Source organism: Vitis vinifera, chromosome 12, assembly GCF_030704535.1.
Source record: "Vitis vinifera cultivar Pinot Noir 40024 chromosome 12, ASM3070453v1".
Classification (NCBI taxonomy): domain Eukaryota; kingdom Viridiplantae; phylum Streptophyta; class Magnoliopsida; order Vitales; family Vitaceae; genus Vitis; species Vitis vinifera.
Genome location: NC_081816.1, coordinates 14,838,274 through 14,898,996, shown reverse-complemented (window position 1 = coordinate 14,898,996; position 60,723 = coordinate 14,838,274). Strand labels below are relative to the sequence as shown.

Here is a 60,723-nt window from a genome sequence, read left to right as displayed (position 1 = left end):
ACTCTGTTTTCCTCTCTCCAGTGCTCTTTCCTTGCATACTTTGAACGACTAAGGCAAAGGACTATGAGGCTCCAAATCTTGGTTTCTTCATGAATTTGAGCTTCCAAAAGCTTTTCCATGAACTATATACAGCTCTCCCTCATTCTTGGATTGCTTTGGTGATCAAAAAGCTATCAAAACACCAAAACTTAACACAATTTGATTAGAATTGATTGCAAGGGTCCTTAACATGTTAATTGGGTTAAAAGGCAATAACTACTACTCAAAAGTGTTTAAAAGAGTTAATTACAAGCTATCAAATAGCACTTTTTGAGTAGTAATCAGCTTGGACTTTGTGAACTTTTCTCAACTCCATTTCCTCTATTTTTCTAGCCATGGCAGCTACCTTGGCTTTCATCTCCATGTCTTCACTCAGATTGTACATCCCCCCTCTTGACATTTGCTGAACTGGCCTTTTCCCCATTTCTCTGCTATTGGGCTCATCCCATCCATAGGAAACCTCTGAGACATAACTTAGGAAATCCATAGCCTTCTCAGGGTTCTTGCTCATGAAATCACCCCCACACATTGTCTCCAATATCTGCTTCATTGAAGATGACATGCCATCATAAAAATAGCTCACCAAAAGCCATGTATCAAAGCCGTGGTGAGGACATGCATTGATGGCCTCCATATACCTCTCCCAGCATTCATAAATTTTTTCATTCTCACGTGCTGAGAAGTTGGAGATTTGTCTCTTCAATCCATTTGTTCTGTGAGTAGGGAAAAACTTCTTCAAAAAATCAGCTTGAAGTTCTGTCCATGTTCTTATGCTTCTCGGCCTCAAGGAATTGAGCCATATCTTGGCTTTGTCCTTTAATGTGAATGGAAAGAGCTTCAACCTCATAAGCTCAATAGTTGTTCCCCCTTCTTGAAAAGTATTGCACACATCTTCGAATTCCTTTATGTGCGCATATGGATTTTCACTTTCCATCCCATGGAAAATAGGAAGCAAAGGCACGATGTGTGGCCTGATAATCAATTGCTCTGTAGGAGGAATGATGCAAGATGGTGCACTCATCCTCGGAGGGTGCATCATGTCCCTCATGGACCTATACAAGTTCGGATCATTCTCCTGCCCGTGTTGTGAATGTTGATCCTCTAGCTGATTCTCCATGACTTCCAAAATAATCTCTAATTCAGTAGCTCGTGGAGTCTCTATCCGCACTAACCTTCCCTCTTGGTCTCTAATCCAATAGGGCATGCACGGATTCAGCTGGAACAAAACAAATAAACAAAACAAAGAAAAAGAAAAAAAAAACAGAGCATGCGGAAGGAAAAACAGAGTATAAAAAACAAACTAAAAATGAAAGTTAAAAGCTAAAAGAAACTTATCTAAACTAAGTTAAAAATATTCTAAAACTAAAATAAAAAGTTAGTAAATGAAAAATGAGATAGAATTCACCTCACTCATGAGAAGTCTCACAAGTTACCTCGGGCTGATGTATTCACAGTGAAGTAGCACCTTTCCCGGCAACGGCGCCATTTGATAACCCGACTCTTAGTAGCTTGGCATGTAAGGGTATCAACAAAATTTATACCTAAGGTCCTTACACTAAAGTAGCAAAGCTACTATAGCATAGTGGCTTTAGGATCGAACACTGGGAAGGGTTTTTACTTTAACTGGTGAAGTTCGGAGGATGGAGTGAACTTTTCTTAATAAAAATTAGGTTAAGATGAAAACATAAAAAGATGAAGGTGTTGTAAACTAAACTAACATGAAAATAGGTTAAAATATGGAAAAAAGAAGTTTCTCAAAGCTTTGGATAGCCATGCTTAACTCACTGTGTAAAAATGGAGATTTTGGGACTTTTCACCTCGAGTTGGGGAAGTAACTAAGGTGATGCTTACTTCCCGAATTGGTATGAGTTTAACAACTGAGTTTTAGTCCTTGAAAACTTACAAAAAGGGTAGCTGGACCTCATAAATGCTCTTTTTATTGGTATAGGTCATCTCCTCGACTTGCAATACAATGGCTCGTAGGAGATAACTAATGAACGTCAGTGGATCTAACAATAAGAATCCACTGAGACCAAAATGTTATCAAGTATTGGCCATTCAAAGCAAGTTAGAGGGATTAAAAGTTTTACTTTGAATGAAAAAATTTATGACGCTCAGCTACTTACATTTATGGCTTGGAAATCTCCATCCTGACACGGGAGCTTCACATGACATCCATTACTTCAAGAAACTAAAAGGTTTTAGCCTCTCATCCTCCAAGGATGTTTGGCTACTAAGAAAATGAGAAAGAAAAGAGAAAAGAAGCGTATGAACAAAAGTGCTCTTATAACTTATAAAGTTATAGGTTACAAGATGATCGTGTCTAAGGCTCTTCACCTCTATTTAAAGACAATAAAAAGCTAAATTACAAGAGCTATTACAAAAGCAACCTTTTCATTGGTTGATTACAAGGGCAAAATAGGTATTTACAAAGCTAAAAGTCAAGCAAAATATCTTGGAGAACCGGCAGTGGAATATCATCAACAGCGTCTCAAAACAGGGGATTTCAAAGGCATTTCGCAAGGGGGAAGATGAAAGGTCCAAATTTCGCAAGGTGCCTAAATCCACTTGCGAAATTTTGGCAAGGTGAAATTCACCTTGCGAAATTGGTCATTTGGCAAGTGAATTGCCTCCCCTTGCGAAATGGTGTTCCCATTGCTTGTGGTCGTGTTTCCACTTGAAATTCAAGCCTGTAAACGTCCAAAATCCTTGCTTAACTTGCCCAAGTAGCTCCTCCATCAATTGGCATGCTTGAATTGGTTCATAAGCTGATGAAAAACATGTAAACTTGCCACTAAAAATGGTTAGAACTAATTACTAAGGAGCTTAATGAATTAATTAGGTTAAATGAATATGATTACTACTCAAAGGTGCTTAAAACCCTTATAATTAGGTCTACAAAATAGTACTTTTCGGTAGTAATCAATCACCGATATTATCCGATTTTTCCATCGATCGAGCTATCAATGAGGAATTTCACTTTAGGGGCCTCTAATATCCAAAATATCAACGAAATATCAATAATATTTCATGACATTTCAAACCTCAATCCTATCCCATCACTAATTAAACATGGGATAGGATATGATATCCTTTCTCTTATCCTATCCCATGCTATATCTAGCCAACCAAACATAGCCTAAAAGTTTTTGTATACACCTAACCTAATTTTGGGATAAGGAAGGGAGAGATTCGAGTATGTCTACAAAGATCGCAGGATTTTCAAGATTTGCACCATTCTCTTCTTCAATTGGAATTTATTTGGGAACATCCATTTCATAGGTAATATTTTTTAGCACCTAGATCTAGAGTGTTATTGTTTTTAATGCTTTCATTGCCTAGATCTAGTGTTCCTAGGAAGATAGTTGCATGTACCTTGATGATTCAAGGCTTGGAATGGATTTTTCCAATTATTCCAATATTTTACACAACAAAGAGGATCAATCACCTTCAAGTCATGCATCAAGTTTTCAATACAATAAGCACCTTCAACTAAAGTTGAAAAATGAGTTGAAGGGATAAATTACACAACCTAGTAGAGAATGATTTTATGTTAAAATTTAAGTTATAAAGTGCTAAGTGATGTATTCAATAAGTATGTACAATTAGTAGCATAACATTTCAAATCATATGGTATCAATAATAGCACCATAAGCATCATCAACCAAGGAAATTCAAATACACCAATCTCACAATAGCATTGGCCATTTAAACTTGTATTTTAGGGACATATATCTATACCCCTACTATCTAACTAAGATCTTCCAAAAATATGTTTTAGATCTTTCACTCTAAGGTACTTTACTCTTCTTTCTATAAGGGCTCTTGATTACTACTCAAAAAGTGCTATTTGATAGCCTTTAATTAATCCTTTTTAACACTTTTGAGTAGTAGTTTAGGTCTTTTAACTCAATTGGCATGTTAAGGATCCTTTAAAGCAATTTTGATCACTTTGTGCAAGTTTTGGTGTTTTTGTTAGTATTTTGATCACCAAAGCAAGTCAAGAATGAGGAGAGCTATGAGGAATCTTGGGCAAAGCTTAGAATTCAATTGCCAAGAGTGAATCCGGATTGCAAGGAGAAAAAGCAAAGAGAATCTGTCATGAAGCCTATTCTTGATGACAGTCGTAGCAGCCACTTTTGGAGCACTTTATGAAGTCCAAATGATGCAAGCTATATACCATTTCAAAGCTCAGGAAGTCAACAATCCAATGCTTCAAACGGTGCATGATTCGGAGTTGAAACGAAGAAGTTGCAGCCATTACAAGTCAATCACTCTAAAGTGTTGCGGAATCAGCCTTTTGTTGCGAGAATTTCGTAGCACTTTTGTACAGTAAGGTGTTTCTCCTTCTGACGATGCACGAACCATGCCGCGAGAAGGGAGCTGGAAACTTCAAGATGGAAGCCAACTTTGCAGCCAGGTGAAGATAGCTTGGTGTTGTGAAAATATTTCGCAGCCCTCTTGGGTGTCTGCGAAATTTCGCAGACACCATTTTACTCCTGCGAAATGGCTCCTGAAGCCTCCCGAAGCTTGCTACCGACATTGAGAGATATTTTCCATTAGATTTTTGTTGTCTAAATTCCAAAATACTCCTTGTAAACCACCAATTACATGATTCCTTAGTTTTTAAGTTAGTAAAAAGACCAAATATCTATGTAACAATTAGTTTTATATTGTTTTGATATATATACCTCTCGGGAGCATGTTCTCAGGGAGGAGTTCCTTCTGTAACCATTTGGTAAGCAAGTAAAGTCTTTTCTTTCTACTGCCTTACCTTCTCACTTTGTATTTTCATTTTATTTCTAAGTTATGAATTCTCTGAGGAGTTTTCCCCAGAGAATGAGTAACTAAACCTCCAATTCCTTGGAGCTAAGGTTGCCGGGGAAGGTTCCAAGTGCAAGAATGCAAAGCTTTGTGGTTTTAGCTAGTAATGAAGAGGAAGTGAAATCCTTTAGTGATTTCAATGTTTTTAGTTAACTTAAAACATCTTGGAGTCACCTAGGCCAACACTTGGTAAGGCAAGTGATTTCCAACCGTGGAAATGCACTAGTTTACCCCTTGCGAGCCTCTGGTAGGTGACTTCAAGGTAGGATTTTCTGGAATTACCAACACTTGGTAAGCTTTTGGACTCCTAGGAGACATCCATTAGTTATCTCTTGCGAGTTTGTGAAGGGGAATCCAAGGTTAAAGATCACCTTGAATGGTAAGTGCTCGTGAGAGGCATGAACCATTGCAAGTTGTATCAGTGAGAGAATTAAAGTGAAATCTAATTGAAGGAGTCTCTGTACATCACCGATTAGAGAATTGACTTTAAGTTGAATCTCTAATGTGAGGAAATGAACCATCTGACCGGGGCTATGTCTTTTGCATGAGGAACCACCCCAGTGAACCTAAATCTCCAAGGAATGCTTTTCTTCCTAAATTATTCCAAACTTCTGTTAAGTTAGTTAGTTTAAGTCTAAACCTTTACCAATCAAACTTTGTGTTTTACTTCTTAAGCTAACCGTGAAATGAAACAAGACCAATTCACTTGGAATTGGTATCCTTGATTGCTTGTTCATCATTCCCAGTGAACGATCCTAGAGCCACTATACTATATTAGCTTTGTATTTGCTACCCTAGTATATGGTGTTATAGGTATAAATTTTGTTGATCACTTCCTCAATCAAGGAGCACCAGCTAAACACAAATCAGCTGAGACACCAATTGGGCACGAGTCAAATGGCGCCGTTGCGGGGGAATGAGTGTCAAGTTCATTGTGATACCATTGTTGAGCACTTGTGATTTTCATCACAAGTTGGTAAAGTTTCTTTCACTTTACTAATTTTCATTCTTTCTTTGTTTATTTACAATCTAAGTTTATCTTTTTAAATTTTAGTCTAGTTTAATTTTGCTATTGTAGCCCTGTTTCTCTTGTTGTCCTCTGTTCTTGTTGTCCTCTGTTTTCATTTTTTTCAGGTAGATACTAGTTGTGTATGCCAAAGTGGATACGAGACATTGGAGGTAGGCTTGTTAAGTGTGATACACCTCAGAAAGGAGAATTTGAAGTAATCTTGAATATCATGGAGGCTGCACCTGAAGATCAGCATAGTCACCAAGGTCGTCAAGACAATCTCAATGAATTCAGATCAATGAGGGACCGTATGCATCCACCTCGTATGAGTGCACCATCATGTATAGTGCCCCCTACAGAGCAGCTAGTGATCAGACCATATCTTGTTCCACTTCTACCAACTTTCCATGGGATGGAAAGTGAGAATCCGTATGCACACATCAAGGAATTTGAAGATGTTTGTAATACATTCCAAGAGGGAGGAGCTTCAATTGATTTGATGAGGCTTAAGTTATTTCCTTTTACTTTAAAGGATAAGGCCAAAATATGGCTTAATTCTTTAAGGCCAAGGAGTATCCGCTCTTGGACTGATTTACAAGCTGAATTCCTCAAGAAATTTTTTCCTACTCATAGAACAAATGGCTTGAAAAGGCAAATTTCAAATTTCTCAGCTAAAGAGAATGAGAAATTCTATGAGTGTTGGGAAAGATACATGGAAGCTATAAATGCTTGTCCTCACCATGGCTTTGATACTTGGCTATTGGTGAGCTATTTTTATGATGGTATGTCATCCTCAATGAAGCAACTCCTCGAGACAATGTGTGGAGGAGATTTCATGAGCAAAAATCCAGAGGAAGCTATGGATTTCTTGAGCTATGTAGCTGATGTTTCAAGGGGATGGGATGAACCAACCAAAGGAGAAGTGGGAAAGATGAAGTCTCAGTTGAATGTTTACAATGCAAAGGCTGGGATGTATAATTTGAAAGAAGATGATGACATGAAAGCAAAGTTGGCAGCTATGACAAGAAGATTGGAGGAGTTGGAGCTGAAAAGAATGCATGAAGTGCAAGCTGTTGCTGAAGCACCAGTGCAAGTGAAGTTGTGTCCCAATTGTCAATCGTTTGAACATTTGGTAGAGGAATGCCCTGCAATTTCAGCTGAAAGGGAAATGTATAGAGATCAAGCAAATGTTGTTGGACAATTTAGGCCCAATAACAATGCTTCTTATGGAAATACCTACAATTCAAGTTGGAGGAATCATCCAAATTTCTCATGGAAGGCCAGAGCAACTCAATACCAACAGCCGGATCCATCATCTTAGCAATCTTCAAGTATTGAACAAATAATAGCCAATCTCAGCAAGGTGGTGGGAGATTTTGTGGGAAAGCAAGAAGCCACCAATGCTCGAGTTGATCAAAGAATGGACAGAATGGAGAGTGTGTTGAATAAAAGAATGGATGGAATGCAAAATGATATGAACCAAAAGTTTGATAACATCCAATATTCAATTTCAAGGCTTACAAATTTGAATACACTGCAAGAAAAAGGAAGATTTCCTTCTCAACCTAACCAAAATCCCAAAGGTGTCCATGAAGTGGAAAGCCATGAGGGAGAATCATCACAGGTGAAAGATGTGAAGGCCTTGATCACTCTAAGGAGTGGTAAGAAAATTGAGCAGCCAGCACCCAAGCCACATGTTGAGAAAGAAGAAGAGATGAAGAAAGGGAAGGCAATGGAAGATAAAGAGAGTGAGATCAGTGAAGAAAAGAAGGACTCTGATGCAACAATGAAAGTAATTCCAGAGAAGGAGCTTCTGAAGGAAGAAATGCTGAAGAAATCAACTTTTCCACCTTTTCCTCAAGCATTACAAGGGAAAAAGGGGGTTAGAAATGCAGCTGAAATCCTTGAAGTCTTGAGACAAGTAAAAGTTAATATTCCACTGCTGGATATGATCAAACAAGTTCCAACGTATGCAAAATTCCTAAAGGACTTGTGTACTATCAAAAGAGGGTTGACTGTAAACAAGAAAGCCTTCTTGACTGAGCAAGTAAGTGCAATCTTACAATGCAAGTCTCCTTTGAAGTACAAAGACCCTGGAAGTCCTACCATTTCAGTCATGATTGGAGGAAAGGTAGTGGAGAAAGCCTTGCTAGACTTGGGAGCAAGTGTCATTTTGCTTCCATACTCTGTCTACAAGCAATTGGGACTTGGAGAGTTGAAGCCAACAACAATCACTTTATCTCTGGCAGATAGATCAGTGAAAATTCCAAGAGGAGTAATTGAGGATGTATTGGTTCAAGTAGATAATTTCTACTATCCTGTAGATTTTATTGTTCTTGATACAGATCCTACTGTAAAGAAAGCTAATTTAGTTCCTATCATCCTTGGAAGGCCATTTCTTGCAACTTCAAATGCAATCATCAATTGTAGAAATGGGCTGATGCAACTCACTTTTGGTAATATGACACTGGATCTAAATATTTTCTATATGTCTAAAAAGCAAATCACTCCTGAAGAAGAAGAGGGTCCAGAAGAGCTATGTATAATTGATACTTTGGTGGAGGAGCACTGCAATCAACATATGCAAGACAAGTTGAGTGAAAGTCTTGAGGATATTGAGGAAGGTTTTTCTGAATCTCCTATTGGGCTTGCTACTCTACAAAGTTGGAGAAAGATAGAAGGAATTCTACCTTTGTTCAATGAGGAAGAGGAGGCAGCTGTTGAAAAAGAAATTCCAAAACTCAATTTGAAGCCTTTACCTGTGGAGCTGAAATATACATATCTTGAAGCAAATAATCAATGTCCTGTTGTGATATCCTCATCTCTGACCAGTCATCAAGAGAATGGTTTAATGGAAGTTCTCAGGAGGTGTAAGAAGGCAATAGGATGGCAAATATCTGATTTGAAAGGCATTAGTCCTTTAGTTTGTACTCAATATATATATATGGAGGAGGAAGCAAAGCCAATTCGTCAATTTCAAAGAAGGTTGAATCCTCATCTACAAGAAGTGGTGCGAGCTGAGGTGCTGAAGCTACTTCAAGCAGGAATCATTTACCCTATATCTGATAGCCCTTGGGTGAGTCCTACTCAAGTGGTACCAAAGAAGTCAGGGATCACAGTGATTCAAAATGAAAAAGGGGAAGAAATTACTACACGCCTCACTTCAGGATGGAGGGTGTGTATTGATTATAGAAAGCTGAATGCTGTCACTAGGAAGGATCATTTTCCATTGCCATTTATTGATCAAGTGCTGGAGAGAGTCTCTGGACATCCATTCTATTGTTTCTTGGATGGGTATTCAGGGTATTTTCAGATTGAAATTGATTTGGCAGATCAGGAAAAGACCACTTTTACATGTCCATTTGGAACATTTGCTTATAGAAGAATGCCTTTTGGTTTATGCAATGTACCTGCTACATTTCAAAGATGTATGTTGAGTATTTTCAGTGATATGGTGGAGAGAATTATGGAGGTTTTCATGGATGACATCACCGTATATGGAGGTACATTTGAGGAGTGCTTGGTTAATTTGGAAGCAGTTCTTCATAGATGCATTGAAAAAGATTTGGTGCTGAACTGGGAGAAATGCCATTTTATGGTACGTCAAGGAATTGTCCTTGGCCATATCATCTCTGAAAGAGGCATTGAAGTTGATAAAGCAAAGGTGGAGCTTATTGCCAAATTACCATCTCCAACAACTGTGAAAGGAGTAAGGCAGTTCCTTGGCCATGCAGGGTTCTATAGGAGGTTTATAAAAGGTTTTTCAAGTCTTTCAAAACCTCTTTGTGAGCTGTTAGCTAAGGATGTTAAGTTTATATGGGATGAAAGGTGTCAGCATAGCTTTGATCAACTAAAGAAATTTTTAACAACAACTCCAATAATGAGAGCCCCTAACTGGCAGTTACTTTTTGAACTGATGTGTGATGCCAGTGACTTTGCTATAGGAGCTGTGCTTGGCCAAAGAGAAGATGGGAAGCCCTATGTGATTTACTATGCAAGTAAAACACTAAATGAAGCTCAGAGGAACTACACAACTACAGAGAAAGAATTGTTAGCTGTGGTATTTGCTTTGGACAAATTTCGAGCTTATTTAGTGGGGTCTTTCATCATTGTCTTTACTGACCATTCAGCCTTGAAGTATTTATTGACAAAACAAGATGCAAAAGCAAGGTTGATTAGATGGATTCTTTTGTTACAAGAGTTCGATCTTCAAATCAAAGATAAGAAAGGAGTGGAGAATGTAGTAGCTGACCACTTGTCAAGGTTAGTTATAGCACATAATTCCCATCCCTTGCCTATCAATGATGATTTTCCTGAAGAATCACTCATGTTCCTAGTGAAAACTCCTTGGTATGCTCATATTGCTAATTATTTAGTAACTGGTGAAATTCCAAGTGAGTGGAATGCACAGGACAGGAATCACTTCTTCGCCAAAATTCATTCTTATTATTGGGAAGAGCCCTTTCTCTTTAAGTATTGTGCAGATCAGATTATTAGGAAGTGTGTCCCTGAAGATGAGCAGCAAGGGATTCTATCTCATTGTCATGAGAATGCATGTGGAGGCCACTTTGCCTCTCAGAAAACAGCCATGAAGGTATTGCAGTCAGGGTTTACTTGGCCCTCTCTTTTCAAAGATGCCCACATCATGTGTAGAAATTGTGATAGATGCCAAAGGCTTGGAAAGCTAACAAAAAGAAATCAAATGCCTATGAACCCCATTTTGATAGTTGAGATATTTGATGTATGGGGCATTGACTTCATGGGACCTTTCCCAATGTCTTTTGGTAATTCTTACATCTTGGTGGGGGTGGATTATGTTTCTAAATGGGTTGAGGCAATCCCCTGTAAACAAAATGATCACATGGTGGTTCTCAAGTTTCTTAAAGAGAATATTTTCTCAAGATTTGGGGTGCCCAAGGCCATAATCAGTGATGGAGGTGCTCATTTTTGCAACAAACCTTTTGAAGCTCTGTTATCCAAGTATGGAGTGAAGCATAAGGTGGCTACACCTTATCATCCTCAGACTTCTGGCCAAGTTGAGCTAGCTAACAGGGAAATCAAGAACATCTTGATGAAAGTGGTGAATTCCAACAGAAAAGATTGGTCTATTAGGCTTCATGACTCATTGTGGGCATATAGAACAGCTTATAAGACTATTCTTGGGATGTCTCCCTATCGTCTTGTCTATGGTAAAGCATGCCACCTCCCTGTGGAAGTTGAATACAAGGCTTGGTGGGCAATAAAGAAGCTGAATATGGACTTGATCACAGCCGGAGAAAAGAGATTTCTAGACCTTAATGAGATGGAGGAATTGAGAAATAATGCTTATATCAATTCCAAAGTTGCAAAACAGAGGATGAAGAAGTGGCATGACCAACTCATCTCCAACAAGGAATTTCAGGAAGGGCAAAAAGTTTTGATGTATGACACAAGACTCCATATCTTTCCTGGGAAGCTCAAGTCAAGGTGGATTGGTCCATTTGTTATTCACCGAGTATATTCCAATGGAGTGGTGGACTTATTGAATTCCAATGGCAAGGATAGCTTTAGAGTCAATGGATATCGTCTCAAGCCATTCATGGAGCTATTCAAATCAGAAAAGGAGGCAATCAACCTCCTTGAGCCTCAAAAAGCCTAAGTGAAATGGGTTTGCTGGGCGTGGTTTTACCACAGTCCAAAATTTTTGTAAATTTTGTAAATTTTCAAGTTTCTATGCTTTTGATCTTAGTTTTTGATCTTAAATCATGTTTTTAGGTGTGTTTTAATTGTTTTAAATGATCCCAGGTGGAAGAAATTTCAAGGGGATTGAAAAGAAAAAAATCGGGCCGAAATTGGAGCCGAAACAGAGCAAAAACAGGGGAAAAACAGAGTTCTGCGAAATTTCGCAGGGTGAAGGAAATGCGAAATGAGCATTTTGTTGCCAAACCACTCCGCAGCACTGTAGAACTCTCTGCGAAGGTATTTCGCAGCTGCGAAAGTGAATTTGGCACACGAGTGCCACTTCGCAGAACAGTGGCATCAATTTCGCAGCTGCGAAACTCATTGCGAAATGGAAAAGCGTGATTTCGCACCAAAAGTCTCATTCCGTAGGGTATTTCGCAATTGCGAAAGTGGTTTTGGCACACGAGTGCCACTTCGCAGCACAGTGACATCAATTTCGCAGCTGCGAAACTCACTGCGAAGTTGCTGCGAAAATGGCAAGTTGCTGCGAAATTGGCGTTTTGTTGCGAAACGTAATCTGACCCCTAGGCTTCCGTTTTTCCTATTTATACCGGTCAAAAGTGCTGCAAAAAGGGTTTCAAAAATCAGAGCACCATTCTCGCAGCCCCTTCATCTTCTTCGCCAAGCCACGCCGTCCGTTTCTCCGGTCATCTTCTCCGTTTAGCAGCGCCGGCCAAAGATCGATAGCCCAAAATGGCATGAACGCGAGGGGCAAAGTCTTCATCCCCTTCGAACCGCAAAAGGAGTCTGCGAAAGGAGCCAAGTTCAGGTTCTGTTCCAGAACCTGCTCCAAAGCCTTCGCCGTCGAGACCAAATCCTCCTCCAGTGAAGCCGGCGCCACCAAAGCCGCCGGCAAGGCGATATTTAACAAGGTCAGGCGGTCGGCCATTGAAGAAGAAGCCCAGGGTTGAGAGCTCTGAACCAATTGATTTGACTGAGCAATCCCCAAACCCATCACCGGTTCAATCTCCGGTATCTTCACCAAATCCTTCACCGGTTCTAACTCCAGTGCCGTCACCGGTTCCCTCGCCAATTCCCTCACCAGAAGCAACTCCAATTCCATCGCCGGTACCATCTCCGGCACCCCAAGAAAAAGCTCAGGAGCCTCAAGCGCCAATTCCAGAGCCCCAAATTGTAGCTGAAGCACCTCTGGAAGAAGTGATCCGAAGGCCAATGTTGCCTCAGCCCCCAATCGAAGGAAACTTGGATTGTCGAACTCGGGCATTTCATTCTGAGCTCTGCTTCGACTTAGCAGCATTTAGAGTGAGGCCAAAGCTTTCCCAATCCTTCCAGCTGCTGAGGAGATATCATATGGAGCATCTGCTAGCTCCAAGGGATTTTTTCTATCTCCGGGTAGTCACGGATTTCTACCAGACCATGACAACCAAAGAAGTAAGAAATCCAACCTTGATTCATTTTATTATTGATGGGAGACATGGTATTTTGGGAGCAAGACATATTGCTGAAGCTCTGCAAATTCCTTTTGAGCCAACCCAATTCGACAATTTTAAAGCTTGGGCAAATCCTACTGAGTTAGAGATGGTTCGCACGCTAACCAGAGGAGCTGCAAATCGATCACATTTGCTGAGGGGGGAGCTACCTCCAGTTATGTTTTTGATTGATGCCTTTTTGAGGCATAATATCTATCCCCTGCAGCATTGGACCCAAAGAAGGGGAATTCTCCTGGAAGCCTTGTACAAGATGTCAGAAGGATTCTTCTTTGGGCCTCATCATCTGATCATGGCAGCCCTTCTATACTTTGAGGAAAAGGTTCACAAGAAGAAGCTTCAAAGAGCAGATTGCATTCCACTCCTCTTCCCACGGCTGCTATGCCAAGTTTTGGAACATCTCGGATACCCCTCTGAGCCTCAGCAGGAAAGAAAGAGAATTTGTCGTGAGCCATTTACCCTTGATAAATGGAATAATATGACGGCCTACAAAATTGATCAGCCTGGGCAGCCTCATCCAGTAGCAAGGAGAGCCTCCCCAAGACATGCACCTGAAGGTATAACACTTGCTACTCTTGCCATCCCTCGAGCTTCACCAGCTGCACCTGCTCCATCACAGCCATCCACATCAGCTGAGCCGAGGATGGCCATCCCTATATCTGAGTATCGAGAGCTGTGTCGTGCATTGGAGACTCTTACAGCTTCCCAGAGCAATTTTGCTCAAGAGTTGGCAGCCATCAAAGCAAGCCAGGAGCAGATGTTAGCCTCTCAGGCTCAACAAGCTGCCATCCTAAGGCAGCTTCAAGTCCATTTCGATCTGCCACAAGCTGTAGAGCCCTCCACTGATACTCCACCAGAGCCACACTCTCAGCCTTCAGAGTCTCATGCTCCAGAGCCAGAAGCCCCAGCTGATCCACCTACTGAGGAGGCAGATCCTTCTGCCTAGCACCATCACCCCACTCATCAGACATTATATATATTTGCTGTTTATGTTTTTATGCATGTTTGTTTTGTTTTAGTTGAAATGAAATCCCAGTATTTTGGTACTATATATGGGATTCCTTGTGTTACTTGTCCTTAGCATTGTAATCAAATGAACTCAAAGTAATACAAGTTGACTATTTCTTATTAAAAGTTAGCATTAAGTTCTACTTATTTCCTTTTCTCACATATTCTATTCTTTTTGAAACATGTGGTTTTCCCCAATCAATATTCGAATTTGATATCAGCAAGGAGGTACCACTTCCTCCCTTTTATTACAGTCACTCAAATCACATTGAGGACAATGCTCAGTTCGGTTGGGGGGTATGAGGAAGGAAGTAGTCTAAACCTTTTTGGTATTGCAATTATATTGGTTAATTAGTTGTAGTTTTTACTTTTTACTAATGTTACTCTATTCTCCATGAATTTTGAGGAAAAATTTTCAAATTAAACCAAGAGAAATTGAACTGTTGTTTTTCACTTGACTTAGAGTATGGATTATGCTTACTAAAGTAGTTCAATTGTTGAAACTTCTATTGAAATTGAAGTTAGTTCTTCCACTTTAAGCTATCCACACACTGTGCACATTAGTTTCCGATTATAACATGAAAAGCTATTTCCCTCTTGACTTAGGATAATTTTGGGACTTGGTATATTTGACCTCATTTGATAAAAATTGAAACACCCTGCAAAAGGCCAATGAGCCTTTGAAATAAAGAAAGTTGTTTGCTTGCCTTGAAACCCGAGCAAGGTCTGAGGGGTATATGGTGAAAATATTTTAAGCCTGGTGCCCTAAGCCTTAATTGGTTGGGAGACACCGACCTCAATGCTCGTTACAAGGGTGAATAGGTAGAGCTAGCATATGGTAGATGCTTGGGTATTAGAAATTCATTCTTAAAAGTCCGGGGAAAAATCCGAGGAGTTAGTGGTTGAAAGATCCTTAAAACTTGGTGCCCTAAACCTTAATTGGTTGGGAGTCATCGATGGACCCCCATTACATGGACAAGTCAGAAAGAGTACCCCATAAAGCTACCTTGAAAAAAAAAAAAAAAAAAAAAAATGAAAGTGTGTTCTTTTCTTATTGATTTTGGTCAGTTTGCTAAAGTGTTGAAAAGAGATAGGTTGGGGGGTGAGATTAGTAGCATATTATTCTCGGAACCTAAGGAGCCAATACACATAGATTTTTGTGGAAGATTGAAGTTTAGTTCTTAGAAAGTGAAATGATTTTAAAACTTCAGTTTGCATAATGCACTCCCTTGATTGACAGTGGTTAGCATAGGTGTTATGACTCTTGTTGAGATTTGGGTTTGTATTTCTTTAATGATTCATGTGAGAATTAGATCATCATGCCACTTGAGAATTATTTTCCTTTCAGCATGATGTTGTAAATTTTAGATTAGTTTGCTATTTATTTTTTATTTTCTCTCCTATATTGCTAAGGGACTAGCAATATGTCGGTTGGGGGGAGTGATTACTACTCAAAAAGTGCTATTTGATAGCCTTTAATTAATCCTTTTTAACACTTTTGAGTAGTAGTTTAGGCCTTTTAACTCAATTGGCATGTTAAGGATCCTTTAAAGCAATTTTGATCACTTTGTGCAAGTTTTGGTGTTTTTGTTAGTATTTTGATCACCAAAGCAAGTCAAGAATGAGGAGAGCTATGAGGAATCTTGGGCAAAGCTTAGAATTCAATTGCCAAGAGTGAATCCGGATTGCAAGGAGAAAAAGCAAAGAGAATCTGTCATGAAGCCTATTCTTGATGACAGTCGTAGCAGCCACTTTTGGAGCACTTTCTGAAGTCCAAATGATGCAAGCTATATACCATTTCAAAGCTCAGGAAGTCAACAATCCAATGCTTCAAACGGTGCACGATTCGGAGTTGAAACGAAGAAGTTGCAGCCATTACAAGTCAATCACTCTAAAGTGTTGCGGAATCAGCCTTTTGTTGCGAGAATTTCGCAGCACTTTTGTACAGTAAGGTGTTTCTCCTTCTGACGATGCACGAACCATGCCGCGAGAAGGGAGCTGGAAACTTCAAGATGGAAGCCAACTTTGCAGCCAGGTGAAGATAGCTTGGTGTTACGAAAATATTTCGCAGCCCTCTTGGGTGTCTGCGAAATTTCGCAGACACCATTTTACTCCTGCGAAATGGCTCCTGAAGCCTCCCGAAGCTTGCTACCGACATTGGGAGATATTTTCCATTAGATTTTTGTTGTCTAAATTCCAAAATACTCCTTGTAAACCACCAATTACATGATTCCTTAGTTTTTAAGTTAGTAAAAAGACCAAATATCTATGTAACAATTAGTTTTATATTGTTTTGATATATATACCTCTCGGGAGCATGTTCTCAGGGAGGAGTTCCTTCTGTAACCATTTGGTAAGCAAGTAAAGTCTTTTCTTTCTACTGCCTTACCTTCTCACTTTGTATTTTCATTTTATTTCTAAGTTATGAATTCTCTGAGGAGTTTTCCCCAGAGAATGAGTAACTAAACCTCCAATTCCTTGGAGCTAAGGTTGCCGGGGAAGGTTCCAAGTGCAAGAATGCAAAGCTTTGTGGTTTTAGCTAGTAATGAAGAGGAAGTGAAATCCTTTAGTGATTTCAATGTTTTTAGTTAACTTAAAACATCTTGGAGTCACCTAGGCCAACACTTGGTAAGGCAAGTGATTTCCAACCGTGGAAATGCACTAGTTTACCCCTTGCGAGCCTCTGGTAGGTGACTTCAAGGTAGGATTTTCTGGAATTACCAACACTTGGTAAGCTTTTGGACTCCTAGGAGACATCCATTAGTTATCTCTTGCGAGTTTGTGAAGGGGAATCCAAGGTTAAAGATCACCTTGAATGGTAAGTGCTCGTGAGAGGCATGAACCATTGCAAGTTGTATCAGTGAGAGAATTAAAGTGAAATCTAATTGAAGGAGTCTCTGTACATCACCGATTAGAGAATTGACTTTAAGTTGAATCTCTAATGTGAGGAAATGAACCATCTGACCGGGGCTATGTCTTTTGCATGAGGAACCACCCCAGTGAACCTAAATCTCCAAGGAATGCTTTTCTTCCTAAATTATTCCAAACTTCTGTTAAGTTAGTTAGTTTAAGTCTAAACCTTTACCAATCAAACTTTGTGTTTTACTTCTTAAGCTAACCGTGAAATGAAACAAGACCAATTCACTTGGAATTGGTATCCTTGATTGCTTATTCATCATTCCCAGTGAACGATCTTAGAGCCACTATACTATAGTAGCTTTGTATTTGCTACCCTAGTATATGGTGTTATAGGTATAAATTTTGTTGATCACTTCCTCAATCAAGGAGCACCAGCTGAACACAAATCAGCTGAGACACCAATTGGGCACGAGTCAGCTCTTACCCAAGAACTATTGCTCCTTCATTCATTCACAAGTGCACCTAAAGCAATGCTAAAATCAGTTTTTTTTTTTTTTTTTTTTCTAAGGGCTCTCACCCAACAATCATGCCTCCTTAAATTATAAGGCCAACCTTTCCTTGGTGTCAATCTCTATTTTTTTCTTGTTTTTTCTAATTCTTAGTCACGTTCAATACCAATGCAGGATTCACCATTTCCTGTGCCCTAAAGCACCATCTACAATACTCACCATTTACAATGTTGTTTATGCATGAGTCTTATGCTGGAGTTAGTTATTTGCATGGTTTGAAATATTAATAAACACAAATATATTGGAAAAATATTGATGGAGATTTTGACAAAAATATGGCTGAGACGAAAATTATGCAAAATTCATGGAATTATTTGGAAAAACTCAAAAAAAATGATAAAATAAGTAAAAATACACACATTAAAGTTATTTTATAAGTGTAATTGATATACGTATGGTTAAGGAGAAAAATATCGGTAAAAAGGGATATATCGGTCTTAATAATTAATTATTTATCTTATCAAATTAATTTTAATTTATAAAATATTAGAAATTCATTATTATTATTGATATATCTTAGTATTTTTTTTGAATAAATTTGTATTTTTAATATTTTAAAATAAAAACATTCGAAATTAAATAAAATTAAAATGATAAATATAAAAAATTTAAATGTGAAGTGATAGTGTTTTTCAAAATAGGATTAATGAGATAAATGATAATACATTTAATATTAAAACTATAATTTATTTAATTCAAATGCATTATAAATGATGATACATATATAATTTTTAAAATATTTATATTTTTATATTTAATTATCATATAAATGATATAAAAAAAAGACTTGTTAAGAAAATTATAATAATGATTTTTATACTTTCATTAATCAATTAATATAAAATATAAAATAAAATAATTAGAATTAATTTTTTTTAATAATGAACTTCAATATATTTATTGTAAACATATATTTTATAAACGTGGACTTGGCCTAGTGGTAACCAAGGTTCAACCCAAGCCTTTTGGCCTATGTTTGAACTTATCGATCTGTCGACCGACATAAGCGAAATATCACTGAAATTTCGTAACATTTCAAACCATGATTATTTGTATATATGTATCACAAAGTCCAGCACATGACCCACAACCCACAATGCATCTTATTCATATATTTAATAACTTCATCAAACAGTCACCAACTTTGAATTTTAACATATTAACTCCATTGAGTATAACTACCCATTAATATCATAATTCATAAGGATTAATAAAAGATATATCTCTTCCTTCATAAGGATTAATACAACTTTGTCATAGGATTTTATAAGTTTTAAACTAAAATCTTTCCTACTTGTGATGAAAATTACCAAGATTCGCTAACTTAGAGTTACCTATTCTAGCTTCAACCTTACTAGCTTTATGTTATAGCCTAAAAAATTTCATATAGGATAAAGAAAAAGAGAAGAAAAACTTATCAAAATTAGCCTCCCAACCTTTTATATCTCAGTCAAAGAGGTGCAAATAAGATGTTATTAACTTAAACAACCCTTAGGTTTCCTTTGCATGTGAATGATGAGTGTCCCTTACTTCATTTTGCATATGCCACCAGTATTTGCATTAAGGTTTATGTAGTTAGGTTGAAATGAAGGCAAGTGGGTTGTTTCCAGCCACACATTAGCGGTAATGTTATTATGTGCTTATAGAATGTTTATAACCTTGTGTCGGAATTCCCTTAGGCTATATTTGGTCCCATAAAATTTAAGAGAAAATGTAAGGAGAAGAAAATAAAGAGAAAAAAATAGAGTAAAGAAAAAATGAAAGAAAATAGAATAAAAAAAAATTTAAGCCAATAAATTATTTTGATATGTTATTTCAAACCTATTTTACTAATTTTCCTTCATTATATAAAAATTAAATAATTTTAAAATACTTAAATTTCTAATTAATTTTAAATATGTTTTTATTTTATTTTGTATTTTTCATAGTGAAATCAAATATAAGAAAATTATTTTCTCTGATTTTTTTTTTTTAGTGCTTTCCAAAACCAAACCTATCCTTAGGAATTTGGTTGTTACCCTCTTTGTACATAGGACAATCATAGATGGTAAAGATGATTGAATCCTTGCAATATTAAATGGACCAAGGATTGTTCTAGCTTTTAATTGTTCTAGCTTAACACATAAATGTTTAATATTAAATGGACCAAGGATTTATCATTGCATTTCTTTTTAAAATGATTAAACATTCGTTGAGGTGTTGGATTTTTTTTTTTTTTTTAACTTAATTCCAATGGAACTTAACTTAAAACTAAATAGTACTTAATATTATTAAGTATTAAATTGTTTATTTTTTAATATTTTATTTTTATCGAGTATTAAGTTGTTTGTCTTTTATATGCTAAAAATCAACATCTTAATGTATTAAGAAAAATAATTTTAAAATTAATTCTTATTTGATAAAAAATAATTTAACATATTTCTAAAAATTTTAAAATAATAGAAATTATTTTAAAGGTTATTGAAGTTGAAGCCGTGGAAGAAGAGAAAGAAGGTGGTGGTTCAAGTAAAGTGATGAAATAATGGGGAGACTCGTTATGATGACAAGGATTGGGGGTTCAGATTTTTGTGTGGGTTTAAAAATGTTACTTTTTTCATTAAAAGAAAAATAAATATTTTGGTTTAATTTATTCAATGAAAAATATTTAAGAATAAGTAATAAATTAAATAAAAATTAAAAAAAAAATATTTAAAATCTGAAAACAAATTATTTTCAACAACCAATAAAACAAAAAAAACAAATGTCCTATAAAACTTTAACATTTCAAATTAATCTTATCTTTGATATTCATAATAACGATTGATTATCCAGTAGATTATCAATCATTACTAGTGAATTTATTTCAAATATTAACTTCAAAACTTGCTTTCAATATTAAAGATTAACCGTTATTGAAAAGGTGTATAATAATGTTCTTTTTTGGTTAGTTAATCTTTTCTTGACTTAAATCCTTTCAAATTTCAACTTCCTTTCATAAATGAACTTCTAAACCAAAACCCCACTCGAGAAATTACCGAATAACAAAGAATTGAATGATTTATCTTAATAATGGAGTAAGGCAATTAGCAACTAGACTAAACCGGTGTAATAAACCTTACTAGCCTCAACTATAAGGCCAACAATAATCTATTTAAGAAATTCTACTTATTATTTATATTGTAAATGATCACTTCCTAAAATAGAGCATCTTGTGTTATTTATTTATTTATTTAATTTTAAATAGAAATTAAAACTAAATAGTGTTTAATAGTATTAAGGATTAAATTATTTATTTTTATAATATTTTATTTCTATTAAACATTAAAAAATAAAGAAAAATCAATATGTTACTTTTTTTATTTAGAAAAAGTCAAATATTTTAATTTTTTTCTATTCAACCAAAAATTTATAATAAATCATGAAAAAATTAATAATAATAATAATAATAATAATAATAATAATAATAATAATAATAAAACACTTATAAAAAATAAATTGTTTTCAGTAAAAAAAACTAAAAAAACAAACATCCTCTTACTAAAATTTTGGGTCATTCGTATCTTAGTTTTATTCAATTTTTCTTTAAAACAACTTTGTTAATTTGTGGTCAATTGAATTGTTATGAAATTAAGGTGGTTTGATATATTTTTAGTCAATAAATACAAGAAACTTTTTAAATTGATTTTGAGTAAGAAGTTGGATTTGAGTGTTCCAAAAACTAAAGATCGAAAAGGAAAAAAGAAAAAAAACAAAAAAGAATTTTTCAATCAAAATAAAGTCAAAATTTTCCACCTTAGTTAATCTTTTCTTGACTTAAATCCTTTCAAATTTCAACTTCCTTTCATAAATGAACTTCTAAACCAAAACCCCACTCGAGAAATTACCGGATAACAAAGAATGGAATGATTTATCTTAATAATGAAGTAAGGCAATTGGCAACTAGAATAAACCGGTGTAATAAACCTTACTAGCCTCAACTATAAGGCCAACAATAATCTATTTAAGAAATTCTACTTATTATTTATATTGTAAATGATCACTTCCTAAAATAGTGCATCTTGTGTTTTTTTTTTTTTTCAAATAGAAATTAGAACTAAATAGTGTAATAGTATTAAGGATTAAATTATTTATTTTTATAATATCTTATTTCTATTAAATATGAAAAAATAAAGAAAAATCAATATGTTATTTTTTCTATTTAGAAAAAGTCAAATATTTTAATTTTTTTCCTATTCAACCAAAAATTTATAATAAATCACGAAAAATCAACTCCTTTCCAATTATCCAAATCATAGGCAGTATAGTGTTTGCAGCAAGCAGCAACCTTAAGCCGGTCAGGGCTACCATCATCGCTTTGTTGCAGGCCTCTGACATAACCTGATGCATACTTGCTTGAAAGCAGTGGGTCCTCTCCTGGAGTCTCCTGGCCTCTTCCCCATCTGGGGTCTTGGAATATGTTGACGTTTGGGGACCAAAATGTCAACCCTGCTAATCCAACATTGTACATTGCTCTGGCTTCAGTGGAAACCACCTGCTCATGACCACTGATATCATCTTTCAAGCCATTAAACAGATAAAAATTAGCTGTAATTAACTTCAAAAGATCTGGGTATTAGATTTTCCAGCACATTATACAGTACAGCATCCCATTAATGTTGGGAAATTGTCTACTTCATACGTTTTGCAAATGAAGCTGGAAGTCATCCACAAAAGTCCTGTTGCAGGTGGAAGTTTTCAGGTAAATTTAAAATTCCACCTACTTCCTGTGACCAACCATTAAAAGATGATATACATCTCTGGAGTAGAAAATTGCCTGGAAACGGCAGAAATACATAATTTCGAGCCCAATAACTATGGCTTCAGCTACTACATCTAAACAATTATTTCAATCAATTTGAGAAAAATCCTCAGATTTTTTTATTATTTGATAATCTGTTTCACTAGTGAATCAAATTTAAGATACAGGGGTGAACAGAGCAAAACCACAATCCAAGTCCTTAAGACAACAATAATAGCATAAGCATAATCGAAATCCACAAACAACAAAGACAGTCAAAATCTAATCCAAAAAGTTCCCAATTGGCCGAGCCAAGGATCATCATGTAAAAAGCTTATCCGAATAGAACCCATTAACTATAAAGAAATGAATAAAGAACGCAAAATATGGTAGCCACTTGATGTAGTAATTGTTTATGGTACACAAAGACATGGATATAATCGAAGACTAGACCTCCTTGTCTTGTTCATGTGATCAGGGGCTCCTTTTTTCTAAAGATGGAAACAGAACTGAATATATAGCATACCTTTCTCAACCTCATAAATTTACTTACAATCTTTGTCCCCCACCAAAAAATACCCCAAAATGCAAATATAAATCCAACCCCATTACTGAATCCAATTGTGGAAGCAAGCAAATGTGCTCATATGCAATTTCTACTATCGAAAACCCATATCCAAAATCAAGTTTTTGAATCAAAAACTCATTATCTGGAAGATCAAACATTGGATGAAGTGAGAGGAAAACAGGGAGAGGAGAGAAATACTAGTAAAGGTTACCTTTCCAATGGCTTCAAAGAGAGATGCATAGAAAGAGGCCGCAGGGAGGATAACCTGAGGAAAGCTGCTGGCTCCAGGGACGACACTGTTGAAATGTGTCCCTGGACCCACATAAGAAACTCCATGTAACGCCTGAGACCACCACTCATACTTGGGAATCCCAAGCCTGCTGACACGGGAAGCACTGTTCACCAAGAACCCAATCTTCTCCTCCAATGTCAGCCTCTTCACCAAATCTGCGACCCTTGCGGCGTGTCCAATGAAGTGTTACAGAACCCAAACTGCCCCAACGTGGGGTTCTTGTCAACATCACAGGAAAAAACAGGGGAAGACTGGACCAAAACCCACTTGGGGCTCAACAAAAAATAAGAGAAGCAAGAAAGAAAGCATAGGAAAACAGTGACCTTCGGTGCACTGTTGATTACAGAAGCCTTTGAAGAATTTTACACCGAGCTTATCTTGAATGTAGTTTTAGTAGCAAGAGTCAGTTTCTCTTATAATAAATTGGGTTTTAAACGGATGTTTTTTAGCAGCCCGTGATGAATAATGGGAGGGAGACACTGAAACTCAATTAAATGCGGTTGTTTGCCTGACCAGAAAGAAAGAGAATCTAGTTGCTGCAGTTTGTAAATCATATAAGAGTCCGTGAATGATCAATTTTCCTTCTTTAATTCATTAATTAATTAACGTTTTTTTTTTCTCTCTTTTTCAGAGGACTGCATTGTATGGAGAAGCCTTTTTTGTTTGTTTGGAAGCTCTGTTTGGTTGGAGCATGCGCATATACTCACGAGTCGTATACACGGTTTTTTTGGATTTTACCATTACTCACGCGTGAGCTACAATGGCTACATAATAGCCAAGCTGGAAGTGAAAGAAGAAAAGGCTTTTTCTGATTTGGGGTTTCCAAACATGGCCTTAGAGGATGAGTAAACGTAAGGGGAACACCTAAAAACAAAGGCTCCCACAACTATGACATGGAAAATTAGTACAAAAATTGTGAAAGTTTCTGAAAAGTCTATTCTGAAAAAATAAAAGACTTATTTTCAAATAATTTACTTTAATAAAATGGTCTACCTTGCAAACCCAAAAAACAAACAAAAGAAGAGAGAGAGAGAGAGAGAGAGAGTAAGCTTGTTGGGCAATTGTTTTGAAAAACAGATTTTTGTTCTCAAAAACAGATTTTTGTTCTACACAACAAAAATAAAAATAAAAAAATATATTTGACAACTAAAAACTATTTTATAATATTTTCAGTTATTTTTTTTAGGCTTGTTTTAAAAAATAATTTTAAAAATATATAAAATAATTAAAAATAAAGTACTAGATATAACAAATATTTTTAAAAATATTAAAAACGGGTTAAAGATATTTCAGGTTCGAAAATAGATTTTTGTTATATAAAACATCATAAAACAAATTTAAAAAATTGTTTTTAAAAACTATTTTTCATAAATATTTTTTAAAAAAATTTATGAAGAGTTTTCTTTCATTTTTAAAATTAATTCTTAAAGATTTTAATTTTACTTAAAATCTTATCAAATCTTTGAGATCTCTAAGAATAATTTTTTTTTTTTAAAAAAAAAAAGCTCTTGTTTCTCTAATTCTTTTTAAAATAATATTTTTCTTATTTTTCACAAGATTCTAATTTAAAGAAAATAAGTTAATTTTGGAAATTCAATATTGATAATTTATAATTAAAAATTTTACCGAAATAAATTTTCAAATCTAAAAAAAAAAAAATTGTATTTTGGTCTTCTTAGTAAATTTTTATGAGAAGTTTTTTCTAAGATTATGTATTTAAATTGGTTGTTGCTAATGAGAATGATATCCCTTTTGAAACTATTTACTTGATTGTGGATAGGTGGTTTTCCAAGATCTTCCCCTTAGAGAAGAAGGAAACCGTTCAATTTGGATATGGATAGTTCAAGGATAAGGAATAAGAGAGCAATTGTTTTAACATAGGAGTTCTAGTTTAAAAGATAAATAATGAATTTGGAAAATCTCATGATAGAGAGTTTATGATAAGAAGGGTTTGCTAAAATATTTTTGGAAACTTTTAGTAATTTAATGGAGGTATAAAAAAAATTTGAAAATACTTTCCACAATGGATTGTTTAATTCCTTTTAAGGACATAAACATTTTTGAAAGTTTTTCATAGAAAATATTTTATCAATTAAGGAATTACTAAAAAGGTTGTGATTTTGATAGTATTTAATGAAATAAATTTTATGAAGTTTCCATGAGAATATTTTTTAGATTGGAAAGGTGTAAGGACAAGGAAAGTAAATTTGTGAGGAATTTTGAATGTGAGAAGCTAAAGTTCCTTTCTTGGAGAATGCGAGATAATTTATCATTAAAAGATTATTACCAAAAGGCTTAGTAATTTGATAGAAATAAATTTATTTGAAACATTTTCTACATAAAATATTTATTAATTATAATTGTGTATAAAAGGATAACTTTATGAAAATAGTTTTAAAATTTTGAGAGTAGATATTTTATCAAAATTTATTTTGAAAAACACTCTCATGAAAATTTAAAATTTTCATGATTGAGATTCTCCTATTACACTTGCTTTCCAATTTGGAAATAATATTTTAAAAAAATTCTCAAAATAGATAATTTATTCATTAAGGTAATTACTAATGATTTAAAATGCTTTTATCTATCTTAAAAGATTAAGTGGGAGAGGGCTTTAGCCAAAGGAATCAAAGGATATGGAGTCTCCATTAGGATGAGATTAAACATGTTTATAATGGGAGCAACCACTCCACTGGTGGGGTTCCTTACTTGGTGACATTGATAGTTCAAGGATGATGGTTATACATTTATTATTGGATATGAAGTGGTTGAATCACCCACCACAATCCCACTTGCATAATCTATGCCTCACTTGCATAGTCCGTGTTGATCTTGCCTTTAGATACATTTCATGGTTAAGGTAGTGAGATCAATCTAAGAGGGTCTCTAACTAGTAATAAGATTATGACTTGCCCATTGGAGGCTTGATTCTTATGATAGTAGGATACTTTGCAAAAGGATATGTAGTTTGAAAGTACTACATTTTTGCTAAATTAATTATCAATTGCCTTGAATGCTTAACTATCTCATATGAATGGTTTTATTCTTTGTTACAGATATCATTTGGGTTATTTATTATCACTCTTTTTCTCACTTTGGACCAAGCTCAACTAATCATTTGAACTTAATTTTATTCTAAATATAGTAATTAATTGTATAGAAGCTAGTTTAGGTACAACTAGCTATTCCTTACGAACTAAACTAGCAAAATGAAAGAGTGGTATATCAAGGTGGTATTAAATGGATAAAAAAACCAAGTATCTAATACTTGGATCTTTGGATAATGTGTTGCAATAGCAATGCATGCCTATTACCAAGGATTTTGATATTTTCTTTCTAATCCACAAGCTAGAGGATTTTGATATTTGGTGATGAGGATATGTCAACTTAGACAAGCTACCCTTAGAACTATTGTGAACACCAAAGTTCATATGATCTTAAACCTTGCCAGTTTCATTTAGAATGGTTAAGGGGATTCTCAAAGAACACAAGGGTGTTCATATGGGAGTCAAAGTTGTTTCAAGATCTTCTACTAAGAAGAATAACAATAACACTAAATAAGGAAAGTTCAGGAAAAGGAATAAGAAAGTAAGCTCAAGGTTAGTTAATTCCTTTGTGACTTTTAGGACACTAGAAAAGGAATGCCTCATTCATCTAAGGAAAAAAGGAAAGTATATATCATTTTGTCGCTATTGAATATTTAGTAGTGGATTTACCGTTTATGGTGAATAGTTTCCAAGCCTACTGTTTGTAAGTCTTTACAAGGTATTTAACAAGTGAGAAGGTTAAAGGATGAAATTATACTTAGCTTAACTTCAATTGTAAGGATAGTTGTGCAGGTTAATGGGAAGTAATATTTTTTTCTTTTATATGTATTCCATATCACTTTACCAAGTAATGAGAATAGTCAAATCTTAGGATTGAACTTAGTACTAATTAAACATTTGGTATCTAGACCTAGGTTATATTAATCTAAATAGGATCCAAAGACTGGTCAAGTCTAGACTCTTTGATATAAGAAAATCTTCGAGTTTGTATAACCTATATAGATGGTAAAATGACTAAGAGGACTAGAGCCATGAAATGTTTGGAGTTAGTGCATACTGGCATGAATGGAACTTTTAGTGTCCATGCATGGGGAGGGTATGAATATTTCATCACTTTTACTGATGAGTACTCTTGGTTTAGATATGTTCATCACTTTTACTGATGAGTACTCTAGGTTTAGATATGCATGTGTATAGGAAGTCCAATGCCTTGGATAAATTCTTTTAATCTAAAGTAGAATTGGATAACCTATAAGTAAACATATCAAGCACTTTAATTAGATCGAGGTGGTACACTTAGTAAGTTTGAGTCTTTTCGTTGGAGCACGAGATTATTTCCCATTAACGTGTACCAAGGTCTCCATTACAAATTGGAGAGGTGAAAAGAAGATATCAAACTTTGATGGACAATAGTGATCATGTATAGAATTTTTATTATTTCCCAAATTCTTTTAGGGATATGTCTTACAGATTATGTAATACCTCTTTTTCTTTAAGAGATATATCAGTTTATGAGATATCCAAGAGGATTTTATGGGTTATTACCTTTACAGTCAGAATCATCATAAGGTGTTTATTGATACAAATGTTAGATTTTTTATGAAGACTATATGATAAGAAATGAGGCAAAAAGTGATATAGATTGAATGATACATTATAAGATAGTCTCACTTTTGCACAAGATACTATGGATCCAAAAGGATAGAGACATACCATTCCTATGATTTCTAATACAACAGTACCTGATCATCATACTTAGAGGTTTATATCCCACAGATTATGATGAAGTATGAGTGATTTTTGTGCTCATTCTTAGCAAAGAGCTATGAGAGGATAATTAGAATCTTTGTATTCTAACGAAGTTTGGGTTCTTGTAGAAGCACCTAAAGAGGTAAAATCCATAGGTGTAAGTTGGTGATGCGACTCATGGTAGCTTAGCTTTAAAGGCGTATCAACAAAATTTATACCTTAAATACTATTACTAAAGTAGCCAAGCTACTATAGCATAGTGGTTCTAGGATCGTTCACTGGGAAGGGTTTTCGCAAACACAAGTGATATTCAAATTAGGAAAATAGGTGATTTTCTTATGGATGTTAGCTTAAAAAGAAGATGTAATTGTTTTAGAAAGATTTAAACTAATCTAAGCTAACATTAAAGACTAAAATGAAAGGGTGTAAAAACAAGTTTCTCAAAGATAGGATAGCTATGCTCTGGCTCTTATGCAAATTGGAAATCTTAGGATAGGCTCCTCGCGTTGGGGTTGCAACTATGGTGATGCTTGCTTCCCGAACCGGTATGGATTTAGCAAATCAAGTTTTAATCCTTTAAAATGGCAAAACATATGGTAGTGAATTTCATCAATGGTTATTCACTTTAGACTTCCTTTGAATGGCTCGTAAGAGATAACTAATGGTCTAAAGCCAAAAGCTTACCAAATATTGGCAACTCAAAGTCATTCCAAGTGATAAACTCACCTTTCAATGGCCATTGAAATTGGTTCTAATGGATTAATGCAAAACTTGGAATTGAAAACCTCACCTTCCAATAGCTCGTAGGAGATAACTAATGGATAGAAATCCAAAAGCTTATCAAGTATTGGTCGTTGGAAGTTGTCCAAAGGAAATAAAAACCAAACTTTGCATTAATGAACCTTTAATGAAAAACGACTACCTTACCTTCCGGGTGCGAGAGATTTCCATGGGATTGCATCCAAGTCATCACATAACATCCATACTTTGAGAAACTAAAAGTTTTAGCCACTCATCCTCTGAGGAAAAGCCCTTAGAGGCTGTTTGGCTAATAAGAAAATAGAAACGGGAAAGAACAGGAGAAGAGAAAAAAACAGAGCAAGGCTCCGTCTCTGTATATATGCGTCTATCTCTTCAAGAGGTGATTTCCACCCCTTATATAGTCTTTACAAAAGCAAAAGCTTGTGATTGGTTAGTTACAAGGATAAGAAAGGAAATTACATCACAAAATACAAAGGAAAATATCTAAAGTGGAGTCGGCAAAAACAGAGCAAAATTTGCAACACGCATGAGTTATGCGAATGTTATGCGAATGTTATGCGAATTTCGCATAACACCTTGTGGAATGCGAAATTTTCGCATAACCTGGAGCAGTTGGCTTCCGAAGGCCATATCTTCCTCATTTCAACTCCAAATCGTGCACGGTTTGAAGCGTTGGATTCTTGACTTCCAGAGATTTGAAATGGTATATAGTATGTAAAAAATGGACTTCGGGAAGTGCTCCAAAAGTGCGAAAGAAGACTGCAGCTGCTGTCCTCTGTTTTCCTCTTTGCTTGCTTTTCCTCTTTGCTTCACTTTGCATACTTTGAACGACTTTGGCAAAGGGCTATGTAGCTCCAAAGCTTGGTTCTTCATGAATTTGAGCTTCCAAAAGCTTTGCCATAACTTGTCCAAGTAGCTCCTCCATCATTTGGCATGCTTGAATTGATTCATAAGCTGATAAAAACATGTAAACTTGCCACAAAATGGTTAAAACCAATTACTAAGGATCTTAATGAATTAATTGGGTTAAATGAATATGATTACTACTCAAAGGTGCTTAAAGCCATTATAATTAGGTCTACAAAATAGCACTTTTTGGTAGTAATCAGTTGGTCTACAAGAGGAACAAAGGAGTAGATTATGGAAACCTAAGTTTTATGTAGCTAGTTTGTAGCTAAAGGTTATAGTTTGAAACTTTAGTTCAACTATGGAAAACCTTTTTAGCAATATCCATACTCAAATCCATCAGAATACTCCTATCCATTGTAATGCATCTCATTTATGAGATGCATCAACTAGACATTTTCATAGCAAAGAGTCTTGTTTGTACAAGAAGGCACATGGAAGCATGGTAATGCTCTTACATCTTGTAGGTAGATGTCAAACTACTCATTTTTGAATGATGTTAAGATATTTTCATGAATTAAGATCTATTTGTCTACTTAGTTACAGACGAAAATCTAGAAGAGAAGCAATATGTTCTTAGGTTTAAGTTCCTTTAAGACTACAGGAATAGGAAAATTAAGTTATATCACCTACATTGATGAATATTTGATCAACTACATGATGCAGAACTCCAAAAAGGGTTTACTACCATTTGGTTTTGGAGTTGTCTTTCTTAGGATCAATGTCCTTAAACATCTTAGGAGAGAGATCTCATTCATGCAGAATCATATGCCTCTGTAATGGGTAACCTTAAGTATGTGATGCTATGTTCTAGGCTAGATATTTACCTTGCTGTAAGAATGGTAAGTAGATATCAATCTCATCCATGATTAGAGTCTTGGGCGAATGTTAAACATATATTCAAGTATCTTTGGAGAATAAAGGGATATATCCTTGTGAGTCTTACAATGAATTAGTACTCCTTGGGTATTAGGAATTAGACTTTCAGTTTGATGAGGACTCTCACAGGTTTATCTCTAGGTATGTGTATACTCTAAATGGTTTTTGTTACTTCTAAAGCAACAAAGGAAGTTGGATGGCTTAAGATGTTCCTTATAGGAACTAAGGGTAGTTCCCTTGGTTATATCATCCAATATCTTGTTTTTAATAACAATAGGTTGGTGGCATAGTCTAAAGAACTAAAGTGTCATTGGAAGAGAAAACACATAGAAATGAAGTACCACCAAGCCTAGTGAGATATTACAGAGAGACGATATGACTAAGAACAAATTCTTTTTGTAGTGGTTAGTATGCTTTTGGGGGCTAGTGAGAGTTTATTGAGATTGAGCCCCTAAAATTAAGACATGAAGTAAAAAAAAAAAAACTTGACTATCCCTTTGCTATCCATTTTATGCATCAACATTGATTTGAGGATTTAACCCATATCTCTTACATTATTCACTACTTAGGTGCATTAGAAGTTTCATAGAGGATAAAAGTCATGGTTTCCTTGTAAGTAGATAATTTGTCTACAGTTAGTTAATGGATTTGGGCAATCTAGTAGAGGCTATAATGTACCATCTCCTAATTGGAGGGATGACTTGTCTTGACCATTAGGATGGGTTACCCATGGTGAGTGCATTGGGGTATATGATGCACACTAGATAGAACCTATGATAAATCATGACATAAGGCTATCAATTGTCATAATTCACCAAACTACTATATTGCATAGACTCTAAACCTTAAGACGATATTGAGCATGCACTGAAATCAACAGGAGGCTTTGACCTATGTGAGACCCTAAAGTAGTCATATATGCTTATGGATTGGGTCACTATTGAAGGAAGTTGATGGGAATATGTATTCTTAATAAAGGCACCATGATACCTCATGGGATTGAGACATCTATCCCCTTAGGTGATCCAAAGGACATATAATTATGAAATCTATGGCCATAGTACTTCCTTTAGTAGAATTTGACCTATGCTCCTCAAAACTATAGTATATTAGTTGATCTAATAATAAATGGGATTTGTAAGTCAAGGATTTGAGAGGCAATCATGATAGTTGATAACACTACTTTATTAGATTACAAACACTAATTCATGAGAGGTCTACATGTAGTAGATAATAGGTCACAGACTCGAGTTTTGTCTTATTGTTATTTACATAGGGTATTAGAGTACAATTGATTCTCTTTAGTGGAATGTTGAATCAACTTCAGAATTGGATTCTAAGGGAGCCAATACTCCTATGGGTTGCAATAGTCATTGCTCTAAGCTCATATATCATAATGACATAATTTATGAGGGCTGGATTAGCTCTAGGTTCATTCTTATGCATAAGGGCATTTTGGTAATTATGTAAGCTGCATAGAGGATAATGAACAAGTTCTCTAGATTGAGCTAATTGATTAATTAGATGGCTATATGTGGTTAATTAATCAATTAGGACCTTTTTTGTGCTAGATTAAATGAATTAAGCTTTGATGGCCTCAAGTCACTTAAGCCTAGTAGGGGAATCCTATAAATACCCTTTAGGGGTTAAGGTTTCCATCATTTTTTGGTGTAAGAGTCGTTTTCCACCACCACCACACACACACACACAAACACACACACAACCTAAGATTCTACCTTCCAAAGCCCACACTTTGGAGTGTCGATATAGTGGTTTGAGTCATCGGACGAAATATCTTAGGTGTACAAGACCTTTAGGCATGTTTTTCATTGCTAGGAATTGATTTGGGAAGATATAGATCTAGGTATGATTTTCAAATCTCTAGATCTTTTTCTAAAACGGTTTTTGAAACCATTTATTTCCATTTTGAGAGATCCCTGAGGATAGAGGCATGCACCCTACGAGATCCAAGAACAAGGAATGGAGAAATTTAAGGTTCCTAGCATGCACTATAGTCTTAAATGGATTGCCCAAATCAATGAATCAATTGTGGACTACTCATCACTTTATAAAGAACTCATGAATTGGATCTTTTAGGCAGCTTCTAATTCACCCAAGCTATAACCAATTGATGCATTATGGGATAATAAATAGGAAACTAAGAAACATAGATAAATAAATTTATGAAAGAATCTTAATATGTTACATCATGTCATGCTTTATAGGTCTCAATCTCAATAGGAAGTAGAATGAAAGAGGTGGGGGAATATCCACCCAAAAGAAAAGGAAATAAGAGATAATATAAGCATAGAATGAATGAATGAGGTGAGGGGAGAGATGAAGAGGTTAATTGGAAAGCAATGTCTGGATGGATGATGAATCATTTTCGAAAGTTATGAAGCCATTTGAGTAGGGAGAATACTTCAATTTGGTTTTCATTCCAAAATTGATTTTAAAGAACACTTGGATTTAAACTTTGATGTCATTTGGAGTTAACTTCAATTTTAGTTAAGAATTTTGATTTTCACTTCGATTTTGGTGTTGTAGGATGGAACATGGAGAATTTGCATCCTATTTTGGACCAAACAAAATCATAATTTTGATATCTAATTCCAAAATCAAAATTAGAGATGGTAATAGTGCAGGTTTGGGATGAGGCACCCCTACCCATTCTTGTCTCAATCATATAATTATTTCTCATCCTTGTTCTAGACTTAGGCGAGGTAAGTTGATGTCCCACATTCCCATTGGATAGCTCTAACAATACTCGACTCACTTTGTTAAAATTTTTAATTTAATTTTTTAAGTCATTTTGTCTGAAATTTTTTCATTATTAAATGAGATTTCTTTTTGTTACTTTAAACACCTCTAGTAATTATACTTTTTATTTTTTATGTACCTCTAATAATTATACTTTTTATTTTTTATATTTATATTTATCGAGTTTGTAATTGTATAATTTGTAGAAATGTTAATTTTTTGTTTTTAAAAATAACAAAAAATTATAAAAGGAAATGAAACATATAAAAAATTAATCTTTTATTCAATATTTCAACAAATTACATGAAATAATAGGGAGAAAGAAAAGATGAGAATTGCATCACTATAGTTTGAGTATATCCTAACTAGGTTGACACCCACCTAACTATCAATCATATGCATTACTCAATTCCTTTTGAGACCATGAGTGGTGGATTAAGAAAACTTGAATCATAACTTAAGAAGCAAATTAGTTCTATCCCATAATAAAAATTTGAATATGTACTTAATGCTCAGCCAAGGAAGTAATGTTTTTTTGTTAATTGTTGTTCACATTGAAGCTCAAAGGTACAGGACTACAGTGAGGACACAATTCCCAACTACTTTTTCAGGGTACAAAGAAGCCTTATAATTGAAATTAGGGACAAGATTAAACAGGTGGAAAAATTTTAGCTTGAAGATCACAAGTACTCAACTCACCAGTATCCTCAACATGTCTAGAAGGTTAGAATCGTTTCTCTCCCTCATATTGAAAGTCTCACGAACGTCATCCAATGGCAGTTGAGGAACAACCTCTGAAATGTCACAAACCTGAAAAGTAAAACTATTCAGAGGATCGTAACAGCAGCACTAAAACAAATCCTTTGAATGATTTTTGAGGGTGCTTTAAAATCTAACCAATTCTGTGCCCCACATGCTACGATTACATACAAGCAAATTGTTCCCCTGATTGGCGTCTTCTTTGGGGTTGATCATTACATAAAATACTAGTTTGTCTTCTTTTAGTAACTCATCTATGTGCTTGAAACTGCCACACTTAATACACGTTTAGTATATGAAAATAGAATTGGAATAGACATGAAGTGAACAAAGATATGAAAGAAAGGAATTGAAATCCTAATTAGCATGGATTTTTCTATTCTTTTCCTATTCCTCATTTGAAAAGTAATCCAAACCTATCAATGAATGAAAAATTGAATAGATTTCTCATCACTATTCCAACATTTTAAACATGTGTTTAAGGTTGTTTTTTTAATTAGTATGTGGAGAATGTCTTACAATGATCACAAGTTAGTACACAATAATTTTAAACTTAGGGTTACTTTTCTTCACATGTCCTAAGGCTCGGTATAAAAACACTTGGTCACTAATGGTTTAAAATTTAGTACCCCTATAAAATTTCTCTTTTAGAGGAATTTTAGATCGAAAGATTTTAGGTAGGTGTTTAAAAATTTTCTAAAAAATAAATTTATTTTCTAAAGAGAAAATTTTATAAAACGAATTTTGAAATATGAAACCAATAATGGCTTTATGTATTAACACTAAACTTAAGATTGTGATTGAACAAAAAATATAAATATTTATTAAGATTAAACTCCTTCTCCATCCCATTAATCCTCCTTTCTTAATTTGGCATGGATAAACTCTATATACCCACAATTAGAGTACTAAAAGGTTTCTCATGGACTACTACTATCCCTCACTTATGTTAAGGATTATAAAACAACAAAATAAAATATACCTGCCTTATAAAAAAAATCTTATAATAACAACCATGTAAATAATATAACTAAAACAATATAATATCTTTTAAATTTATAAAATAATAGGACACATATATATATATATATATATATATATATATATATATATATATATATATATATATATATATATTCCATTTTTAATATATATTTTTACATTTAAATATTAAGTATTTTATTTATTTTAATATAAATTGTAAAAATTAATACATTTATATAAAAATATGAAAAATAAATATTATTGATTTTAATTTTTTTTATATTTTAAATTCCTTAATGCTATTTTAAACTTTATAAAATATAAATTATATATTTATAATGTTATCTATTCAATTGTAGTTCAACATTGGTCCTATCATTGAATCGGTTAACTTTTCTAGTTCAATACTTCTAAAATATTGTATATAAATTTAAGTAATTCAAAACAAAATTCAACAAAAGAGGTAAAATCTCTTTTTGTTATGTGTGTAAACACAATTCTTAGAAACTTGATGAAAAATCAAATAAAAAAGTTTAAAAGATAATTAAAAAAAAAAAACTACATATGTGAATAATCAATTTTTTTTTTTTTATTGAGAGGATAATTTTTTAAAAACATTATAGATAAATACTAAAAAAAATGTATCAAATAATTATTTTAACATTTCTAATAAATGAAAAAAAAAAGTTACAAAAGTATAAAAAGCTTTCAAAAAAAGGTAAAAGAAATATGAAATAAAAAAAAATGTAATTCCAAGTAGGGATTAAAAAATTAGGCAAGAGTGCTTTTTGCCTTGTGAATATGATTTTCAATTAAAAACACTTAGAATTTTTTTTGTTTTTTAAAAGTTTGAAATAAAATAAGGATAATCTTTTAAAAAGAAAACCATGATAGGTACATGAATCAAAAAAAATTAAGACTTAAAATAATACTAATATAAAATAAGAACTTAATTAGCCGTATATATTATGCTATCCAAATTAAAAATCTGTTATTTTTCCTTAAAATTATATTTATTTATTTTACTTAAATTATATAAAATAAATAAATTTCTCATGATTAAGTTATCTTTTTTTTTAAATTTTATTTCACTATAAAGAAAAAGAAAATAAAAAATTGATAAATATTATCTATCAATCAAAATTTATTCTATTTAACTTTATTTCTCTATCTTTTCTAATTACTTCTTTTGCAAACCCATATACTAGTAGTCATCTTCAAGAATAATAATGTTCATAATTAATTAAAAATATGTCTTTATTGTGAATGCCAATGAAGGAAAATTCTATATCTTAATGTAAATAATTTGATTTTAACATTCAATATAAGTCATTGATTAATAAAATAGTAATAATAATAATAAAAGAAAGACTAGTTAAGGAAAGTTTCTGTCTCCTTAGCTTGCTCATTCATCTCCTCTTACTCTATTTTCTACATGAAAAAAATTCAAAAATACTTGCCCGCAATCTTATAAGTTTTTTCCTATTTAAATTGTATCTTTCTCCTAAATTTTGTAGTCTCCAAAAAATCTGAACAAAAGTCCAAAAAAAAAAAAAAAAACACCCACACAAGCTTCAATAATTTCTCAAAAATCAAAGAACAAACTAAAAAAATACTAACTAAATAAAACCACTTGCAAAAATAAAGTGAAATTATTTAAAATTATAAATTAATAGACTCTAATGAAATCACTTTTGGAAAATAATTAAAATAATCTAAAATATTATATTTCTTTTTTTTTTCCCCTTTTTATATATTTTGTATTATTTTTTTCCAAAGGAACAGTACTACAAAAATTGAAATTAATGACACTTTATTTTATGACGCTTTCTAAAAGTGTCATTATTGAGGGTATACAATGACGCTTATAAGAAGTGTCATAGTTGTATTATTTGTCTTGATACTTATTATAAGTGTCATTATTTGATGTCATCTTTTTCCTTATAACTGTGTATATAATGACGCTTATAAAAAGCATCATAGTTTTATTATTTACCTTGATACTTATTATAAGCATCATTATTTGATGGGTATGTAATGACGTTCCTGATAAGTGTCATAGTTGTATTGACTTTTAAAATTTTTGTTTTTAAGTTAACTTATACAAGTTTTGATATTAGAATTTTATTCTATAAATTAATTATGGTAAATTGACATTAATATTAATGACATAAAGTTGCTACATTAAGGTTTTTTTAAAAAAATTGGATATAAATAAAATAAAATCCTAATAAATTATTTTTTTATTATTTGATATTAATTTTTTTATAGTTTGTATCAATACAATCTATTTTCATAAACTATTTTTCATTTTTATTAAATTAGAAATTATCTTATATTTCATTTAAAAATAATTTGTTAATTTATTTGTGGACCACAAAAAAGTGGCCTATTTTGAGCACTTGTTCGGGCCTTGGGCCACATTTATTGGGTTTAACCCTTTTATTTGAGAAGGTTTTATAGTTAATGAATATAAATTTGAAATTATTTAACTAAAATGAAATAAATTAATATTTAAATTAATTTAATGATGATTAGACTCACAATAAAACTAAATGCAATAAGAATATTTATAAAAATTTTCTAATATTTATGGGAATTAAGCTCATTCTATTAAATTAGTTTTTTTTTAAAATATCAATATTCAAATTAAACCAACATCAACCTAAAATATCAAATAATTAAATAATATAAATTCATTATGAGTTCAATATATAAAAATTATTATTGGAAGATGAAATAAAGAATACTATTTTTAATTTATTGAAAAAGGACATGCATGGTATTTTAGAATTTGTTATAAAGTCTCCATTGAAAACCTTAACTTTTGGAAGACAAGAAAGAAGGGAGAGAGCCACGGTTTTTAGTGAGAAAGAAGAGAAGAGAGAAAAACGCAAGTTTTTCTCATCATGCCCAGATTTCATCAAAGGTCCGATCCCACTTCGTCCATGGTCCGATTGAGCTGAAATTTGGAGGAGAGTTTCGTGACTCATTTATCTTCAATCTGAACGGTGAAGATCGGATTTGGAGTTTCGGAAAGTCATTATAAAGAGAGAGGAGAAGAGAGAAAAACGAAGGTTTTTCTCATCATGCCCAGATTTCATCAAATGTCCGATCCCGCTTCATCCGTGGTCCGATCGAGTTGAAATTTGAAGGAGAGGTTCGTGGCTCATGTATCTTCAATATTAACGGTGGAGATCGGATTTTGAGTTTTGGATAGTCATTAGAGAGAAAGAGGATAAGAGAGAAAAACAACGGTTTTTTACATCATGCCCAGATTTCATCAAAGGTCCGATGCCGCTTTGTTCATGGTCTGATTGAGCTGAAATTTGGAGGAGAGGTTCATAAGTCATTAATCTTAAATTTGAACGGTGAAGATCGGATTTGAACGGTAAAAAACTTCATTTTGACACTTTTTAATCATATATTCTCAATTATATGATAAGTAAAAATAGTAATTCCATTAATATTTTATATTTTAATATTTTGCATAACCTATGCATGAATTACCTCATGTTTTATTGATTTCACAAGTTGGTTTGAGTTTTTGTGGTTTGATTTCATTTGGTTCAAGTTATACCTTGTTATTTTGGAGCTAGTTTTGGGAGTGAAAAATGGTGATTCGTTGAAGAGAAGAGAGGCTGTGATTTTTCTTTTAGGAGAGTAGAAGTGTGAAGAAAGGGTGGGAATTTTCTAGGTAAGAGGAAACAAGAGAACAAGGGTTGTTCAATTAAAGATTTTTGATAGAGGGAGGGAAGAAAATTGAGGGAAGGAGCTGTGAGAGTAGGAGAGTTGTTTTGGGTGCTAGGCAAAAGGCAAGAAGTGAGAGTTGCTCGGTTAAATATCTTTGATAGAAAGAGTGAAGAAAATGAGAGAAGGAGTTGTGAGAGAAAGAAAGATAGAGAGGAAGACATATGAAGACTATGTTAATTTGTTCATGGAAAGATTGAGGGAAGGGTTGAAAGAGGAAAAAAAGAAGGAAAGAAAATATAAGATTGTTTGGTTGTTCATGGAAAGCTTGAGGAAAATGGGAGAAAGAGGAAAAAGAGAAGGAAAGAAAATGTAAGATTGCTTGGTTGTCCATGGGAAAATTATTAAATTTAAGATGAATGCATATTTCCTACCTCTATTCAATGAAAATTAAGAGGAAAATCTTTAGACATTTTTTCTACCTTTTTCCTTAACATTTTTTTCTTACATTTTCCCATAATATATAAAATTTCCCTTTGAAACTTTATTTATGTTTTGTTCTTTGGATTGTATATTTGATTTTTTGTTTTTTAGGTAGAAGAATGATGAATAAAATATATTTTATTGGAGAAAATCAACTAATAATGCTCTTTACAATTTAGTTCTTGGTAAATAACTCAAAACCCCATTTAGAAATTTATTTTTCTATTGCTCTAGAATCACCTAAACTAAAATAAAAAAATAAAATAAAATAAGAAAGAACTAGTGTTTTTTCTATTGTTTAATTTTCTCAAAATTTTCTACTTTTCATTTTATATTGGTTCTTGTGTTTTTTTTTTCTTTAAGATTTTTGTGAGAGTTTTAGTTTGAATTGCACTTTTTGGTTTTTGCATTTATAATTGAGAGATTTTTTATTCTCCTTGTATTTGTTTATAGGTTTCAAAGGAAATTGATTGGCCAAAAGACAAGAAGTCATAATGTTGAAGGAGGTAGTGATGCCGAAAATCATGAAGATTACATCAAAGTCATTTGGAGGATGATCTTATTTTTTATAGAATATAGATCTTAATAGTTGTTGCACTAATATTTGTTCTTTTGTAGAATTAGAAATTGTTATTGAAATATTTTGATATAATTAATAAATTTGTATGTAAGTATGAAGTTACATTAATAGTTTGATGTGTCATTGATAAAATCTATTAAAGATGACACTTCTATAAATGTCAAGATTGCTTATTTCATAAAAATGATATCACTAGAAAATGTTTAAATATGACGCTTCTTATGAGTGTCGTTGTTAACATTATCCAAATATGATGCTTCTTTAAACGTCATTGAAAGTATTTATCAAAGATGGCACTTCCTGAAAGTGTCATTGTTGCCTAAGACATACAATGACAGAGGCGAAGAGGACGCTTTAGAGAAGCGTCATCTGTTACCTTTCTTGACGCTTAAAAAACGTCATTGTTTCCCATTTTTCTTATAGTGGAAGAAAGTTGCTACCCATTAATGAGATAATCGCATTATTACACATAATTTAACCCATTAATATATCACTCCATTTGGCAATTGATTTCTTATCTCAATCAATACATTAATAGTAAACAAGTTCTTATTTAAATCTCACAAAAAGTTGCAAAAAATCTTAAACAGATATTTTGATTATAATGGGTAAATATATATACCAACAATGTGATTATGATTTACATGTGTTTAAGAGTAGAAAGAATGTAATTGGTGTGGGAAGCTCACCTCTGTCTCCCAAGCGTTGTCCAATGCAAGGCATAAGTGTGTAAGAGTCGTGTATTCTTGTCTATCTGGTTTGGCCTTAGGGTACCAGACGAACACAAAAACAACCGGGCATTGCATACGTTGCCTAATAAGCATTAACTATGATAGACATTAAGTGCCTTGATTGATACAACCGTTACGAGGCTAAAGTGCTAGTTTTTATGGCTCATTAAGGTGCGATAGCCGTTATGAGCCAACAATCATTAACATTAAAGACAATAACACGCAATCAAAGACACCATTAAGACACTTGAAAATACGTTACATTTGGGAAAAAAATAAATAGCCACTTTTGACCACAAGAAAGGTATACTACCATTTTTTTCAAAAAAAAACCTATCTTGCTTAAGTGTTCACTCTTTGACTTAAGCTTCGAAGCAACGTGCTCGAAAAACCCATATTGGCATTCCTTTGTGCAGGTTGAAACATCGTCTAAGTCTTGGAGGCTAGTCGAACTCAATGTTGTTGGTTGTGCACCAATATTGGTGTCGTTTGTGGGAAAAGAATACAAAAGCCTAAAAAAACACGATGGCTAATACACCTCTTGCAACTCAATCAACCAATGTTTATAAGCGATTCCAAGTTTGGCAAGATAGAATGGAAAGAAAGCAAGAAAAGTATGAATGGTGAATGCAATCCTTGTTTCGTCAAGCAGAACAACTAAAGCAAGAAAACCAAGAGCTATAGGCTCAATTGCCCATGGGACATCGTTTGAAAAGTCGTCGCACCCCTAGACAATAGACAACTTTGAGATGAGATTAAAGTTAAACAGAGAGAGCTTCTCAATAGTTCGTTAAGACATCTCTACAAGTGGATGAGGAATTGTTTTCCAGCAGTTCCCCAACATTACCTAAACTTGTGCATTCCCCAACCAATCGAACTCAAGCAGAAGAGGTTGTAAGCTCTATTAGAGAAAAACGCAAAATGGGTTAAAAATGGGGCTTACATCTCTCAAAGGCCTTAAAAGCACATCTTAGAACTTAGAAGAAAAGAGTGTCAGCACCACCACTCATGTCGAAGGCCCTAAAGGCACATTTGGGCCAACCGAACAATGAGACATCACCAAGCTACCTACCTTAGCGCTCAACTCTAGAATTGCCACCAGTAAATGACCCGACAACGAAGACCCCACTTGGCTCCATAAGTACACGGTTGGATAACACACTTTCCACATCGTTTGGCCCTCACATCATTGACTACTAACCATCCAAAGGGTTCTTGGTGCCCAAGTTTACCATGTATGATGGGACAAACGACCCTTTTGACAATCTGATGCATTATCGACAGTTGATGATGTTGGACATTAACAACAATGTGTTGCTATGAAAGGTCTTTCCAGCCAGCCTTCATGGTTTGACTCCCATAGAATTCTATTAATTCCTTCCAAGACATCTTAGAGGCCTTTATAGGCCATTATTTATGTTCTACTTAGCAAAAGCATAATATAAGCACCCTAAAGAACATCAAGATGCAGAAGAATGAATCACTAAAGGACCTCATGAAGCGGTTCGGGCAAGTAGTGGTCCAAGTGGAGTCTTATAGCATGAATGTCATTTTACAAATCTTTAAACAGAGCATCAATCCAAGCACCCCATTTTTCGAGTCCTTCACTAAAAAGTCGCCTACGTCAATGAACGATATGTTCAAATGAGTGAACAAATATGTCATGCTTAAGGATGATGTCTAGGCAAAATCTTAGAAAATCCTGGTCATGAACTAGGTAGCCAAAAACAATAAGGCTAGGAGTTCAAAGACTTCAAATGGCCAAGTGAGACAAGACCACCAGAGGCAAGAAAGGTAGTCGCGACGATAGCCACTCAGGCTCACCCCCATTGACTGTCCCGTATGAAAGAATCCTCCATTTGATTTGAGAGCTGCATGAGTTCAAGTGGCCAGAGCCTATCAAAACTGATCCATCTAGATGTGATTGGAGATGGCAATGCTTTTTTCATAAAGAGCATGGGCACACCAAAGAAAAATGCAAAAATTTGCATTACTTAGTGGATAAACTCATAAAAGTCTAACATCTCAAGCAATATGTCTGCACCATTGGAAACACTACAACGAGTTCCTATTTCCCTCATGGCACACCGAATAGTGATCAATTACATTCATGGGGAACTCATGGACGACAAATATCATTCCAAATGGCAAAGGAGGAGAATGGTTCGCTCGGCCATAGTAAGGGAAAGAGTGAGTGCAATTCAGTGAATGTTCACTATTGAAAGTGCTCGGACAATTGATGGCCTAATCACTTTCCCTTCAGTTGACTTTAAGCAGGTGATTTTGTCACACGAAAACGTCTTAGTGTTAACACTAGGAATCGATGAATTTGACGTGCGAAGAATCCTAGTCAACCTGGGAAGTTCTATTAACTTATTGCAAATGTTAGCTTACAAGCAAATGGATACTCATCATCTTCCTTAGAAAATATTGGCCAATTTTTGTTTGAATTCAATGGGGCCACCACAATCTCCCTAGGCGACATTGTACTTCCCTTCCAAGCCATCCCAACCATTCTCAATGTATAATTCTCTATAGTAGAGGATCTGTCACCCTACATCGCCATCATGGGGCGGTCATGGCTACACAAAATGAAGGTCATTCTATCTACCTATCATAAGATGGTAAACTACCTGACAGAAATTGGGCAAGTGGATTTGCATGGAAACTAACTAACTACTCAACAATGTTATCAAGTGGTAATAAAATCCGGGCATACTGGCCCAGCTGAAGACGAACCCAAGTCATCAATAAAAGAGGGGCAATAACAATTATAAGACTAGGTCAAGGATAGGGATCCGTTGGCAATTGACCCATTGCAATAGTTGTCTTTATAAAAAAAAGATGACCAGATGACTTACGTTAGTTCTCTACTAATTGAGGATGAATGTGATCATCTTGGCAACACGCTTCGCAAAAATAAGGACATCTTTGCGTGGAACATGCCTGACATAGACCTGGTAGTAGTCTTTCATGAGTTGAACATCCTTTCTGTTGCATGACCTGTACAACAGAAAGTCCATCATTTCCATCCAGATCGTCAAAAAATTATCTAAACAAAAATTGAAAAACTACTAAAAGTAGGATTTATCAGGGAGATGACCTAATGTGGTGGTAGTACCCAAGAAAAGAGGAAACTTGTGGGTTTGCATAGACTATACGAAACCGAATGAAGCTTGCCCCAAAGATAGCTTCCCATTTCTCTGCATGGATTAGATGGTAGATGTCACTGCCAGACATAGAATGTTTTCTTTTCTTGGTACCACTTGATACTAATGTTTCCACCTAATGAGTAGAAAATGACTTTCATTACACCTTAGGGGTTTTACTGTTATAAAGTCATGTCGTTTGGGTTGAAAAACGTAGGAGCTACTTACCAATAGCTAATAACCTGCATCTTTAAGCCTTTAATAGGTCGAATGGGGAAAGTATATATCAATTGCATAGTCATCAAACACTAAACTCGTTTTGAACACCTCCTCCATTTGGAAGAAGCATTCGACTTCATGCACAAGTACAACATGAAGATTAATCCGCTAAAGTGCGCATTCGAAGTAAGTGTGAGAAAGTTTCTCGGATTCATGGTGACAAAAAAAGGGATTGAAGTAAATCCGGTTGAAGTTAAAGTGGTGTTAGAAACTCCTACTAATGTTCTCCAATGAGTCAATGCATGGGGATAATTCATCCCACGATCCTCTTGTACTCCCAAAATTGCTCCTCATGATGTACAGGATGAAAAACACATCATCTCCTCATTCAATTTCCTCCTGAATCTCCTAGAATACTCCAGAAAAATGCTCTATAATGAGTGACCATTATCTTCCTGCAACGTGATAGTCTCCCCTTGATGCCTTGCTAGTGACCTGTGTTCTCTACGAAATTTTGAGCTTCTAAAATTCTCCTCCAATGTATGATAATCTGTCTACCCCAAGAAGAGTCCATAACCCCCTACTAGAGCCTTCTAGAGAGCCTCTAAAAATGCGTGATCTCTAGCGTCACCTCCCCACATGACAACCCTCACTAACTTCAAATGCATGCATGCCCCTCACATAAGAATTATCTAGGATGTGTGGTGATCACAATGTTTTATGTGGGCATGTAATGGTGCTTTTTGGTACATCTAGTGAAGGTTCTCCCATGTTGCTGATAGTGCCCCTCAAAATGGATCCATGTATGGTGATGGGAATTCTATAGAAGACACGTGATGCTTCTATCATGGTAAGATGATCATCCACTGATGATATTCTCCTCGTGAGGTTCCCAATAGTGGTGTACATGGATCATTGTGTCTTAAAAAAAAATGGAATCAACCTTGCACAATTTCCCCAAAAAGATAAATAAGTTAGTAGACTAAATAAATAAATATATAAGTATCAATTCATGCAATTAGGAAAAACTAAAATCTCAACTCTCATGCAATTTTCTAAAAAAATGAATAAGTAAATGAATAAAACTAATAAAATAATAATAATAATAATAATAATAATAATAAAATAAACTAAACTAAAAAAATCAAACACATGCTAGTCATACGAGCCATGCTATCATACTTGAAAGGTGACCTAAGCAAGACTAAACAAACCTAAGTGAGCCAAGGTGTGACAAAATGGGCCTAAGTAAGTCTAGATCGGCCTAAGTGAGCCTAAGTGGGCCTAAGGTGTCTAAAATGGGCCCAAGTGAGCCTAGGTGGGCCTAAGTGAGCCTAAGTGGACCAAGTGCACCTAAAAGCTATCCTAAAAATGAAGAAAAAACCTTAAGTCTAAATTAAGGTTGCCAAGAGCACAATGAGGGGTCAGATAAATCCCTCAACTAAAGTCTTTAATGTGGCTAAAAAAATGTAAGTAGTATGAGTAGCAATGGGTCACCAAGGAACTACTATGGAAAACTAGAAGTGAACTTAAAGACATGTGCTAAAGGGACAAAATGGAGGGTCTACAAATATGCCCTCGGTAGAGATCATGAGTGTAGAGAATGTGAGTTGAAATACAAAAAATGAGTGGAACGAAGTGAACTGTACCAAAGAACTAAAAGGAAAAGACCAGAAATTTTGTCCTAGCACATGAAGTGGCAAGGTCAAAAAATGGGGTTGCAATGACAAGCGTGGGATGACAATGAAGGGAGAAACGTGTATGATGGGTAGCATAAAGATGGAAATGGATGAAAAAAAATGACTCAAGGTCATGGATGAGATGAATGACTCTGGGTCATAGATGAGATGAATGACTCTAGGTCATGGACAAGTTGAACGACTCCAGGTCAGGAATAGGATAAACAAATCTAAGTCAAGAGCACGAGACCTTAAATATGAAGGAGGACTCTAAGTCGCAGATGAAAGAAAGGACTTTACATTAGGAACTCTAGGCTTTAGATGCTATGAATGACTCTAGGTCAAAAGCTTAGGGCTCTAAATGCTAATAATGACTCTGGGTCATGAATGAAAATAACAACTCTAGGTCATAAATAAGAAGAATGACTTTAGGTTGTGAGATCGAGGCTCTAAATGCTAAGAATGACTCTAGGTCATAAATAAGATTAACGACTTAGGGTCGTGAGCTCAGGGTTGTAAATGCTAAGAATGACTCTAGGTCATGAATGAGAAGAACAACTCTGGGTCGTGAGCTCAGGGCTCTAAATGCTAAGAATGACTCTGGGTCATAAATAAGAAGAACGACTCTGGGCCGTGAGCTTAGGGCTTTAAATGCTAAGAATGACTTTGGGTCATAAATAAGAAGAATGACTCTAGGTTGTGAGCTCAGGGCTCTAAATGCTAAGAATGACTCTAGGTCATGAATAAAAAGAACGACTCTGGGTCGTAAGCTCCGGGCTCTAAATGCTAAGAATGACTCTGGGTCATAAATGAAAGAAGAACGACTCTGGATTGTGAGCTTAAGGCCCTAAATGCTAAGAATGACTCTGGGTCATAAATAAAAGGAACGACTTTGGGTCGTGAGCTCAAGGCTCTAAATGGATTGCCGATCAGGATGCTTTCCGGCTCATGGTGTTGAGTAGAGGCCACTCGTAAGTGGCTAGAATGATGAAAACAAAACATCTCAGGGATGTGAAGGATACAAACGACTTCGGATTATGAGCTCAGGGCTTGGAATGCCATGAATGACTTTGGGTCATAATACAATGAGTAACTCAGGGTTATAATGAATAGCTTAGGGCTATCTAAACAGCTCAGGGTTATGAGCTCCAGGCTCAGTGACTGATCTGCTAGAAGGAGAGTGCAATACGCAAACTCCAAGTCAAATCACTCATGGGTGACCAAATGATGAAGGCTTAGCTCAGGGCTGGAAAGACTCTGGGTCTTAAGAAAATGATAGCTCAGGGCTACCAGGCTCAAGGCCTAGAAGGAATGGATAGCTCAAGGCTATAAGACTTAGGGTCTAGAAGAAGGATAACTCAAGGCTACCAGGCTCAAGGCTTAAGAAGAGAGTGATAACTTAGGGCTAGGAGACTCAGGGCTTAAAAGGATCGAATAAAAAAAACTAACTCAAAAGTGGATAGGAAGTAAATGGGCTCAAAGTCATATACTCAAAATGCCAAGGGTCGGACTACTAAACTTAAGAAGGGAAATATGCCCCAGTATCTAGGGTGCTTGCACTACTGAAACAACTAGTAAATCAATCATTAGTTGAAATCAATGGGTTAGAAACCAATGCATCATCACAAACCTCTAAAAAATCTAAATTGAAAGAACTTTCTATGTCTAAAAAGTTGCTCTGTCGATGAATCTCAAAAGGTAAATCTCAAAGCGTGTATATCATGGCTCATCTAAAAGAAAATCTCAAAGGGCACAAAACACTGCTCATTTGGATAATCCAATCTGCAAAGTAACAATGGAAAAAACAATCTATTTCATGAGCATCTAGCTAAATGATCCACCCATGCTTTTCGAGTGAAACCTGATGTGATCCATCTCTATCTGAACAAATCTATGTAGGGAGGTCCTGATATAGTCAATCGTCAGAAGCTCTAGACTAGTACTTAATCTAAAATTAAGTTGGTCATTGTCTTAATCTCAAGAATACTCAAAGAAAATGGGAAATATGCCCCAATATGAGATCTGATGTCAGAGTCATAAGGTAAATAAGCAACAACGATCATCTATCTATGTACCGCTACCTGAACATAGTCTCGCCAAGGAGAGGGGAATATGCCCCAGTATGGCTATCTAATGTCAAAATCATGAGGTAAATAACTAACAATGATCATCCATTTATGCACAATCTCATCAAGGAGAGGGGAATATGCCCCAATATGGATGTCTAATGTACAACAAAGAATCCGTCAAAATCAATCAAACATCTCTATAACCATAAATAAGGATATCCATACCGTCCAACAACAACTAGAAACCTCAGAGAAAGAGGAAATATGCCCCAACGTGGATATCTGATGCATGACAAAATGATGAATCTGATATCATCAATGAATTGTCTCCAAACTCAAAAATCCATCAAACATCAATATGCTAAGCAAGAGAGAGAAACCAAATGCTTCCAAAAGTATCTCCCATAAGAGAAAACATAGTAACGACTATGCTTCAACCAATCTACAAAAGCTCATCCAAGTGAAAATTGTCAAAGATAATGTCTAATCTCATGGCCTTAGGGTGGTCTTAAGACACGAGACGTAACATAGGCCAGGGTGAAAAGGCAAAGAAACGAAAGAAAACTAGGCTCAAATATCTAATGATCAAACCCATACCCTCGTGTATAGTGTACAATGCATAGGAGAATCTCATGAACATGTGAACTTAAGAGGAGTCGATGAGATTATTGATGGTGAAATGAGAAAGGAGGAGAAATGGTCAAACCATTAGCAAGTCATGTAAATGATGTGAAGAAAGGTGTCAAATCGGGAGAGTATATAGGTGTTGGAATGGCACAAAAAAGGGAATAAATAGTGGGAAAGAAGTGATGGGAAATCAAATGAAGGTAGTGAGAAAGTAAAAAAAATGAATGATGAGCAACACATATTAGTACAATAGAGGTAATCATATCACCCATAATGGAGTAGTAGAGAAGACACCGATTCAAAGAACTTAGTGAAAGGTTACTGAACTCTCATACCTATAAAGTATATCTACTCTGATCCAAGAAACAAATGATCTAATAAAACTCTCTCTCTAGAGCTAATAGGTGATCTGCTCTGCCTCGAGATTTCACAATCATATCATCAACATAAACTTCAACAACCCTATGCCTCATGTCATGAAACAAGGTAGTAGTGGCCCTCTGATAAGTGGCTCTTGCATTCTTCAACCCAAATGGCATAATCCTGTAACAGTAAGTGCCTCACTCAGTAATAAAGGTTGTCTTCTCCATATCCTCTGGAGCCATCAAAATCTTATTATACCCTGAAAACCCATCCATGAAAAACAACATCGAATGGCCTACAGTGTTATTGACCAAAAAATCAATTTGTGGGAAAGGAAAATCATCTTTAAGGTTAGTTTTATTAAAGTCTCTGAAGTCAACACAAACTCTAACTTTGTCATCCTTTTTGGGAATAGGGACGATGTTAGCCAACCACTCTGGATACTCAACCATTGATATAAATCCAACATTGAGTTGTTTCTTAATCTCCTCTTTCACCTATAGACTCCAACGTGGGTGCAACCGTCTCAATTTTTGCTTAATCGGTCTGGCATATGGCAAAATAAGTAAATGGAACTAGACTATAGAGGGATTGAGACCAGACATGTCCTCATAAGACCATGCAAAGACATCCAAGTATGACGTGAGTAAATGAATAAGTCTATCACTTTCATATATAGATAGGGGCGAACCAATCTTCAGCTCTCTAGGCTGGTCCTCTATGCCAAAATCAACAGTCTCAACATCTCCTATAACAAGTGAAACTCTCTCATCTATGGGATCTGAGTCATGATCAAAAGAGTCTATATCTAAATCGAGTTGTGCAATCTCATCATCTATATCAAATATCTGTGGAGTGGGTGAGTGGGGTGCAGATATAGAGATACTATTACAAGAGACAAGCGAATACTAAAAAAATACTCAAATCCATAAATGAAACAATAGAAACATCGTTAGAGTAGGAGACATATCCCGATAAAACATCAAAAGAAAGAGGTAGGTCTACAAGGTTGGACACTTCCTCAACTGGGCTAACAATGCTCTCAAACAAACTATTATCATCCTCTAAAAGCTCTAGAACAAGAATAGTCTGAGTCTCTTCAACAACCTTAGTGGTGGACACCCCAAATGATTACTACTCAAAAAGTGTTATTTCATAGCTTGTAATTAACTCTTTTAAACATTTTTGAGTAGTAGTTATCACCTTTTAACCCAATTAACATATTAAGGACCCTTGCAATCAATTCTAATCAAATTGTGTTAAGTTTTGGTGTTTTTGTTAGTAATTTGATCACCAAAACAATCCGAGATTGAGGAGAGTTCTTTGGAATCCCTACAAAAGATGTCCGAACAGGGCGTCCGGACACACCATCGGAGGGCGACGGAATGTGGGTTATGGCAGGCTGTCGGAATGACGTAGCAAGGCTTAGTAAATGATCCGGACAACACATCCGGAATTCTGCTCCGCCGACATTCCACCCGAATGTCTCACATCCGGAAATCTTTTTCGCCGACATTTCATCCGGATATTTCACATCCGGCGCTTGACGCCGGATGACCGGATATTTCACACCCGGCCTAATGCCGGATGGCCGGATATTTCGTACCTAGCTTGACGCCGGATGGGAGAGGAGGGCGTTTCAACTTCCCCAGTCAGACATATCCGGATCTTCTGATAGCGCTTACTCGGAGAGTTTCGCAGCCATTTTGCACAGTGCCACGGTGTTCTCCTGAAGCTTCCTGATATGTCCAACCGACATTTTGAGATATTTTTCTACACAGTGCCGCGGTGTTCTCCTGACGCTTCCCGATATGTGCGACCGACATTTTGAGATATTTTAAGATATTTTACTTTAGATATTTGATGTTTAAATCCCCAAACTCTCCTTGTAACCCACCTATCATAGGATTCCTTAGTTATTAAGTTTGGAAAAAAAGGTGAATAACCTCTTATATATAGTTTGTAATTTTCTTTAGAAAATGGTATATAGAAAATATGTAGATCTGGGAGCTTGTTCTCAGAGATGCATCCTTTGTACAGTTTTGGGAAGGAAGTAAAATACAGAGCACTTGCTCTGCTTTTCATATATATTTTTGTTTTCTCGTTCTTTTTATTTCTAGCCAATCAAACTCTGAGGATTTTTCCTCAGAGGATGAGAGGCTAGGCTCTTTGTCTCTTGGAGTGAAGAAAGCCGGGTAAGTTTCCACATGCATAAATTGGAAGTTTTGTTGTTTTAGTTTTTAATGAAGAGAAAGTGTAACCTGTTAATGGTTTTTATCTTTTTAGTTAACTTAAAACGTCTTTAAATCACCTAGGCCAACACTTGGTAAGGCAAGTGATCTCCATCCATTGAGATGCACTAGTTTATCTCTTGCGAGCCTTTGGGATGTGGTTTGAAGGTAGGATTTTCTAGAATAGCCAACACTTAGTAAGCTTTTGGACTCCAAGGAGACATCCATTAGTTATCTCTTGCGAGCTTTTGACGGATAATCCAAGGTTAAAGATCACCTTGAATGACAAGTGCTAGGTGAGAGGTATGAGTCATTGCAAGGTGCATCAGTGAGAGGGATTTAGTGTTTGAACCCATTAAGGGGAAGCATCTGTACAGCACCGGTTAGAGAATTGACTATATGTTAATTCTCTAATGCGAGAAAAAGAAACAAGTGACCGGAACTTCCTTTTTGTACAAGGAACCTGAGCCTAGTGATCTAAACTCCAAGAAACACTTTTCTTTGTAAGTAAAATCAATTACTATTTTTGGTTAGTTTAAAACCAAACCTTTTTCCACCAAAAATTATGTTTTCTTTTAAAGCTAACCTTGAAATGAAAAGGCACCAATTCATCTTTGAATTAATATCAATTGTGAAGTGAAAACCCATCCCAGTGAATGATCCTAGAGCCACTATGCTATAGTAGCTTTGTCTTTGCTACCCTAGTTCATGGTGTAATAGGTTATAAATTTTGTTGATTACTCCCTGAGGACCAAAATCAAGGGACACCAGTTGGACACGAATCAAATGGCACCACTGTCAAGAACCATTGAGAGGACATGAATCAAATGAGACACCAATTGGGAACGAATCACCAAACATATCAAATGCTGAAATAGGCTAAAGCTGAACAATGCTGATAATCCGACTCACGGTCATCATGTCCATCTCATGTTGGTACTCATCATGGGGAACAACTCCATCAATCATCTTAGTGAGATTGACGACCACTTTGTCATCAGTGACCTCCTCTGGGAAGCATAGGGACAACAAACTAGCTCGATCTAGACACGGAGGAGTAATCGCCATAGAATCAGAAGTGCTAGGAGCCCTATCACTCAACTATAACCAGTGAAATAGATGCCGAAGCTTAATCTCTCTATCTGTATGAACCACACTATCACTTTCTTCTAGACGAAGTCGAATCTTTGTTCCTCTGACAAAGTAGTCAGCCAGACTCATCCTATAGGGTTGAATATGATAATCAAATGGTGTGTGAGATAATAGAGCCCTTACTCTCTCTTTGCGTAATTGCGCCATGTATTGATAATCGGCCTCAATAGGAATGAACTCAAGTCCAAATGTCATATCATGGTCAATGGCAGCTATAAACTCATTAGGTCCCTACTGACGTAGTCTTAACCTCATGTCAGGTAAAAAAAACATACCCTTCATCATATCAAGAACCACTGTAATGCTATGTTGATCAAATGACATAACTACAAAATCTCTACAAAAATCTTCAATCTCAAGCGTCTATATCTCATCAAAAGTAAACTCGGTCAGAAATAGGCCATCCTCACTATGATTAATTTGAAGTATTGGCTCGAAAGAGGCAAACATATCTCTGGTAGACTGTACAGTGATGACCTACCCATCATGAATGAACTTCATCTTCTGATGAAGAGAATAAAGGATAGCTCCAGCTCTATGAATCCAAGGTCGGCTTAATAGCAAGTTAAAAGATGTATGAATCCTTAAAACCTACGACAAAGTAGAAAATATGGCTGAACCAATCTATAAATCAATTACCAAGGTACCCATAACCTCCCTCTTAGTATTATCATATACTTTGACTATCTAAGTAGAATGACCAAGGGCTGTAGCAATGGTTAAAGGGCAGACATTCAGGGCTGAGCCATTGTCCAATAGGATAGATGGAACTTTGTGGCCTGAACAACCAACTGTGATATATAGAGGGCATATGTGGTCTAAACCCTCAGGTGGCAAATCATCATCTGAAAACACAATGCAAGTGGCCTTACCAACTGTCATCATATGAATCAACCCCTTTAGAGTGGTGGCAGTCTCTACCCTGATCTGACTCAAGACTCAAATCAAAACATCTCTATGAGTACTAGATGATGCTAATAAACTCCAAAAAAAATATGAGCCTGAGTGCTCTGTAATTGTCTCAAAACCTCATCATCCTCTCTCTAAATAAAAGTATCCTGGTGTCTGATAACCAAAGGTGTAGAATGAGTCATCTGAAACAACACCCCATTTGGGATCAAACTGAATGGTGTGGGAACCTAGGGACCCAATGAAACCCCACTAACCTCACTACTGTCATGCAAAACAATCGGCTCGGGTAATCTATCATCCCAACTTAACCTATGTATACTGTCATCCTCTATAAGGTCTATGTGATGGATATTTCCTGGAGGTGGAGACATTGCATGTGTAGAATGGGTGGGAAGAGGGTTAGTGGTTACACTTGGTTGTCCCAAGTTAACCAAACTCTGGTCTATCAAATCCTGAATAGCATGTCTGAGAGCACTATAGTGGTCTCTGTCATGCCCTTGTCCTTGATGATAAGAACAGTGTAAGTCTAATCTAAAGTACTAGCTTGGGTGCCAATGGAGTCAATAACTCACCCTCCATGAGCTTTTGAAAAGCTTGACTTAAAGGCATACCCAATTGAGCAAACTAACGTGATGGTCTTTGCACATAAGTAGTGGTCTACGGGGCTCGAAGTCGAGTGTATGGGGCAGGAGGTCTCTCTGTGACATGTGCAGCAAAACAGGCTATGAGACTGGATGTAGATAAATAGGAGTCATGGGTCTAAAGGGAGTAGGTGGCCTATACTGCACATAAGGTGATGGTGGGTAATAGAATCCAGAAGTCTGCCCAATTGTCGGATAGCCTCTAAGAGGTCTCATCCCTGCTAAACTGATAGCACCAACATCTTCTGATCTCTATCCTCCTAAAGGCTTCTTCCTCTTAGAGTCAATAGGGGAAGACTTGAGCCACAAACCTCTAGTTATGCCCTCCTTTATAGTAAATAAAGCCTGTACCAAAAATCCAAAATCTGTATGAGGAAATCCCATCAAGTGCCTAGCAAACTTAGGCTGTAAGTTCCTCATGATCATACTAATTTGCTCATTCTCTGAAGGACGATCAATAATCTATGAAATTTTCTCCCTCCAACGGGAAATAAATGAGGTGACTGACTCATTTAGCCTCTATCTCAAAGCCTCTAACTCTCTCCTCGAGACATCAATGATAGTGTTAAATGCAAACTGTCTCAAAAACTCTTGGGTCAAATCATCCCAAGTCCGACAGCATGATACATCCAATGAAGTAAACCAACGTTTGCCGCACCACTCAGGGACATAGGAAAAAGCATAACCATCTGAGCCTCATCTAGTTCATGGGCTCTCATAACCATATTGTAAAGCCTCAAATGGATGCGAGGACAGCCTATGCCCGTATATCTCTCAATCTCATGCATCTTAAACTTGGCTGGTAAACTGGCCACCGGTGCTCCATCAAAATCCTCCCAAGTAATGGCTCTGTCTAAAGCCCTCATCTGCCTCAACCTTTACTCAAGTCTATCCATATGTGTATGTGGGTCCTCTGAGGTCAGGATAGGCAATGTGATAGGAGGCGGGGCAACCTCAGTCTGACTATGCAGAGTGAAAGGTATAGGCTATGGTGCTGACTGACTGGGTGGAGAAGTTGGTGGTACTATAGTATCAAACTAGGTACTCTCCTGAACTAGTACCTGTTAGGCCTACTGCCCATCTATCCTCTGGCCAAGGCTAGCTAAAGCTTCCTAGATAGAAGTCATGGCCGTAGCAAACTAGTCAACGGTAACTATCTATGAGTCCATATCCCTCTGATCTGATATCTGGTTTGACTGAAATAATACTCTAGTCAATCTACCTCCAACTCTAATCCACGAAGGTGAATCCAGATTGGTCATGGTAAACCCTCTTACAAATATGGAAACACTGGATAAGGTGTAGTATGAAGGTGACTATGTAGGAATCAACTTATAAGTGCGCAGAAATATAGCCTAAATGTACTCAATGTGATACTCATCTCTGATCAAACCAAAAGGAGACTACGGAGGGGATAATTGAACACAATTGTGACCAAGGTGGCTCTGAAGGTCCACAGATGCACCCACGTCTAGGAATGAAATCTTAATTTGGTCTAAGCTAGCCTACAAGGTTGAGGTGGCTCTATAAGATAAAATGGGTGGGTTAAAGAATCTTTAGTAGAAGCAATCGTAGCCTCCAACGGTACACACAACCCTCTGCACACCTTCAAGGAGACGGGGTGCTTCCATGCAAGGTGGTCATCACCTCCACACATGCACTTCCTCGTTTTCCTAACGGTGAAGGCTCTTCCATCTCTTAACACTTAGGGATAATCTAAAATACGCGGTGAAGGATGTGGGTGCATCCGAAAAACCTAAGATATAAAGTGAGATAGTAAACATAGACAAGCAATCATACAATCATGTAGGTGTAAGGGTTGTCATGCAACAAGCAGTCATACCAAGCAGATAGGTATCATATAAACAAAGTCTTATCTAGCATATGTGAGAGTGAATCATGCTGAAGTGAGCAAGTAATCAAGTGATCATTCAAGGCAATTAAACATGTTAAGATATCATACCAAACAAGCAAGCAGATTGGATCATCTAACCTAAAAAAAGATGTACCCTCTAATTAAACAATTAAACGCCACATTTTCCTCAACTAGTGCTCAAGCTTGATCCTCAAGATTCCTAGTGGAGTCGCCAATTTGTGGACTTGCATTTTTCACGTGCGTCCCCACTTAATGGGAAGACTCATTTTTATTGGTGAAAAATTAGTTTTAGAAAATTTAGAGTCGCCACTTATTTTATTTTATTTTAAAAAGAAAAATAAAACAAGAAAGAAAACCCTAAAGAAGTGACTCCATAGTTTTTGGCAAAAACGTGTTTTTGAAAAACTCGAGTCTAGATCCAAGGATCAAGTTACCTATTGGGAAGGTACCTCTAAAAGGTGGCACCCCTCTAAGCCCTACAAAGGTCTCTACTGACTAAGTAGAGGGAAATGAGGCAATTAATTGGTTGATTGTAGATACCTAGGTAGGCTAAGTGATTTCAAAAATAGCATGTCAAACAAGAAAACCAATCACAAATCATAAATAAGATTTAGGGTGTGTACTTGGATTGCTTCTTAAGCACTATCATAAGGCATCAATGGTTAGTTTGGAAAATAAAACACACAACATGTATTTTACCCTAGTCTCTTAATCAAACATAGCAAGCTAAACAAACAATCAAAAAGATATGATGAACAGGTTGACAATCACATACGAAGCAATACATAATGATCATGTATAAAGCAATACATAATTTATGGAATTAAGATACGAAGGTAAGAAGCGTACCTGGATAGCATAGGTAACTTGTAACGTGCTTCCTCAAGACATGAGGGGTTAGATAATAAATAATAAAATAAAGAAATCCTAGCATGCTTGTCATCTAATTAGCATAGCAAAAATGATCAAAGTATACGAAATCATCAATTATCACATACATCTTGTATATAATTCCTAAAAAAATAGATAGATATGATTACAACAAGTAGCAAAGGTGGCAGCAAAGATGAGTTTTGAAAAAGATTTTATGTAGGGGTTTCACCAATTCCACAATTGATATACACGAATCTAGCCTAGAATTATCCCATTTATTTGGGACCATAAGCTTGGATTTGTGTCTTACTCAAAACCATAGTTTTTATTGAAAATTGAGAAAGATGCGAACCGATCAAAACATGGTTGCATATTATTTAAGAACATGAGATTTTGATTCTAAGGACTTTAAATGTATTTTTTTTAATAATAGATTTTAAATGGGATATTTTCAAAAAATTATTTTATTTTAAAATAAAATAGATTAATTTGAAAACAACAAAACATAAGAAATAGAATACCAAGCAAAACAAAAGAAAATGAAATCACAAAGTGAAATTTTTGACAACCGAGCAAACTAAAGTGGTGAGAATGGAGACCAATCTTCACTATTTTTCGATAGCCTCTGAAAAGTAAGTGGGATAGGAGACTGCCAAAGCAATAATTAAAACTTAGATCAAATAAACCAACAAGATATCCATCAAGAATTAATGACTAAGATTTAAGAAACACATCAATCAAGAACTAACATAAGACCGAATAAACACACAAACACATTTAAACTAAAATAAATAAATTAAAACTAAACTAAATTAGAATTTAAAACATCGACTTTATCTAACATAATTATTTAAACTATTAGATTAAAATTACATACAAATCTAAACTAAAATAAATAAATAAATAAATAAGTAAATTAAAACTAAACTAAATCGAAATTAAAAACAAGATCTTTACCTAAGAGGTTTAATTAACAATTGAATTAAAATCACAAACACATTCAAACTATAGAATAAATTAAAACTAAACTAATTTGAAATTAAACTTTATCTAATAAGATTAATTAAACTAATAAATTAAAATCATCAACTATTCCAAACTAAAGAATAAATTATAACTAAACTAAATCCAAATTAAAAACAAGAAATTTATCCAACATGATTTATTAAACTAAAGAATTAAACTATTAAAATTCTGACTTTTCAAACTAAAACAAAGAATCAAAAACTAAAGTAAAGAATTTTAACTTACCTTTTTCAAGATTCTTTTGCGTAGTGCAACTATGAGATTTCTTAATGGATGGCACAGCTGCAAGACTCCTCAATGGATGGTGCGGATAAAGCGACTCCAAGACTCCTTAATGGATAGATGACAGCCATGTGTTCAATGTGTAGAGATTCCTATGATAGCATGCTGGTTGTTGTCCTTTGTATGTGGTTGTGTCTCCTTTCGTTTTACAGTGCATGCTCCCCTTGAAAAGGATCTCGTTCGTACGTGAATCTGGTTGTCTCCCTTTTCCCTGTTCTCTCTTTTATTTATATGGCAGCCCACTCCTTATATGGGTGCGTGAGGGTCCCCAAAATTCCCTTTAGTACCGCCAACATGTGGAATGAAGTAGCGGCCACCTTCCTTTATTCCTTTTTGAATGCATGTGGATATGGGAAGTGCATATATGCATGGATCACTTAGAGATTTCCTCAAGGATGCAACCTGTGTCTTGTTTGGTAAGTGATCAAATCCCCCGCAAGCACATGGTCAGAGAACAAATCAATTGCTACAAGGTTGCCCGTCAATAACTTCGGTCCCCAAAATTCCCCTTAGTACCACCAGCATGTGGAATGAAGTAGCGGTCACCTTCCTTTATTCCTTTTTCTTTCCTTTTTGAATGCATGTGGATATGGGAAGTGCATATATGCATAGATCACTTGGAGATTTCCTCAAGGATGCAACCTGTGTCTTGTTTGGTAAGTGATCAAATCCCCCGCAAGCACATGGTCAGAGAACAAATCAATTGCTACAAGGTTGCCCGTCAATAACTTCGGTCCCCAAAATTCCCCTTAGTACCACCAGCATGTGGAATGAAGTAGCGGTCACCTTCCTTTATTCCTTTTTCTTTCCTTTTTGAATGCATGTGGATATGGGAAGTGCATATATGCATAGATCACTTGGAGATTTCCTCAAGGATGCAACCTGTGTCTTATTTGGTAAGTGATCAAATCCCCCACAAGCACATGGTTAGAGAACAAATCAATTGCTGCAAGGTTGCCCATCAATGACTTCCCTTCAAAGACAATTGGAGGAGCAATAGTAAAGACTATACAAAAACAAATGTGTATAGTGTACACCAGGAAAAACCAACCAAAGTTCATAGCACTATTCATCCTCATTGCACGATAAAGAGACCTATACCATAACACATATGAAAGGGGGCATCCAACCAAAACATAGATGATTACGAGCAAAAATATTTTGGTACCCCTGCCTTTAATCCAATAATCAGTCACTGCAATAATATTGAATACAAGACAAAGAACTATTCCTAACCAACTCGTAAAAGCCAAATACTGCAACCTTTGAGCATCAATCGATACTGACTCATGCCCAATTGGTGTCTCAGCTGATTTGTGTTCAGCTGGTGCTCCTTGATTGAGGAAGTGATCAACAAAATTTATACCTATAACACCATACACTAGGGTAGCAAATACAAAGCTACTATAGTATAGTGGCTCTAGGATCGTTCACTGGGAATGATGAACAAGCAATCAAGGATACCAATTCCAAGTGAATTGGTCTTGTTTCATTTCACGGTTAGCTTAAGAAGTAAAACACAAAGTTTGATTGGTAAAGGTTTAGACTTAAACTAACTAACTTAACAGAAGTTTGGAATAATTTAGGAAGAAAAGCATTCCTTGGAGATTTAGGTTCACTGGGGTGGTTCCTCATGCAAAAGACATAGCTCCGGTCAGATGGTTCATTTCCTCGCATTAGAGATTCAACTTATAGTCAATCCTCTAACCGGTGATGTACAGAGACTCCTTCAATTAGATTTCACTTTAATTCTCTCACTGATACAACTTGCAATGGTTCATGCCTCTCACGAGCACTTACCATTCAAGGTGATCTTTAACCTTGGATTCCCCTTCACAAACTCGCAAGAGATAACTAATGGATGTCTCCTAGGAGTCCAAAAGCTTACCAAGTGTTGGTAATTCCAGAAAATCCTACCTTGAAGTCACCTACCAGAGGCTCGCAAGGGGTAAACTAGTGCATCTCCACGGTTGGAAATCACTTGCCTTACCAAGTGTTGGCCCAGGTGACTCCAAGGTGTTTTAAGTTAACTAAAAACATTGAAATCACTAAAGGATTTCACTTCCTCTTCATTACTAGCTAAAACCACAGAGCTTTGCATTCTTGCACTTGGAACCTTCCCCGGCAACCTTAGTTCCAAGGAATTGGAGGTTTAGTTACTCATTCTCTGGGGAAAACTCCTCAGAGAATTCATAACTTAGAAATAAAATGAAAATACAAAGTGAGAAGGTAAGGCAGTAGAAAAAAAAGACTTTACTTGCTTACCAAATGGTTACAGAAGGAACTCCTCTCTGAGAACAGGCTCTCGAGAGGTATATATATCAAAACAATATAAAACTAATTGTTACTAAGATATTTGGTCTTTTTACTAACTTAAAAACTAAGGAATCATGTAATTGGTGGTTTACAAGGAGTATTTTGGGATTTAGACAACAAAAATCTAATGGAAAATATCTCCCAATGTCGGTAGCAAGCTTCGGGAGGCTTCAGGAGCCATTTCGCAGGTGAAAAATGAAGTCTGCGAAATTTCGCAGACACCCAAGAGGGCTGCGAAATTATTTCGCAAGACCAAGCTATCTTCACCTGGCTGCAAAGTTGGCTTCCACCTTGAAGTTTCCAGCTCCCTTCTCGCGGCATGGTTCGTGCATCGTCAGAAGGAGAAACACCTTACTGTACAAAAGTGCTGCGAAATTCTCGCAACAAAAGGCTGATTCCGCAACACTTTAGAGTGACTGGCTTGTAATGGCTGCAACTTCTTCATTTCAACTCCGAATCGCGCACCGTTTGAAGCATTGGATTGTTGACTTCCTGAGCTTTGAAATGGTATATAGCTTACATCATTTGGACTTCAGAAAGTGCTCCAAAAGTGGCTGCTACAACTGTCATCAAGAATAGGCTTCATGGCAGATTCTCTTTGCTTTTTCTCCTTGCAATTCGAATTCACTCTTGGCAATTGAATTCTAAGCTTTGCCCAAGATTTCTCATAGCTCTCCTCATTCTTGACTTGCTTTGGTGATCAAAATACTAACAAAAACACCAAAACTTGCACAAAATGATCAAAATTGCTTTAAAGGATCCTTAACATGCCAATTGAGTTAAAAGGCCTAAACTACTACTCAAAAGTGTTAAAAAGGATTAATTAAAGGCTATCAAATAGCACTTTTTGAGTAGTAATCACTCCCCCCAACCGACATATTGCTA

General features: G+C 35.5%; 1 long non-coding RNA gene across 1 annotated transcript; it reads left to right on the top strand.

Annotated features, from left to right (window-relative positions):
- Positions 1-37,767: 37,767 nt before the first annotated feature.
- LOC132254788 (uncharacterized) lies at positions 37,768-39,802 on the top strand. The gene is made up of 2 exons (XR_009467157.1): positions 37,768-38,330; positions 39,566-39,802. It is a non-coding gene; the product is annotated as an uncharacterized LOC132254788 (long non-coding RNA).
- The last annotated feature ends 20,921 nt before the right edge of the window (positions 39,803-60,723 follow it).